Raw genomic sequence first — 72,089 nt, forward strand, 5'->3', positions numbered from 1 at the left:
TTACCATACCAAGCACATACAATGTCAACAACATCAATATTAACAATAACATTACAGAATCTTGCACTACAAAATGTTCAGAGCATTACAAAATACTACAACATTGGCATCTGATCAACAACAAAATTGATCAATTGTTTCATTGCAACATCATTCTTGATGGAAGAAACTCTCTGCTGTACGAAGGATATACCAGCAACCACATCAACATCACCCATGAACAGACCAATGCAATTTGGTACTTCCTCTCTACTGACTGAAACTTATATTTTTGTCTCTCTAGTTTGAACTTGTATTTCTTAGCTTCAGCCTTGTATTTCTCAACTTCATTCTTGTACTTTCCAACTTCATCCAACCTATTTATTCGACTTAGTTCATGTTCGGCCTTCAGTGCCTTCAGATTCTCGTGCCAATCTCTCAATCTCGACACAACTCTCTGACCGTAGACGTGGATTTCAGGATCACGCCATTTAAAATAATCACATCTCACCTTTGGTTTCTGAATAATCGGAATTAAAATCAAATCAACCAATTTCACGGTAAGTCAGAGATAGAACCCTAAAGGAAAAAATTTAGGGGAAATCAAAAGAAAAACTTTGGGAAAAATCAAAAGGAAAAACTTTGGGAAAAATCTCTTACCTTGTAATCTACACATGAAAAAAACCTCCCTACCAAAATTACTTAGGGTGAACGACGTCCAAGATGATGATGTCTTTCCACATTTGCATACTGGACCGTTTGATCTGGACTCTGTCGACTCACTGTCAGACCTAGGCTCCATTTCACCCCGGCGCCGTAGCTACACAAATGGGTCTCCTCCAAGAACGAAAATAGGAGTGAAGTTTAGGAGGATAATGGCCAAGAATAAAAACCCACCTTTTCACGATGCTGTTGGACGTAAGTGTTTGAGCCAGATATCTCTAGTTCGGCTGCTGTGTTGCGTTGGGAGGAAAGAAGAGTGTGTTTTGAGTTCGAGTATAACGGGTCTTTTGATCGTTTAGATGAGGGGCAAAAGTGGTAGTTCGATGCTAAAATATCACGCGAAACGCATGTGTTCTGGGTTCCGTCATCGATTTAGAATGGAGGGTGACAGAATACCCTACATTTAATGGTTTTGATAAATTCATACACTCGATTGAACGTTTTGCTACATTAGTACCCTTAAGTGAAAAAGCGCTATAGTTGGGTACCCTTTTGTGAAGTTTCCCCAAACTTTAAACATTAAAAGATTAATACCTGACATTTATTCATTACAACTCCAAACATGTACATACTTAAACTATCCAGCCAAATACCCAATTTTTCTCCGTAGCTTAATCTGATCAATATAACTAATCCCACAACAATACCAATTTGAACTCAGAAACTCTAAAGGGGAATAACACCTAACCGGCTAAAATGGGAATCAAAATATAGTTTCGCAATCCAACCTACAATCGGCTAAAAGAGAGAAATACCCAAAAATCATCAAAATTAATGCATGGCTGAACCCAAATTCCAGATTCTAGACCAATCAATATTCACACATCCAATTAACAACAAAACACCTCAATCCACACACGGTCGAAACCTCCCACAGCCAAAACAAAGGAATCGTCTAACACTCAACCCACCTAAACATAGGACACAATAAAAAACAGGGAATCACTACCATCATCAATAATCGAACCCAATCCCAAAATCATTCGATCATTTACAAATACCCCATGAGAAAACAACCCAATCAAAACATCACAAGCAATCAGTCAATACTTGATATATGGCTAAACATCAAATGGCCAAGCATTATAAATACACTTGAAACACTTCACACATGTCCATCCAGCCAAAAAACTGCACACACACATGATCAATCGGCTAAACCCACAAAACACGACAATATTCGGCCAATAAAGGGGAAATCCAAATTCCAGAATACACAACCAAAATATCAGATGATTAGCACAGAAAAACTCAGCATCAAGACTTATCTAGTAAACTAAATAAATTATAAGAATCACTTACCCAAAGTAGTTTTGCTAAATGTATTAGTTGCATGATTTAAGAAGCATTGAGTTTGGATGTGCCTAGATGTTCACGTTGTCCAGAAATTGGAATATTATGTCTTGGTATAGTAGGCAGTTGTTATTTGTTCTTCAGCAAAGACGTGCTTGCATAATGGAGTTTCACTCCAGTGCTCGCATGATCACACTGACGCTCAAAGGCAATGAGTCTCAATGTATTCAAGCGTAGTGTTACCGATAACTAGGGATGCAAATGTCTTTGTATAGCTAAGCTAAATGTCTTGCTTTAGTATTTCCAAAATGCATTAATCCTCAATGTATTGGGAGGTAGGTGTTTCATTAACTTAAGGATTTTTGTATAGACATGCCTCGAGCAGCATTGTACAGTGTGTTGGAATTTCTTATGCATGGGATGCTTGTGTTTCGGTATAGCAAACTAAATGCCGTTATTTCTAGCTTAAGGGTTATATGCATGCGAATGTCCTTGCGTGTATGTAAACCTGAGCAAACAAACCACAAAGTATTATCATAGGTGAGGTCGTACGCAGCTGTTTTTACAACAGAACTTTTATGTATAATCTTAGCTACCTAGTATGTTTAAAATGTTTTACTTCTTTTCAATTTGTGGAATGATTCTTGGATATCTATTGTGATTTACGGATACATGTGATGTTTGAGATAGTTTCATTTAATTGATTGCTTGGGTTTTTATTTATCAAAACGTTGGATATTCATTGTGTTTCGTTCTATGGATACATTTGATGATTTGGTTTAAACCGGATATCTTTTGTGATTAGTGCAAACAACGGATTCATTGAATGATTTAATGATTTTTGTAAGCATAGTAGAACATACATAAGAGTTGTATGGTGAGAACTTCGGATGTGTATTGATGAACATGAGAATATGTTGCTATGATTTGGTGGGTGTAGATTCCAAAACCTTAGTATCTTTTCTTTTGTTTTATTTTACTTTATTTAGTTTTTTTTATTATTATTTATCAAAATCTATTAATTTTTGAAACTAGATTAAGATTTAATTAATTTAGTCATAAATTTGTTTTCAAGAACACAATTCCCTGTGGGATCGACCTCGCACTTGCAAAACCCTTTATTGCAAACGATTCGTGCATTTGCAAGTACAATTAAAATTCACATCATTTGCTGTATTAGCTATAGGGTTTTCAAACATAAGTTTATAAAATTGGTAGCTGTTATAGTGTATGCATGACTAAAAGGAAAAAATTGGTTCTTTTCAAAAACTCAGTCAGTTTAATATCACTGAGGTCTCTATATTATGTACTGAGATGGTGAACTCATTATTTCACCTATACGGAAGTGACAACACCCATAACTGTATAGATGATGTTCCTTTGGCTGCAAGTACTCCGGAAGTAACCCAGATTACAGAGAAGCTGCAATCCATGGACACTCGGAGGAGTGAGCAGTTCCAGCCTATGGACACTAAGATGACTAACGGGTTTCAATCTATCGATAACCGGTTTCAAATATTGGAAGCTGATGTGGAGCAGATTCAGATCAATGTACAGAACACTCTCCGTCATCTGATGCCAGAGGATCAGCGGGATCAAGTGCCGTGATGACATTTTTTATTTTATTTTGATAAACATTTTTAATTTATGGGCTACATTTGCTAAACATTGGTACATTCATATCCTTTTAGACTGGATGTAATTTTTTTTATCTGTGGTTTTTAATATTATGTTTACCCTTTGTCCTTTTGAGAGAGAAAATGAGAGTATTTTTATTTTTGGGCCAGTTAAATGTTTTTGTTCCAGAATGGCCAAAAGGGGAGTTTGTTGATTTATTTTTACTGGCTACATTCTGTTGATAAAAACATTGCCACATCAGGGACACTGTAATTCTAGAAGACTTGCTAAAGATTTGTTGCAAAAATATTAATCAAGAATGGAAAGGGCTGAACAAGGTAATATCTGCATGTAATAACACTAAGTAGGCAATGTTCTGATCAAGGAAAGATTCTAGAAGACTATACAACTCAAAAATTCGGTTTTCCCTGAAGACCGTCCGAATGGCCAGAAGAAGCGTCCAGATGCCAATCACAAAAAGTTAGACTTTGATACCTGTCCAGACGGCCTAGCGGAGGTGAACCACAAAGAGTTCCTATTAGCAACCTGTTCGGACGGCCCAACGAACGCAAGCCACCGAGAGCATCTGTTTGTAAGGATCTCTGGACGCAAAAGTGAAGATTGTGGACCGAGAAGATTTCTGCAACCGTCTGGACACTAGGTCAAGTCATCCGGACACCCTTCAGCAAAACATAGGGTTCGCTATTGCCTGTCCGAACGCGCGATGACATGTTCGGGCACCGCCAATGGAAATCCGAATGTGTGTAGAATTAGGATTTCTTAAGCCTATTTAAAGGGGCTTCTGGGCATTTTTTCTTTAAGGATTCTAAATTGAATTCCAGTGTGCTAAGAGAATAGAGTTTAAGCATAAATTGTTTTATATACTATTTCTGTCAAAGTTATTTGTTTTGTAACTGTTCAACCGTTTTGAAGCCTAACTAAGGAGCCCTAGTTAAAGGAAGTCAATTGAAGAACTCTCCAAAAGGGTCTGGGAGAAAGGCACTCAAGTATAGGTACTTGTTAGGGTTCAAGGTACGACTACTGTAAGTTGATTGAGAGTACTACTATCTTGTAACTAGCTATTTCTCCTATTAGTTGATTTCCTAGGTTTGGCTGCTCCGGAGTGGTATTTCTCTTTGCTGCAAAGAGTTTCCACTTCGTAACCAAATATCAGTGTCTATCTCTTTATTGCTTTACATATTTGGCTGCATGCTTGGTTGCGGTTAATATTAGGAGTCTATATTATTTTTCACAACCAAAACATGTGATTTCTCAAGGTTCTCTCTAACTTTTCCATCCAAAACAGAAATTCAAATTTTGTCTAACCTATCTAAAGTTTCTGTCTCTCTTCCACGCATAATCAAGGGTAAGTGAAACCCCAACAATATCTCCTAGAACCTGCCAACTGTTGTTCAGTTTCTAATAAAGTATTTTGTAAATACTTTGAATGGTTCTTCAACTTTTTTAGAGTTCATTTTCAACAAATTTGAGAAAAATATCTAATTTTCAACTTTTTAATAGTTCAATTTCTTAGTCCTAACATCTTAAATCTAGCAAAATCAGTGAAAGAGACTGATTCCTACACTGATCAATGTCATTTCCTAAGAAAGCAGATTATGTCTCTTTGTTTTTCTCCTAAGTCACAACTGGATTTTGATTAGGTATGAGTTCTAGTACTCCTTATCATTGATATTTACTTTTAGTATTGTGAGAATCATAACGAAAACATATTAAAACATTAATGCAAGAATACTTGAATTAAAATTGACATTTGTGGTTCCTATACTTGCTGCCAACACTAAAGGAAACATATGTGATCTGATTGTTCTCTTAAACAATATGAATATGGTTTGTACAACATGATTGCCTATTTCCAGAATGTGTGAAATTGCCATAACATGTATATGAGTCATTGGGTGTTTTGCATTGTAGGGACCAAACATTTAGATTAGGTAATGTAGTCATCAAGAAAGGTAATTGTAGGATCTTTTTTGAAAGATATTTTGCAATAATTGGACCCTATAATAAACCCACTTTGAGTTGTCTGATCATTGGACACTTGTAGGGTTTCCACCGAAGTAATCTTTGCTAACATGTTGCTGGAATTACACAACACACACACTAGTTGAAACTTGAGGTCTTAAAAACTTATACATTTTCTCAAGACCATATTTGTCTAGGGAACCTTATGGTGACCTAAGAACCCCATAAAGACTACATATATGTGGTGTTGAGACCTACACTGTAGAGAGCAGGAGAATAAACTCAATTTGCATGATTCATGTGTTAATTGGGCATACATGCATAACATGATCATTCAAAGAAAATAATTGAACTTAAAATATCAAATAAGTGACTTTAGAAGAGAAATAAGATTTATCCCCTTGGCGTGCAAAACTCACTGCACAGCACTCACTCTCCCAAATCATTCAAATCAACTGGTATTTTATCTCTTAATTTTTCAGTTTTTCGATACTTTTTTTTTTTCCTATCTTGTCTCCAAATGCAAAAGATTAATTTCCAAAGACCTTCCAATATTATCGTAAATATGACCAATTCTAGAAATTCCACGGCCTTGCACAAGTAGATCAAATCAGTATCGGAATGCCGCCAAATGTTGAAGTGGAGTGTAAACTGATTCAGATGGAGAAGCAGAGCGTTAAAGATGGTATAATAGCTCTTTTTAGTCTCGGTTTGGGAATGGCTAGATCATATCCATTCCATTATGTTACAGAAACTGATTGGTCCAATCCAGTGAAAGAACTGAAACTCAAGATGATGAGTAGCCACCCTCGTCCTCATGATCGCGTGAGGGATCTTATATTTCTCACTATCTCAATGTAGAGGTTATTTATGCACAAAAAACTGTTAATGTGGCTTTTTTTCTTTTTGTAATGATTGTTATAGTAATTTAGTATCTAGGTTATTCCATTTATTGTCTATCAGATAAACACTTAGTTGTATCTAATCTGCAGGTTAAGGAAGACCTTGCAGTATTGCTTGGAATAGACCAAAGGTCATATAATCGAATCATTTGTTCTTTCCTTTCTCAGTCATCCATTGCATGTCAAAGACTTGCAACGTTTCCATCTCTTGATTGATCGCAATATTTTTACTAAAGTGCGTCATCTCTTAATTCTTAGCCTTAGTTTTGTCTCCTCTGACAAACAAATCTCCATGCCCTTATATCTAAAAAGTTTACCGCTACAGATTATGAAATTCTTATTGCAAAAGTTGTTGCCAAAATAGGTTCATTTGTTCAAGATTCCAAGATTCAACTGTTACTCTTTGAACCTCTTCAGCTCCTATTCTGCTGAAAGTGGTGAGGTTACCTTTGTTGTGCTTTCTTCTTGAAAATTCAGCATAAATTTTTGGTATCCTTCTTAATTCTAGAGTTGCAGATCGCCCTAACACTAGAGTACCACATGGAATAAACTTCAGCCACAAATTACAGAGTACGATATAGCTAGTAGTGGGACGCAAGACCTAAAGGCCATGGTTATACATTGTTTCTTTCATGGACTCAACACTTCTTTACTATTTTGGACAATTGAGTTTTGTTTGAACTCAAGAAGGAGAAGAAAAGAGTGGAGGATCAAAAAATTTCAGGGGAGGTTTCGCCATTGATGAACTCGACATCTAATTATATAAATCTTAATTAAGATATTTGTTAAAAGAGTGACTCCAAAGTAAGAATCCTACTTAAATAGATGATTAGAAATTTTTTAACGAGAAGATTATACATATTTCAGCTAATTATAGGATTTAAGCTGAAAAACTTCTTAGCCTCAATTAAGTCAAATCTTTTATCAGATCAAATTTTATGATCTATTTGTTGGTTTGAAATAGTTTTGATAATAGGTACTGATGATTTAAATATTTTATGAGTATGTTATTGGTCATTCTTTTTGTGGATAAAGATTTGGATTCCTTTTCTTTTTCTCTAATCTTGGCTTGATGAGCAATAATCCTTCTGAGATCTTACTGGTGATAAGCTCTTATTAAGATCTCAATTGTGGTAAACTCTTGCTCATAACTGATTCATAATACACACATACTCTTTTTCTCTTGTCATCTCCCCTTTTTTTTCTTGACAAAATTTTATAGAACTTTCTTAAAAAGTCTGAAAGGAAAGGTTATACACACTTCATTTGATTGTAGGATCTAAAATAAAAACTTTCTTGGCTCACCTAAGTTTACAAACCAACTCCTGGATCTTTAAGAGATAATTTTTGTGATCTATCCCATGGTTGGAATAAATTTAACGATAATGATTTGAGATTGTTTGTCCATATATAACATTATACATAAAAAATAAATAAATAAATAAATAAAATAAAAAATAAAAAATATTTAAAGTTGAAATGCAATTTTTTTTTTTTTTTTTTTAATGTTTTTTGCATGAGTTTGTAATTTTCATATCTCATGCTCCAATATTATGTCTATATTTATTTTATGACATATTAATGGATATATTAGGTGTGATTCCCTAACTATTTTTGAATTATAAAGTTTTGGATATTTAGGTAGGTGGTGTGCTAAATTCAGTCAAAACAAGAGATTGTCGTAAATGACTTCTAATTTACTTTGTTAAGAGAATTAATTATATAAAATTTTATACTGCTTGTTATTGGACATTATTTTCTTGAAAAATAAAAAACAAAATGTGATGCCTTAAAAAGTTGTATTTTTTTCAAAGAATAGATTTGTCTTGGGAACCTTATGGTAACCTAAAAACCCTATAAAGACTAAATATATATGGTGTTGAGACCTACACTTCAGAGAGCACAAGAATAAATCTTTTCTTCGTCTCTCATGAGGAGTGCTATTAGTTCCAAGGAAAAATCTTTTACTTCCACTAGTCACAGCAAAAACAATAGCCTGTCCTAGATGAGGAGCACAAAATTTTTTTTTTTTTTTATAAGTAAAATAATAAAAACAAAAATGTAATCGCAGAAAATGACTTTGTGGAGATAAGGAGCAAATGAATAAGCTCATATAACATAGCCATAAGGAGAATCCATAATAATGATTTGCTGAGTTCCTAAACTATGTGATTTGTTAGATATTATGATCATATATATTATAATGTATGTGCCACATTAATCAATCACTGAAAAATCAATCGCTTAGGAAATTGCTATTGGCAGGCAGAGCTTGCAAGCTTGATCTCTATTGGACTTGTCATATCTTTCAAATAAAGTGTCATAAGAGGAGTGAAATTGCTATTGGCAGGCAGAGCTTTCAAGATCGATTCTCAATAAGCCACAACAGCAATTGTGGTTGTGATGGGGGCTTCAAATTTGGCATCACTCTTGCCCTTTGAAAGTGACTTGCACTGTAGGTGTAATATTTACGAGACAAAATGAATAATCATAAATATTGAGAATGAAGTTAATCTAAAAAATTCAAAAAACTATTATCCAAGAGAACTCAAATTGTGTTCATATTGTATTCAAATCATATTCAATGTCAGTAGACCTATCCCAAAAGAATAGGCAACAATATGCAAGTCAGAAAATAAAGATAAGCCAGTGAAGTACAAATGACCTGTGAGAGACAACAGCTTCAAGAAGATCACCATTGCGGAGGTGAAGATGCCAGTCATCAGGTTGTATTAGAGTGAGCTCCATCTTAGGTCCTTTGGACCTTAATTGCATAGGCCCTTTAATTGCAATGCCTATATTAAAACAAATTTATAAGAAAATGAAGACAAATAGAAGTATGAAGTTTCATTACATTCAAAAGGACAGTGAGCTACGTAGGGGAAAAACTACCTTGCACTCATCCTTATTATAAGCTTTAACATCTGTGGTTGGAAATGGACAAGACATTAATCAAAATTCCATCATTGTTAGTGCTATTATCCTTCAAACTATACCACAACAACTTGTCGAATTCTACAAGTAAATACGTTTTTTATGCGAACCAAAACAGCACAAGAACTAAAGGAAAAGGATATGGGTTACTTCGAGGGAGCCGTGACCTCCAAGACACCAAAAGATGTTCTAGGTTTTGATAATATTCAAGCATGATTCTTTATTCATCGTGATTATTCTTAAATAGAAGACGGCTAAGTTATAAGACATAACCATTAGGTCTAATTGTCATTTACAACATGCAAGAACCCTACTAGGAAAGATCCATACTAGAGGAATAATAGCTATAAGTTACAAGGGCTAAACTAGGTTTTGCCGTCAATAACTAGTAAGAAAAGATCCTTACGAAAAGCCTACATTCTTATTAAGAATATCTCTTCCTTATTAGACTATGAAATAAAGGCTGAAAATAAATAGAGATTTACTCCTTACTAGTTTCTACTTAATCTTCAATGAATGAATACATCAGTTTTAAACCCAAGAAGAAGGGGGGAGAGTTATTCTATGCAAAGCAGCGTGAAAAATGCATTTCAAAAGGATATGAATGCCACTATTAGCTGTATACCAATAATTTTAATATGAACTACAATGAAAAGTAAGATCTCAGTACACTATCACTCGTTTTTTTCATCATAAAGCCGCAACGCCCTTTTCCTTTTCACTTTCTATTTTTCACGTTAAGTTTCAGTAAGACATTCTAATGAACTAGGCAGCAGCTTTCATGTATGTTTCATTTCTGCAACAAATGAGGCAAAAATGGTCAAACATGACACGTACAACGCAACAATTGAGCATTTAAGATAAGAACAAACAAGGAAGGAATATACACAAAGTAAAGTAAATGCTCTTTTCATCTGAATATCAAAACGCATATATAGCATAGGTCAATTGGATTTGACAATAAAAGACTATGAACAGTCTCAACTTTCATCGAAGTAGCTACATGGATTTGAAAAATACCGTTCTCTCATGCGACCAGTATGAGGACGAGCATGGTCCACGACAAAGATTAACATTCTTTACAAGGAAAAACCAAATGCACATAGGAAAGAATTTTCTTAAGAGGATGATACATACTTTGCAAGGATGGATCAAAGTCTTTATCATTCCAAATGCCACTCTTAAATACAAGAATTTTCTGCTCGAGGAAGAAAATTTATGATCAGAAAAATCAAAGCTCCAGCTCCTTGCAATACTTTGATTTATTCATTATCAATCACTTAATAAATAATGAATAAATGAACAATCACTTAAGGTGGGAAGTGAACAAACATAATTCAAAATTACTAAAGGTATTATTTGATTGATGTAGTTTTGTATTCTTATGACTCACAGTGAATTTTTGCTATAGTCGTTTTTGCTCGCCTGCGTCGATGTAAGTGTCACGTGAAGGTTGCACAAGGTTGGGTTCTGTGGGAGGGGAGTATGGAACAACGGTTCTTTGTAGAGGGGAAAACCTTCGTTTTCTCGGTGAGGGAAGGCGATACAGTGTGTAAGCGAAGTAATATATTGGGCCTTTTCTGGGTTAAATGTAAAATCTATTTTTATATGCAAATAGTAGTATTGTTGTAAATATTTTATGAGTATATTAGGTACCGATGGTTTAAATATTTTATAAGTATGTTATTGGTCATTCTTTTTGTGGATAAAGATTTGGATTCCTTTGCTTTTGCTCAAATCTTGGCTTGATGAGCATTAGTCCTTCTAAGATCTCACTGGTGATGAGCATTAATTAAGATCTCAATTGTAGTAAACTCTTGCTCACAACTTATTCATAATACACACATACTCTCTTTCTCTTGTCATCTCCATTTTTTTTTCTTGACAAAATTTTATAGAACTTTCTTAAAAAGTTTGAAAGGAAAGGTTATACACACTTCATTTGATTGTAGGATCTAAAATAAAAACTTTCTTGGCTCACCTAAATTTACAAACCAACTCTTTGATCTTTAAGAGATAATTTTTGTGATTTATCCCGTGGTTGGAATAAATTTAACGATAATGATTTAAGATTGTTTGTCCATATATAACACTATAAAAAAAATAAAATTAAAAAAAATGGTTTAAAGTTGAAATGCTATTTTTTATTTTTTATGTTTTTTGCATGAGTTTGTAATTTTCATATCTCATGCTCCAATATAATGTCTGCATTTATTTTATGACATATTAATGGATATATTAGGAGTGATTGCCCAACTACTTTTGAATTATAAAGTTTTGGATATTCTGGTAGGTGGTATGCTGAATTTAGTCAAAACAAGAAATTGTTGTAAGTGACTTTTAATTTACTTTGTTAAGAGAATTATTTATATAAAATTTTATACTGCTTGTTATTGGACATTATTTTCTTGAAAAATAAAAAACAAAATGTGATGCCTTAAAAAGTTATATTTTTTTCAAAGAACAGATTTGTCTTGGGAACCTCATGGTGACCTAAAAACCCTATAAAGACTAAATATATATGGTGTTGAGACCTATATTTTAGAGAGCACAAGAATAAACTCATTTTGCATGATTCATGTCTTAATTGAGCATACATGCATAACATAATCATTCAAAGAAAATAATTGAACTTAAAATATCAAATAATTTCCTCTAGAAGAGAAATCAGATCTACCTCTTTAGTGTGGAAAACTCATCACACAACACTCACTCTCCTTGATCATTCAAATCAAACGGTATTTTAACTTTTAATTTTTCAATTTTTCTAGCCTGTTCTTGTTTTGATTATGCTAAGTTTTCTTCTTTTTTTTTTTATTAATTAATTTATTTATTTATTTTTGTGTTGTCATGTCTTTAGATGTTGAAGATAATTCCCAAAGACCATCGAGTATTATCGTAAATACGAACAAATCTAAAAATTCCACAGCTTTGCATGAGTTGATCAAATCAGTATCGAAATGCCGCCAAAGGTTGATGGGGGTGGAGTATAAACTAATTCAAATGGAGAAGCAAAGAGTTAGAGACGATACAATAGCTCTTTTCAGTCTCAGTTTGGGAATGATTGGATCATTTCCATTCCATTATATATGTTACTGAAACTAACTGGTCTAATCCACTGAAAAAACTAAAACTCAAGATGATGAGTAGCCACCCTCGTTCGCATGACCACATGATGGATCTTATATTTCTCACTATCTCAATGTAGATGTTATTTAAGCACAAATAACTGTTAATGAGGCATTTTCTTTTTGTAATGACTATTATAATAATTTAATCTCTAGGTTATTCAATTTATTATCTATTACATAAATGCTTAGTTGTATCTGAGCTTAAGGTCAAGGATGACCTTGCAGTCTTGCTTAGAATAGACCAAAGGTGATATAATTGAATAGTTTGTTTATTCTTTCTTCAGTCATCCATTGCATATCAAAGAAATAGATCAAAGGTGATATAATTGAATCATTTGTTCTTTCTTTTCTCAGTCATCCATTGCATGTCAAAGACTTGCAACTTTTCCATCTCTTGATTAATCGAAAATATTTTTTCTAAAATGTCATTTCATAATTCTTAGTATTTGTTTTGTCTCCTCTGACAAACAAAGCCCCATGCCTTTATATCTAAAAAGCTTACTGTTGCAGAATATAAAGCTCTTATTCTAAAAGTTGAGGCCAAAATTGATTCATTGAGTCATGGTTCTAAGATTCAACTCCCACTCTCTAAATCCCTTCAACTCCTATTCTGTTGAAAGTGTAGAGGTTACCTTTGTTGTACTTTCTTGAAAATTCAGCATAAATTTTTAGCACCCTTCTTAATTGTACAGTTGCATATCACCCTAACACTAGAAGAACACATGGAAGCAAGTTCACCAACAAATTACAGAGTAAGACATAGCTAGTAGTGGGACGCAAGGCCTATAGGCCCATGGCTATACATTGTTTCTTTTATGGACTAAACACTTCTCTAATGTTATTGGCGGTTGAGTTTTGTTTGAACTCAAGAAATAGAAGAAAAGAGTGGGGGACTAAAAAATGCCTTGGGAGGTTTTGCTGTTGACGAACTCAGCATCTAATTATATAAATAAGATATTTGTTAAAAGAGTGACTCCAAAGTGAGAATCCTATCTAAAATGATTAGAAATTTGTGACGAGAAGATTATGCATACACCAAAAAAAAAAAATATATATATATATATATATATATTGTTCCGTGTCGCTTAAATAGTGTTGTTTATGGCCCAAAAAAAAGACATTATTCACTTAGCGTCGTTTGAATAATGTCGTTTGTGGAAGCATTACATGAATTCAGAATTCCATGAAACTACTCTCAACATAGTACGATAAATGTAGGACATGGAAAGTACCAAAGTCATCATCTCTTAAGTAAAAATTTGAATCAAATGAAGGATGGCTGCCATTCAAGCGTTTCCCCTGCAAACATTGGAATGATATCTCCAAATGAAAAGGAGAAAGACTCCGGTACCGTCCATGGAGTCCTAATCAATTTTATTTTCGATGTGTTTCTTGGAAGACCATAGAAGTCGGATCCATTGAAGCTTGTAAATGCCTCTAGCTTGTTAAGCGCATCTACCTGAAATATGCAAATGACTAGTAAATAAATCTAGTATGATATCCATATTTGGAAGTTTTCATGCCAAGTCACTGCCAGGAACTGTAGGTACTGCTTATTAGAGTGGAGCATAACAAGCATTATCTCAAGCATTTGATCAATTGCATACAAGGTTCACCATATCATATACTAATTTCGAGAAATTAACATCCCAAATGCAGCTTATGTATTCCAAACATCCAACGCATCAAAGTATGGAAGATAGGACTGCAAGGAAGAAATAGGCATGAATCCAACATGAGGCTCAATCAATTTCAATGGATAAACGTGCTTCCTTCACTTTTCAGAGAATGAAAACCATACTTGAAAGAAGTAGGAAACAGAATTATTTTCCTTCCAAAAGACACGTATCTTTCCATATTATGCATGCCACATCAAACTCCACATAGTCGTAGTAAGTTTTAGGTTCAAAATATTACAAGTTAGTTTAGCATGTGCTGGAACATGTCTTTTCCTGTCAAATGGTTAAGGTGGTTCCCAGCCCCGAGATGGGGAAAAGATGGAGACTAAGGTATGAGATGAAGTTCGGGTTTCCCCAATCACAATTGGACCAAAAAGAGAGAGAAAAAGAATATACAAAAATGTGAGTAGGAAGAATTAGCACCAACAAGAAATTTATGATAGATGCACCAAACAATGAAAAGTGTTACCTCTTCAAAGACCTTCGCATATAGTGATAGGGCAACTAGAGCATTGTATATACCAGCACATCCACAAGGGCACTCTTTTTTTCGTCTCTCATGAGGAGCGCTATCAGTTCCGAGGAAAAATCTTTTACTTCCACTAGTCACAGCAGAAACAATAGCCTGTCCTAGATGAGAAGCAAATGAATTTTTTTTTTTTTTTTTTTGATAAGTAAAATAATAAAAACAAAAATGTAATCGCAGAAAACGGCTATGTGCAGATGGGGAGCAAATGAATAAGCTCATATAACATAGCCATAAGGAGAATCCATAATAATGATTTGCAGAGTTCCTAAACTATGTGATTTGTTAGATATTATGATCATATATATTATAATGTATGTGCCACATTAATCAATCGCTTAGGAAAAATAAAAAATGAAAAATCAATTACCAGGGCAACCTAGTCTTATCACTCCAACAAAAACAACCTATAATGATTTCTCAGAAACTAATACACATTTCCGATGCTATTTTGGGCATTGAAACACAATTAATGATCATCTTGTACATACGACACCAGGTCAGCTCCATCAGGCATGTCAGACATCAGGACCAATTGGACTGCCATCTCCAAAGATACTAGGCGTACTTTATAAGGCCACAACAAGTTCATGTTCTTCAAAGTACATAACAACTTTGAAATCAAGAAGTTTGATAGTCAATATAGAGGATGTGATAGGTAATTGCCATCTTTGTGGAAAATAGAAGATATTCAATGCAACATACTGTGGATCTCCCTCTTGAGTACTGGAAGGCAGTAACTATGTGGCTGCAATCCACCTTGAAAGAGGGCATTTCTATTGAGAAGAAGATGCTGTGGGGTAACAGTTGCAGCAACAAATCCTAAAAGTTAAAGCAAGATATAATGCATGCATCTAGAAATGGAATAAAACGAAAAGAGTACGAACGGCGAAAACTTGATAATGAAATCGATTAAAGACACCTTCTTTGCAGGACTCAACAAACCTAACAGCATCAATCGTAGTGATGTGTTCCATCACTACCTTCAGCTGCGGAAGCCTCTGGACTAAAGGTTGTAAAACAGTTTCAATGAAGACCTTCTCACGATCAAATACGTCAACGTCAGGATTTGTAACCTCCCCATGAACCTGTGAATAGAAAAGCATATACAAATACAGAAGTTTATATGCAAATCAACAGCTTCTATGATTTTGTAAGCATCACAAGGGAAGCAAGTTGCAGTGTTCTACCTAAAAATCAATTGGATTTAGTTTAGTGTATGTAATGCTCTAAGCAGCTTGCCCACTTATGGTTGGAAGAAGCTCAAACTTACATAAAAGGTCATTTTAGTCCAATGAAGTGTGATGACACTTCTTCCAATTTGAACATTCCATACGAGTGCTTTTGCCAAATGCGTTAAGGCATTATCAACTCCCACAGAATTTATAAACCATACGATTGTTGTGACCTCTTAAGAGTTTTGAAGTAATGTTCAATAATGCTTTTTCCTTGTCAGTTAATGACATGCATGACAACATAGACAAGGATCAGAAGTTAATGCTGAATGGACTAGCATAATAAGCAGAAAGAAATAGTTGTTTCACAGAAACTTTAGAAGCAAGTTAATATGGTGAAATTACCAACAAAGGCATATTCTCTTCAGCCATCTCCTCAAGGACAGGTAGGCATTTCCCAAAAATATCCGTAACTCCATCTTGAGAATTTGTTGTAGCACCAGCAGGGTACAACTTCACAGCAAAAACAGCCCCACTTCTTCCTGTCAATACATCCAGCATTCATAAACTCAGTATTGAGAGAAAATAGAGGGTGGAAGGCCGAATTTACTTCAGTTAATAAATTTTTTTTTAAAAAAAAAAGTCAAGAGGAAGCAGCCAGCATACGTCTTACAAAATAAACAGCTACAATTTAATCTTCATACAACAATAAGAAGATATTAAAAAGATGCTCTCAAGGAGGAAACGTTGTTAATAAGCGGCAGTTTCAGCTATATCCTTTTCCCCAACAAAGTTCCAAGCCTACAATCTCCACAAAAAGACAAAGTCATCATGAAAGATTGATCCTACAAGAGTTATTCTCTCAAGGATGAAAAGATGTCCATGCGCCTGCCTGTGTTGGATTTCAAGGGATGCCACAATCAAATACATGTCAACACTTAACTCCAATCTCATGGACAAATAAATTGCTGAGCACAAAACAAGACTATTAATTTATTATATGATCCTACATTTAACGTTCTCTCATAAAATCTTTAATATTTAATTTCTTCCAAATCTATCAAACAACAATAAAAGCAGAGGCAATTTCATATCAGAATAGTATGTTTTCAAGCAAATGGGATTCGTGAACAGAAAAGTGAACCCCCAATTAATTGAACTTGAAATGGCTTGAGTCGTGAGTAAAATCATAATGATAATTGTAAGGCTGCAAATAATCATCCAAGTGTAAATGGATTAACAATGCCCCACTTGCATATTTTAAATAAGACTCACTTGCAAGCTTGATCTCTATTGGACTTGTCATATCTGTCAAATAAAGTGTCATAAGAGGAGTGAAATTGCTATTCGCAGGCAGAGCTTTCAAGATCGATTCTCGATAAGCCACAGCAGCAGCTGTGGTTGTGATGATGGGGGGCTTCAGATTTGGCATCACTATCGCCCTTCGAAAGTGACTTGCACTGTAGGTGTAATAGTTATGAGACAAAATGAATAATCATAAATATTGAGAACGAAGTTAATCTAAAAAATTCAAAAAAATATTACCCAAGAGAACTCAAATTGTGTTCATATTTTATTCAACAGAATTCAAATCATATTCAAAGTCAGTAGACCTATCCCAAAAGAATAGGCAACAATATACAAGTCAGCCAAAAAAGATAAGCCAGTGAAGTACAAATGACCTGTGAGAGACAACAGCATCAAGAAGATCACCATCGCGGAGGTGAAGATGCCAGTCATCAGGTTGTGTTAGAGTGAGCTCCATCTTAGGTCTTTTGGACCTTAATTGCATAGGCCCTTCAATCTTTCCCACTGGGAATTGCAATGCCTATATTAAAACAAATTTATAAGAAAACGAAGACAGACAAAGTATGAAGTTCATTACATCCAAAAGGACAGTGAGCTACGTAGGGGAAAAACTACCTTGCACTCATCCTTATTATAAGCTTTAACCTCTGTGGTTGGAAATGGACAAGACATTAATCAAAATTCCATCCTTGTTAGTGCTATCATCCTTCAAACTAGACCACATCAACTTGTCGTATTCTACAAGTAAATACATTTTTTATGCAAACCAAAACAGCACAAGAACTAAGGGAAAAGAATATGGGCTACTTCGAGGGAGCTGTGACCTCTAAGACACCAAAAGATGTTCTAGGTTTTGATAATACTCAAGCATGATTCTTTATTCATTGTGATTATTCTTAAATAGAAGATGGCTAGGTCATAAGACATAACCATTAGGTCTAACTGTCATTTACAACATGCAAGAACCCTACTAGGAAAGATCCATACTAGAGGAATAATAGCTATATGTTACAAGGGCTAAACTAGGTTTTGCCATCAATAACTAGTAAGAAAAGATCCTTACGAATAGCCTACATCCGTAGTAGGAATATCTCTTCCTTATTAGACTAAGAAATAAAGGCCGGAAATAAATGGAGATTAACTCCTTATTAGTTTTTACTTGATCCCCAAGGAACGAATACATCATCCCCCTCCCGTAACAACGCCCTTGTTCTCAAGGCGGAAAATGCTACAAGATGCATTCTTTGTCATCCTCATCAATATATATATATATATTTGGACCATAGCCAAACAAAGCTCTCTTCCTTATCTCTCTCACACCAGGGTGAACACAAGTGACTCCCATAGGCATGGAGGCGCGGCGTGAGTTGATGACAGCTCGTTTGGAAGGTTGGGTCCGGTGCTTTCTAAATTCGCGGCTAAGGTGAGCTGACCTGCGGCCAATCAACGGTGGTTTGGTGGGATGCCGGTGTGTATGGATTTTTGTTGCTTCAACAACTATTTTCTTTCTTTTTTGGTGATGGTGGCAGCCGGTGGGGTAGGTGTTATGGGCAAGGATTGGCTTGCTGGAGAGGGGCATAGTGGAGACAAACTTTTAATTTTTCTCATATGCTCCTCCATCTTTTTGGTGAATTTTTCATTACACGCGAGGAATTCTGACCGTATATTTTCTAGCCCTGCCTGTTGCTTTGCACTTAAGAAAATTTGGAAAGAATTGGTAATAGGCATGGATCGGTGATTGTTGTAGAAAACAATCAAACTTGACTCTGATACCACTTGATGTGAACCAAACAGCACAAGAACTAAGGGAAAAAGATATGGGCTACTTCGAGGGAGCCGTGACCTCCAAGACACTAAAAGATGTTCTAGGTTTTGATAATACTCAAGCATGATGCTTTATTCATTGTGATTATTCTTAAATAGGAGACGGCTAGGTCATAAGACATAACCATTAAGTCTAGCCGTCATTTACAACATGCAAGAACCCTACTAGGAAAGATCCATACTAGAGAAATAATAGCTATATGTTACAAGGACTAAACTAGGTTTAGCCGTCAATAACTAGTAAGGAAATATCCTTACGAATAGCCTACATCCTTATTAGGAATATCTCTTCCTTATTAGACTAGGAAATAAAGGCTGGAAATAAATGGAGATTTACTCCTTATTAGTTTCTACTTGATCCCCAAGGAACGAATACATCAGTTTTAAACCCAGGAAGACGGGGGGAGAGTTGTTCTATGAAGAGCAGCGTGGAAAATGCATTTCAAAAGAATATGAATGCCACTATTAGCAATATACCAATAATTTTAATATGAACTACAATGAAAAGCAAGATCTCAGTACACTATCACTTGTTTTTTTCTTCATAAAGCCACAACGCCCTTTTCCTTTTCACTTTCTATTTTTCACGTTAAGTTTCAGTGAGATATTCTAATGAACTAGGCAGCAGCTTTCATGTATGTTTCATTTCTGCAACAAATGAGGCGAAAATGGTCAAACATGACACATTCACCTCAGCAATTGAGCATTTAAGATAAGAACAAACAAGGAAGGAATATACAGAGAGTAAAGTAAATGCTCTTTTCATCTGAATATCAAAACGCATATATAGCATAGGTCAATTGGATTTGACAATAAAAGACTATGAACAGTCTCAACTTTCATCGAAGTAGCTACATTACAAGGAAAAACCAAATGCACATAGGAAAGGAGTTTCTTAAGAGGATGATACATACTTTGCAAGGATGGATCAAAGTCTTTATCATTCCAAATGCCACTCTTAAATACAAGAATTTTCTGCTCAGGGAAGAAAATTTATGATAAGAAAAATCAAGGCTCCAACTCCTTGCTATACTTTAATTTATTCATTATCAATCACTTAATAAATAATGAACAATCACTTAAGGTGGGAAGTGAACAAACATAATTCAAAATTACTGAAGGTATTATTTGATTGATGTAGATTTGTATTCTTATGACTCACAGTGAATTTTTGCTATAGTCGTTTTTGCTCGCCGGCACCGATGTAAGAGTCGCGTGAAGGTTGCACAAGGTTGGGTTGTCACGCCCCCGTTTTGGGATATAAGGGGAACACAAACTTGAGCCTAAAAAAAAAAATACATTTGCGTAAAGCATACCTCTAATAGATATAGATCTTAACCATCTATTTCATTTATATGCACAAAAGAGTAGCTCTTTACAATGCTAAAAATTCCAAAAGGGAAACATTATATACAATACAAAGGTTACATCAGTCCCCCCAACGTTCTATTACCCTTAGCGGGGTCTATGCCATTACCAGAAAGTGATTCCAGCTTACTGCATCTTGAAAATATTGTTAGGGTAAAGGGTGAGTTCGACAACTTAGTAAGTAACATAACAAAACAAAACATATGGGAGTATAGAAATCACAGTTTGGTACTTTAGAATTTACAGAGTACAGTTAGAACTATTAGAACAAATAAGAATTATGTATATGTATTCTTCATTCATAGCATACAAGTTTTATCTACCACTGGCCCACTTCTTCATTTTTACCATGAGCGGTGCACGTTAGACTCGTCCAATGGACCAATCCCGAAGGACCCATAGGCTCATCTTGTCATCGCAGGGAAGAGCTTCTGGGTTAGGAAGCTTCCTAGGTGAGAACCCCCCAGCCGATAGCCCCACACTTTTGGTGTGGTTGCCCCGCTACCCATCATCATCATAAGATCCGGATCACATCATTATGGTGCCGTGGGATTAAACTTTATGTGAGTGATGCACATAAAACATACATTCATGTAAGTGAATCATAGTTTCATCATCTTGTTCATATGGTGCACATGTAACATATACATATTTTGATAATCATAATCTCATCATCATCTTCATTCATATGGTGCACATGTACGAATATTCATATCATAGTCTTCTCCTTCATTCATGTGGTTCACAAGTAACAAATTCAATATTTCATATTTGAGAGCTATCATATAATCATATAAAGGTTCAAGTACATTTCATAAAGAAATCATTATAACTGAAGAAAAAGAGCAAGTTATATTAAAGTAAAAGAGTCTTTTGAAAATTCCCGACGTTTTTCTTTTGAAAATGTTTTATTTAAAATTTCACCGGGTTTTAAAGTTGTGTTCCCTTACCTGGCGATCCTGAGTGGATTCTTTGTTAGTTCTACCAGGAGTAGATCATAAAAATACATTTAGAGAATATTCAAAAAAATAAAAAATAAAACATTTCATCAATGTCAAAATTTCAGCAACTATACAAATTTACAATTATCCCTTAATGTTAATAGGCAACAAGCATAGGACCCAAGTGTTTCCAAAGTTCTTGCAGTCTTAATTTGCTGCTATTGCTAGATCCAGACACATGTATAAGAATGAGATCCATTTTTAGAAAATATGCTCTTCCTAAAATACTTGTTACAGCCCTGAACGTATAGTATTTAAGCTAAGAATGTCAAGCATATTGTAGTTGTATAATTCTTAGGAATGGTAGTATCCGGTACTGTTTCTATAGTCCAAACACATATGCCGCATAACCTTTCCTATTTATTTGCTAGATTCTGATGCAGGACACAAGCACCAACCAAACACCAGAAAACTAGTGCACAAACCGGTTGGCAAAATGCTCCATAAAAATCATAACACCAAATAAAACTAATGTTTAATATAAACCATAGCAACAGGTATAATGATATAAATGCGGGACCTTTATTATTTCTGTTCTTATAAATCCTAACTAGTTAAGATCCTGACTTCTTTTTAGCAACAACGAAATTACTCCAAAATTCCAGCCTCTCTGATGCAGTATCTTGAGCGAAGATTGAAATCTTAAATCCCTTAATATCATTAACATCTACATGCATGTATGCTGTCTATCCTCTAATGCTTTCAACTTAAGTAACATAACATTTATCATTGGCGTGATGGCATTAAATTGGGTTTGTTTTCCTATCTAAACACTTGAACCATAATAACCCACTAAGCACATAAAGATTTCCCAAACAAAACCTCAGAAGCTCAATCAACACTGCCATAAAACTAAACCATAAAAACCCAGAATTTATTCTCATATTTATCAAATGAAATTATCAATGTCCAATACTAAAACCCAAACTGAAACTCCCCATAGGCAACAATTCAACACAATCGGCATTTTAAACAATTTTGAACACACTTTCTCTCAACAAATTCTCTCCCAAAACAAAAACACCAATCAGCTGTCACTAGGGAAAAATCAAAAATACTCGATCGGTTTTATCTTCACCCCAGAAATTTCACAACGCCCATTCGGTCTACGAAGAACTTTCTATACAAAGCAAACCCATCATCAAGAAATCTAAGCAACATAAACCAAAACCCAATCAAGGTAACCGAAACCCATTATCAAGTTTAAGCTTCAAATTCAATTAACAACTATTCGGTTATTAACAGGGAGTCAATATTCTCATAAGAAAATTTCACACCAACTCATATTACCGAAAATTCCACACAAATCAAAACCCACAAGATTTCTTCAACACCTATACAACTTCTCCAAGAATTTCATCAGAAAACAAACCCAACAATGGAAATCAAGCCTAAAAATTATACTTACCCAAAAATCTTCCGATACCCATTCTGTTCTAACAACCCACAAATTGAATTTTGAAATAAAAGGGTTGGATTCTACCGAAAACTCTTCTAATTAATAACCTAACCTTAGAAAAGATCAAAACCCATAAATTTTTCACTTACCAACGGGTGGATTTTTCTCTGTTTTAGGAACCAAAAATCGCCGGAATCTCAACTCCGGTGACGTCGCCGGCGCGGAACAGTGCCTGCCGGACCCGGCGTCGCCGTCCGCCCAGTCCGGTGGCTAGCCCACTGGTTGGGTCTCTTCTCTTCCCCACACTCTCTCCCTGCTTCTCCCTCTCCCTCGTCTCTCTTATACGGTTTTAGCAAGGGAAAGAAAGAAAAATGCAGAGAAGGAAGAAGAGAAGGAAGGAAAAGGAGAAAAAAGTAGTGCGTGAACGATGTTTAGTTGCTTGGACTGAAACGTGGTGAGGGGTAGCAAATGGTTTTTCGCAAGGGTAATGCTAAAGATGCACCGCTCATCACCTCTCATTACCCTATTTTCCTTAAAAAAAAAAAAAAAAAAAAAAAAAAAAAAAAAGGTGATTTTTATTAAAAGATTGTCTCTGATGTCAGTGACAATCTTTTAATAAAAATTAATTTTTTTTATTATAAAAAGGGTGATGAGGGAATGAGTTGGGATGTGTAGAAGTGTTCTTTTTGCAAAGTGCCGATGTTTTCAGGACATTCTGCAACTTGTAAAAAAATAAAAAAACAATCTGTCGCAAGAAGCTGAAAGGTGGAAGGCATGCATGAGGCTAAAAAAAAAAAGGTTTCCCTAATAAAACGACACTGTTCGAGAAAATAATAACTCTCTTTTTTTTTTTCTTTTTTTTTATTTACAAAATATGCCCAAAATTCATATAAACATAAAAATTTACTCAACTAAAAGAAATATTTTAAATAATAATTCTAAAGAGGCTAAAAAAAATCCTAAATTTTTCCGGAGTGTCACATGGATTCTGTGGGAGGGGATTATGGAACAGCGGTTCTTTGTAGAGGGGAAAACCTTCGTTTTCTTGGTAAGGGAAGGTGATACGGTATGTAAGAGATGTAATATATTGGGCATTTACTGGGTTATATGTAAAATCTATTTTTATATGCAAATAGTAGTATTGTTGTAAATATTTGATGAGTATGTTAGGTACCGATGGTTTAAATATTTTATGAGTATATTATTGGTCATTCTTTTTGTGGATAAAGATTTGGAATCCTTTGCTTTTGCTCAAATCTTGGCTTGATGAGCATTAATCCTTTTAAGATCTCACTGCTGATGATCTCTTATTAAGATCTCAATTGTAATAAACTCATGCTCATAACTGATTCATAATACACACATACTCTCTTTCTCTTGTCATCTCCCCTTCTTTTTCTTGACAAAATTTTATAGAACTTTCTTAAAAAGTTTGAAAGGAAAGGTTACACACACTTCATTTGATTGTAGGATCTAAAATAATAACTTTCTTGGCTCACCTAAGTTTACAAACCAACTCCTTGATCTTTCGGTGATAATTTTTGTGATCTATCCCATGGTTGAAATAAATTTAACGATAATGAAAATCAAAATTTTAAAAATCAAAAGTAAACAAAAATAAAAATCAAAAGTTTAAAGTTGAAATGCTTTTTCTTTTTTTCTTTTTTTATGTTTTTTGCATGAGTTTGTAATTTTCATATCTCATGCTCCAATATTATGTCCGCATTTATTTATGACATATTAATGGATATATTAGGAGTGATTGCCCAACTATTTTTGAATTATAAAGTTTTGGGTATTCAGGTAGGTGGTGTGCTGAATTCAGTCAAAACAAGAGATTGTCGTAAGTGACTTCTAATTTACTTTGTTAAGAGAATTAATTATATAAAATTTTATACTGCTTGTTATTGGACATTATTTTCTTGAAAAATAAAAAACAAAATGTGATGCCTTAAAAAGTTATATTTTTTTGCAAAGAACAGATTTGTCTTGGGAACCTTATGGTGACCTAAAAACCCTGTAAAGACTAAATATATATGGTGTTGAGACCTACACCTTAGAGAGCACAAGAATAAACTCATTTTGCATGATTCATGTATTAATTGAGCATACATGCATAACATAATCATTCAAAGAGAATAATTGAACTTAAAATATCAAATAATTTCCTCTCGAAGAGAAATCAGATCTACCCCTTTAGTGTGGAAAACCTATCGCACAACACTCACTCTCCTTGATCATTCGAATCAAACGGTATTTTAACTTTTAATTTTTCAATTTTTCTAGCCTGTTCTTGTTTTGATTATGCTAAGTTTTTTTTTTTATTATTATTTTTTTTTTTTGTCTTGTCCTGTGTTTAGATGTTGAAGATTAATTTCCAAAGACCATCGAGTATTATCGTAAATACGAACAAATCTAAAAATTCCACAGCTTTGCATGAGTTGATCAAATCAAAATCGAAATGCCACCAAATGTTGATGGGAGTGGAGTATAAACTATTTCAAATGGAGAAGCAAAGAGTTAGAGACGGTATAATAGCTCTTTTCAGTCTCAGTTTGGAAATGATTGGATCATTTCCATTCCATTATATATGTTACTAAAACTGACTGGTCTAATCCACTGAAAGAACTAAAACTCAAGATGATGAGTAGCCACCCTCGTTCACATGACCACATGATGGATCTTATATTTCTTACTGTCTCAATGTAAATGTTATTTACGCAGAAATAACTATAATGGGGCATTTTCTTTTTGTAATGACTGTTATAATAATTTAATCTCTAGGTTATTCAATTTATTATCTATTACATAAACGCCTAGTTGTATCTGAGCTTAAGGTCAAGGATGACCATGCAATCTTGCTTAAAATAGACCAAAGGTGATATAATTGAATAGTTTGTTCTTTCTTTTTTCAGTCATCCATTGCATATCAAAGAAATAAATCAAAGGTGATATAATTGAATCATTTGTTCTTTCTTTTCTCAGTCATCCACTGCATGTCAAAGACTTGCAACGTTTCCATCTCTTGATTAATCAAAAATATTTTTTCTAAAATGTCATTTCATAATTCTTAGTATTTGTTTTGTCTCCTCTGACAATCAAAGCCCCATACCTTTATATCTAAAAAGCTTACTGTTGCAAAATATAAAGCTCTTATTCCGAAAGTTGCGGCCAAAATTGATTCATTGAGTCATGGTTCTAAGATTCAACTTCTACTCTCTAAATCCCTTCAACTCCTATTCTGTTGAAAGTGTGGAGGTTACCTTTGTTGTGCTTTCTTCTTGAAAATTCAGCATAAATTTTTAGCACCCTTCTTAATTCTACAGTTGCAGATCGCCTTAACACTAGAAGAACACATAGAAGCAAGTTCACCAACAAATTACAAAGTAGGATATAGCTAGTAGTGGGACGCAAGGCCTATAGGCCATGGCTATACATTGTTTCTTGTATGGACTAAACACTTCTCTAGTGTTATTGGCGATTGAGTTTTGTTTGAACTCAAGAAATAGAAGAAAAGAGTGGGGGACTAAAAAATGCCTTGGGAGGTGAAAATTATTGGACTTCTAATTAACTGTGTGTGTTAACAGTGTACAACAAAATATTAAATGCGGAATTAAAGGAGACAAATATTTTGTTGACGAAGTGGAAACTCAATTAAGAGAAAAACCACTCCGAGTCAGTCAAACCCAGGATATCCACTATTCAGAAGACAAAGCTAGTTACAAAGTAGTAGTACTCACATACCCCTGATGCAGTGGTCATATCTTGAACTTTAACGTGTAACCCAATACGAACGCCTCCCAACCAGGTCTCCTACCTAAAGGGGTCTTCAATGGAATCATTTACCTTAGGGCCAGCCCCTAAGATAGACTTCGTATAAGCGCAACAACAGCACACACAGCAACGGCTTTAGAGAGACCAACTCAGCTCAATACTCTCACAATATAACTCTCTAAGCACTAATGGAATTCAATACTGAATTCTTGTAGTTCTCAAGCCTGGGGACCTCGATTTATAGGCTGAGGGTTCAAATAAACATCTGGCTTGATAAAACCTGGGCGCCATCCGGACGGTAGTCATAGGGCATCCGGACGGACAGTTGTGCGATCGGCTTTTCAAAAATTTTGCTGAAATTCTTTCCTGTTTTAAGCAGCGTTCGAACGGTGGTGCCCTGTCTTCCGGACAGTCACACTTCCACTGCCAAGGCTTTGCACGTCCGGACCAAGGGGATGGTCGTCCGAACGGTTGATCTGATGCACGCAATTTTCATATCTAATGCTTGCGCGTCCGGACCATGAGGACTGACGTCCGGACGTCTAGATTTGAATGCAATACTTGCCTTATGAATGAGCGCGCTCGGACGGGAATCCACGTCGTTCGGACGGCTGCAGCGATCTTCTCATAACTGTGTTTTGGAAGGAAATCCCCTAGCTGGTTGAACACTGAGTGTCGTCCGGACATGCTGCTGAAACTTCTGAACGGATGCAAGCTGGAGCAGTTCGAAGCTTCTCGACACAGAGGAAGGTCCAGACGGAAAGTTCTCGTCGTTCGGACGGATGATGCTTTGAATAGTTGGGCGTTCGGACGGTATATCATGTCGTCCAGACGACTGACAGGGAACATAATTTTCTGACTTGTGAACTGTGCAGAATCTTTTGGAAGCACTCTGAATAGCGGAATCCCTGTTAAAAAGCATCATTACAAAGAAGTGATTTTGTCCAACAGAATGTGGCCAACTTACAAACTAACACCAAAATAAGTCTGGTATGGCTACTAAACAAACTCCACCCCTTCCTAATATTCTTCCAAAGCCCCACTCCGTGAGACCCAAGGGGTTCTAAGGAACACCAACTAGCCCAAGTAGAACCGTACTTTGCATCCACAACAGATTTCCACCACGTCTCTCTCTCATGGGCCTAACGCCACAACCACTTCCCTAAAAGAGCCTTATTGAAAATTCTTAAATTCCGGATGCCCAAACCACCTTTTGAAATAGGGGAACAAACCTTGGACCAACTAACCAGGTGATATTTAAATTCTTCACCTATGCCTCCCCACAAGAAATCTCAATGAAGCTTCTCTATACGACTAGCAACAATGGAGGGAATAGGGAAAAGAGAAAGAAAGTACGTAGGAAGATTGGAGAGAGTGTTCTTTATAAGGGTAACTCTACCACCCTTCGACAAATACAACCGCTTCCAACTAGCCAGTCGCCTCTCAATCTTACCAACTACCGCATCCCAACTGGACTTAGCCTTAAAAGGGGCCCCCAACAGAAGACCACAACCCAAGATGCCAGCAATTCATCCATATTATCCACATAATCCACAGGAACCATACTTGACGTAGCCAAATTAATCTTTAAACCTGAAACAGCTTCAAAGGACAAGAATAACATACGTAGATAATGAAGATGTTCAGGATTAGCCCCGCAAAAGACTAAAGTATCATATACGAACAACAGATGAGAAATGTTAACAACCTATTGGATCTATATGAACCCCCCCAATCGACAGAGAATGGGAGAGAGAAAAGAATATGTCTGAAGTTGTTACTTGAAATTCCCTGAAGATTGAGGAATCTTGGATATGCTCTTATCATTTCAATATAAGTTTATCCAGTATTTTCCATTTCCATCATCAATCCATATTTCACTAATTATCCATTTCAATCGTATTTCCATACACAAATTGTTAGAAATAAAGATGTGGAACTACATAAATTATTGAAAACAAAATAAAAACCTGTATGAAAAGCAAAATCATTAAACCCTTGGACAGTAAGACGAATATTAATTTGTCTCTTAGACAAATATTGCCTCTCACTTATACAATATCTTTTGTAAAAGGGAATACAACAATTTTGTCATCAGGATACAATACTGACCGAATATAGTGTGCAGATTGCAAATTCTGAACACTACTCTAAATAAGAAATTCTGTAATAGCAGAGAAGAAGAAAAGAAAAAGATACAATAAAATATATAGGAAAAATATATTTTATAAATTACAGAAGCAGTTTATTACAGTTTTTAACTGTTGAAAATGCAGTTTCTGACTGTTGAAAAAGTAGTTAGAAAATCTAGTTTCTGACGGTTGAAAAACAATTAAATATTTTTTAAAAAATATGATTGTTATAATAGCAGTTGTACACATCAGAAAAATACACATGTAAATAATAAGCTCGTGGCTCATGTGCGACAATGCGCATGTACTAAGTGTGTCTAAAGCATCAAAACGACTAAGCGACACATGTGCGTGCATGCGACGGCCAGTGCTTCGTATTGGGTGACACAACTAACATATGTGTACTCAAAATCCAGTCTAGTATAAGAGCAAGATAAATGCTTATAGAGCACACAAAAAAACTCAGTTTTTCAATGTGGGACAAAGAGTAATTGAAAAAATAGAAGGAAAGTTGAAATATTGAAATTGGAGAGAAACTTAAATTTTCATGAAATAATTTTCAACAATCCCCACCTTATTTCTAGGAAGAGGAAGAAGAAAATTCTTTTTAGTATTCGAAATGTCAGACTTATAGAGCTATGTTCTCTTGTGGAACGGGCTGCTCGTTCTTTCTTGGGCGGGCTGGAGGAGATGGGTTGCCTCCCCTATAGTGGGCCTTCTCCCAAGAAAATAGGTTGGGCTTGCGTGTAGCATATTAATGAGGAAAGGTAGGCCTATTCTTTTTAAGTCCAAATCAGTCTCAGGCTTCAAGGTGGGCTCTGCGGATCTGAAGCCCCAGCCCAGTCTCGCTTGCACCGAATCTAAGAGGGCAGGCTTGGTCCAGGGTCCCCTTGTGGGTGGTGGAGGAACGATTTCCTCATGTTAGGTCGGTGGCCTCACTGTCTTTGGGGAAAGATGGTTCCAACGATGGTTTTGTTTCGGTTTCGACGGTGGTTTCTATTGCCCCAGTTCTAACAGCAGGACTTCACGGGTATGATCTCATCGTCTCACCTCATTCGTCTTCTCTGACATGTTTAGACCTCGCTGTTGGTAGGCCAGTGTTGGTTTCAGCAGTATTTGCTGCCTATGCCTCGTCTGTTTTTTAGGCTCTTTTGTTCAACGAGCAGCTTGGGTCATCTTTCGTTTGCCTTTTTTGAGGCCGTATCCATTACCTTTGGCAATTGTTTATACACTAGCTATGTCGGCCCCTCTTCTACCGCCAACCATTCGGATTTCACCTTTTACAACTGCTCCCACCCGCGGAATCGCCACTTCTTTGAAGTTTTTGCATTTGGGTATTTCAAACTCTTATATGTCTATTTAAGGAAGCTCCACTCTCACACGTGCCACTCCACCTTGTTCCTCAGCCTCGTCTCTTCCATCCGCCACCGACCATGTCTCCATCCGGGCACCACGTACCAACGAGTGGCCCACACGCGCCCGCGAGTAGATCTCACTCGTTGGCGCGTGTTGTATATGCTCTGACATGTGGACAACCCTCCACCGCGCATGCTACCTCCTTTCGCCTCCTCTGTTGTCTTCTACTATTGTTGCCAACCTCCCGTGGTGGCCGACTCTTTACCGGCAACCATCGCCGATGCGTGGTCATCAAGTGCCGGCTAGTGGCTTAGACCCGTCGGCCGTCCCTCCTCCGCCACACTAGCTGTCAGTGTTCTACTCCATGTTTTTATTTGCTTCCCCTACTTTACTTCAGATTGTTAAAGCCATTTTCACCATAGGCTTCGTTTTGACCTTCATCAGTGTCTTCTTTGCTATGGTGATTCACATTTGGGTGTGGTACTGTAGTTGTTTCTTTGCTAAGTTAAGGTTTGGGTTATCGGACCTTTCGAGGTTTGTGACCTTTCTTTCACCTTTAGGCTATGCCATTCATGGTGCGCCCTGCTGAATTGCCTAAATTGGCAACAAATTTTCTTAGTCTTCGTGTCAAAAATATATAGGGTCGTGTCATTTATTTGTTATACTCCGTTTTAATTTTTGGTTACCCACACTGATAAGGTTAATACAGAGTTTTTTGTTAGAATGCCCAGCATTATATTTTTCTTTGTTGTAATTTCTTTGTTGAAGTCCTAATATATATATATATATTTTGAGCCAAATTGTAACTCAGGTGGAGCCTTTTCTTGTCCAACGTTGCTACTAGAAGCCATTTTTTTTTTTTATTCTCTTTTCTTTTGGTTTCCTTTCTTTTTCTTTCTTTTCTCTCTTTTTTTTTTTATTTTTTTTTTTAAATTTTTTTTTCCTTTTTATTTTTTTAAAAAATAGAACTCGTAAATTACAAGAAAACGGGAGAAGAATAACCTTATTCTGGCAACCAAACTAGTACAAAAGAATCCCTACACTGGAATAAGTTTATGTTCGTACGAGAATAGAAAGTAAAGAAGCACACCTGGATAGGTTTAAGCCTACAACCAAACTCCCCCTTTCTTCCACCAAAATCACAAAAAATTGCAGATCACCCCACTGAACACCTACAGCCGCCGCGCACGACTACTTTCAACCGCTTCTTACCTCACGACTACCAGAAGGAGAAACCCCGTCCACACCACCGGCGATTCGTCTCCGTTCTCAGCCCGACGTAGCGACTGTGCATCTCCGTTCGACACCACAAACAATCGGCCATCACTCTCTCCACCGTGGCAGCACCTCCAATTTATGGCCACCGTCAACCCACAAAGCCTACTTACAATCTTCAACACCACGAACAACGGCGGATGCGCAGCCCAATGATGAATACCACACGACACCCCACAACAGTCCACACCACACCCCACACGCACACGGCCACTGCAAGCACAGCTACGGCACCCACGTTCAAAACCACCAATTTTGATTGAGTTTCTTTTTTCCCATTTTTTGAATGGGTTTGATGGAACAAAAAGAGAAGAAAATATTCATCCAAAAAAGAAAAGAAAAGAATAAGACAGGAAAATTGTCACGGGTATATTAGTGAATAATGTGCTAGGTACTTATTAGCTTAATGGGCCGAGCTTAGTTTACTTTAATGATAATAGGTCTGAATTATATGTATATAAAGGTCAATAGCTTAATTATAAAGGATATGAAATTAGTGATTTGTTACTGTAGGAAACTCGAGGTTAAACACCTCAAATGTTCCAAAGACTAGATATCTTAAAAAGTCCACATTTCATTTATGTAATTTTCATTACTGTTTGTTCATCGATTCTCTCATTACTGAATATTTCTTCCATTTCCTCGGTTTCATTCCAATTACATTCATGATTCAGTAAACATAACTCTAAAAATCCAATAACAGTTAATTAAACTGTTACAATGCAACTGAATCGTTCGTCGCTGGTATATTCCGCCGATGACTCTATGTATGGCACGATGTTGCTGGATTCTATGTTGTGGTCACTGGAGTTCAAGAGCATGTGCGAAAGAAGCACGAAGCTGAGCGGAAATTTCAAGAAGCCGAGCAGCAACAGAGGTATTAAGAAGCCGCCAAACTGTGCCATGAAATGAGAACACAAATTCAGGAGAGTTTACAGCGTGCTAGTGCTCCAGAATTCCCTCTGTTCGCCGGTGAGGATCTGGAGATATGATGCAATCGTGCCGAAGAATTATTTGAATTCCACCGCACTCCAGCTGACCACCGCGCTCCCCTTTCCACTTTCTATATGGACGGTAGGGTTAGATCGTGCTTCTAGGACATAATATTTAGCAAATGTGTGACTTCTTGGGGCGAATTTGTTTGGGTTCTTCGCACAAGATATTCAACTCCTGCGAAGGTAGAAGAACATGACAACTTCAAGAACGGAAATGAAGAGAAGAAAGACAATGCAGCCCCACAACCAATAGTTCTAGAACCAGATCCGGTTGAAGACACAACACACGCAACAATTCCAGGACCAGATCCGATTGAAGACACACAACACACAAAAATTTCAGAACCAGATTCGGCTGAAAATGCGAAACGCACACTAATTTCAGCAACCGAGCCAAATGAAGACTCCTACCGTCTATTCGTGGAAATTCCTCCACAAATTTTTGAATCTCTTGAGGTGCATCAAATTGCAGATCTGTTTGTTCTTCATCCAAATGAGCAGAATAGGTGTGATGAACGGTGGGATCTGCAAATCACACTAATTTGTGCAATACTTAGTGTGATTATCTCTCAATATTCGTATGACGATGAGCTGGACTTTCACAAATACAAGAATAACAGATAAAATTAGTTACTCAAGTAGAGAATTCAAGTGAGTGTCATCCGGCTTTAATTCTATTACGAAAAATTTGAAGAAGGAATCACATGTCAATTTTAAGAATATCGATTAATTGTATTAATAAAAAATAAATACTAAAGTGCAATTACATTTCTTTAGTGAAATTAAATGTAATTAAATACGAGCTTGGTGACAGTTACAGAGAAAATTGGGTCACAAAGCCTATAAGCTAATTTTATTATTTCTTTGGGTTCCTCACCAAGCTAATATAAATTAATCAAGGTAAACGCTTTTCTTTGGCTTGAGAAATTTAATTCCCAAGATAAACAAATAATAATAATAATAATAATAATAATAATAATAATAATAATAATAATAATAATAATAATAATAATAAAAGTATTGGGCCAAGGATCAAAGTGAAGCCCAAACATTGGGCTAAGATGAATTGAATTAGGGTCAAAACCCTTGTCCTAGGTGCATGGAAAGAATATTTTCTCCACATGGCCGTGTGGCACAAGGGGATTAATTCCCCTTGTAGCTGAATTCTACTATTACTACAATCCTGTTTCGTACTCCTACTGCTACTCCTAATCCCACATGTATTAACACTATGAGAAATGATAGTTGTACAACTCTTCACACAACTTTTGTACAATTTCAACAACTATTTTCAAACTAACTATTGGATTTGTTTTCCTACATATGGTTCCTATATATCCAATGGTTGATTTTAAAAAAAAGTAGTTGAACTTGTACAAAAGTTGTACAAAAGTTGTAAACGTATTATATCTCTAAAACTATACTCATAATCCCACATAGGTTTAGAATTGTTTTTTCTCTTAGCTAAGCCTAGAAATAGATAGCTATGTAGTTCTCGCAATTAACTAATTCACTCTAGTTCTTTATTGTTTACTAAGAATTTTTAAAAAATATTTAAAAATTCTTGTGAGTGGCAAATTGGTAATTTTTAAAATAATTGCCGCTTAATTATGCGGGGTGATACATATTTTCTTCATGAAATTTGATTAGGGTTTTATTGTAGATTTTTGATTTCCCAAGAAAATAATTGTGCTAATTAGTTGAACCATGACATCTAAGCCCATTACTTTGGGCCGACACAATGTGCTAAGTAGTACAACTGAGGTAAGGGGTGTTTCACAAACAGTACATATATATAATTCAACTCACTGTTTTTTGTACAAATCATATAATTTGTCAAGATCAATATTTGGGAGGTAAATTTCACATTAGAATGAAAAAAGAAACGCCATCACTTTATTGCTGATCAAAATTAAAGTGTGTTTGGAATTGTAATTTCGTAGACAATAAGTATAATTTTAAATTAAATTATAGAATATGAATCGTTTAGAAACTGCGTTGTGCTTTTTTAAAAACACAGATTTTTAAAGGCTAATGTGCGATTTTAAAGGTTAAACTGCGATTTTGCCTAATGTTTATTTGCGTTTTTAAAAATCATTTTTTCAAATTACACATTTTAAAATCGTTATTTTAACTCACACTTTTTGAAATCATAAACTCAAACAAACCCTAAATCTTTCGTGACAACGCAATAGCAACATGGTAAACAAGTTAGTGGTTCCTATTGTTTTTCAAAGGCAATCCTTTTATGCCTTGGTCGTATGGCTCAATATTGGTTGGACCATGAAAAATAGTGGCTCAAACCCCTTAAATTATTAAAATCAAAAGTGAATCATGAGTCATAATTCCTAATAATTAAGCTCTTTCTTTTTTCTATAAATTTCCTCTTCATATTTTGGTTTCGACCTGTTATGGATATTGATTTGTTTTCTATTTTATTTCCTTTAAGGATTAAATTTTCAAATGATCGATGAAAGAATTGATTCCTAATTTTTTTTTTTTTTTTGGCAGAAATGATTGGTTTTCTGTTATGTGACAATCTCTATGTTGAATACTTGAATCCAACAAAAATTAAAAACATCAAAAAAATTAAAAAAATTCGTAAACTACTTTCTTATCATAATAACTTCTATAAAGATTTGGTAAAAATCAAGTTCTTTTTGCCTTTCAATATAATAAGAGAAAAACAAGGATTTGACCAAAATCAAGCTCTTTGTGCGCGCCGTCCATAAAGATAGATAGATGAAAACCCCATATCAGGTCTTAATTATTCTCTACTACTCATCATCAAAATCTCTTTGTGCATATTGTCTATCACTTATTGTCAGAAAAGAAAAGCCTATTTTCTTAATTTCTTATAAGATGTGTAATATAAAACCGCACACATATATATATATAATTCAAATCTTATTGCTTGAAACCAAACGGTAAATTATAAAAAAGCCAGTAATATAAGAACATTTGCGTTCGTGATGATAATTATTAAATAAAAGTACATGATGCATATAAAAACCTTCAAATTAAAGTTTCAATGGAGGCGGCTTTGAGCATCATCTCAAAGGCATTTTCCATGCATGACTTGAACTTTTGGGGATCTAGGAATCCCTTTTCTATCCCAGCCGTGACCCTCACATTTCCCATGTAACTTACTATTGTTATAGTAAGATTCTGCAAACCCATAATAAAAAGAAAAACTTGTTACAACAGGCCATAAATTAACATGAATCTAACTAATCAACTAAATGCAACAAGCTAGTCCAAGAATCGTTCATCGAAAAACAAGGTGTCCTAGAATTCGAGAAATTTGCACAATAACCACTATGGTTTATTTGTTCCAAACTTATTGTTGTAACATATCAATAATAAAATATCCGAGCAAGTGTAAAACTAATTAATGACAATAGCTCTTCACAAATCGAAGTTAAGAATTTAAAGTATTTATAAATTATTCTTTGGGAAAACTTCACTCTTAATCTTTCATCACTTTTGAAAAAAGATATTCAAACTTTAAAAAGTATTAATTTAGGGTATCCATCTTTCAATTATTTATTTATTTTTTTTTTTTTTTTTCAAATTTCAATCCTCCGTTAGAATTTTCCGTTAAATTCTATCAAAATTTTCAAAATATCCATGCATTTATATTTTTTAAAAAAATTATAAAAATTTCGAAAGATTCAGGTATAAGTATTTTTGTAAATTCCGTTAAATGCTGACCAACACCTAAATTCTAGCAATTTTTTTTATTTTTTATTTCCTAAAAAAGATTTGGGTTATTTTGAGAATTTTGACAGGATTTAAAGAAAAATTCTTACGAAAAGTTGAAATTGAAAAAAAAAATTAAAAGATGGATACCCTACGCTGACATTTTTTAAAGTTTTAGTATCTTTTTTCAAAAGTGATGAAGATCAGGGGTCATAAGTAAAGTTCTCCCTTATTCTTTTCAAGTTGATATTTTGTGTGCTAGCTATTTGATACTGCTCTCCAGTACAATTCAATTGTAAATTGAAACACTTATCTGAATTATGTAAGAAAGCGTTGAACGAAGAGCAAATTAACATCAAATTAGTCCTTATAAGGGCATGCACTTATCTAGAGAAAAACCAACAAAATCACAGGCTCTTTATTTTGTCATGCAAATATGTGACATCTCCATAAAAACATACCACAAGCTATTCATCATTGTCTAAGATAAGATGGCCACAAAAAAAATTCATTGTAAATTTGTATTTCTATCAAAAGTTCAATATCAAAATTAAGCAGATCGAAAAGGAAATTTGGGTGGTACATCAGTTTTAGTATTACCTGAGGTGGACCAACTGTCATAAAATATAAGCCTTTAATTGGATGATTAGCCAAAGCTACTTTTTCAGCTGGCCCAACCATATTTGAGATCGACATACTGGATTTCCTCAGTGTCCCATGGATGTATTTAGCTGTCGCCTGTATTATTGGCATGCATGCATTCCCATAGTAAGAGAAAATATTTCTGATATGGCTTTGCAATTTGAAGAAATTGTTTTTGAAATCTTATATTACTTTTGGCTATATATCACAATAGACGCACCAAATCCAATTATATGTGGCTTGCCTAGCATATTAATTATAAACCCACCTATAAGGTCTACAATTTTAAAAAAAAAATAATAATAACTAATTGATATTTATTAATTAATAACCATGAAAGAAAAATATGTTACCAGACATTGTAGAATAACAAATATATAAGTAACTAGTATTAACTTTTAAACTAAGGAGGTTCTTTTTAAGAAAAGTTACATAATATTGTTTTGAAAATATCAAATGATTGATGATAGAATATGTACCTCAGGGCCTCTAAATTTCTTCATAATCTCCAAAAGTCTACTGGTGAGATGGAGACCAAATGAGCTTCTCTTCCTCTTGATTATCTTGTGTGCTTCCCACACAAACTCAAGTGGGTCTAAGGATTCAGCATCCTTAAACTTTGGTATTGAAACATGTAAGAAGGCGAATCGGTTCCCCCATGGACTCTCTGAGTCAGGTTCAACCATCTCTTTGACTGATTTGTATGTCCTAATCATCCTAGTGTTGAGCAACACTAATGCTGTGGAATGTGCTTTACTTGATTTATGGCTAATCTCTTGCATGTATAACCGGGTGCCCAAGAAGATTATTCCAGTTATTACATCATTTGTTGTCTGCATACTTAGGAAAATACAATTTAGTAGTTGAGCTATAATTAACAAACTAAGTCTAACATTCCTAAAAACCAAATGAAACAACCTATTGGCAAAACTAATGCACTCTGAGCGTGGATTTTTCTCAATCCACCTAAGTTAATAAGACAATAATTCACGTATGATTCTTATATCATTCTTCAACTTTTCTTGGCAAAAAAAAAAGAAGAGAGAGAAAGAAATAAGCTATTTGCTGGCTGATGTATCCAACTTATCTTAGAAGATAATGTTATTGGTAGTTATGGTACATATTGTGTTTGATTTCAGAGGCTAGCAGGTGGAGGGTGGTTTGAAGTAGGCTTGACAATTTTGACACGACCCGCGAATCCGACACGAACATATAGGGTTTGGGTTTAGGCTATAACCCGTTTATGACCCGTCAACCCGTTTATGACACATTTATGACCCGTTTACAATCCGTCAACCTGTTTATGACTCATTTATGACATATTTATGACGCAATAATGACACATTTTTTTACCAAATTAGCTAAACGGGTTGACACAGCAACCCGAATTGCCAAGCCTAGTTTGTAGAGGGACAAGGGGATTATGCTTTTAAGTGCAAATGAGGTCCCAACGTGCATGTGCACGAAATTCAAACAAAGTTTTTTTTTTTTTTTTTTTTTTTTTTTTTTTTTTTTTAAAGCTTATGATGATAAAAAAAAAAATAGTAAAGTAATTATTTAATTAATATTCTAGCATTATCCTTCACATGTGCCTTTAATAATTGAGGCCCAACATGTAAAATATTTAATTTAGGACATTTGCTTTGATATATTAAATCACCAGTTGTTCCAAAAACTTAAGTTGACAGAAAAGATGAATTTAATCATTTAATTAATTTTCTATCATTTCTTCTTCTTCTTCTTATTTTCCTTTTTTGAGACAGTAGGGTTTGGGACTATGAATAACACATTTTCTAGATAGGTCGGGTCTCTTTTAAGATGACAAAGCAACAAAAGAAGCTAACGAACTAGGGGACCAAGCTAAGTCCCGTGCTTGCGATTTAAATGTTAGGGAAGCTTCACTCTTTACCCCCCTTGAATTTTTATCAATTTTTCTTAAAATTTTTTTTAAAAGCTGTTAATTTAGTTTATTCAACTTTTAATTTTTTGTAATCTCATTCATTCCATTTGGTTTTGGGGTTAAATCAAACAATCAAAGGGTAAAATTATTTGTTTATAATTTTGTCTTTTTTGCTAAAAAGTAAAAAGTTACCTAAAAAGCTTTCAAAACTGAGCCTACCACAAGACATATTTAACACTATTCAATTATTATTTATTTTAAAATTTTTAATTTAGTAATAATGCTAGAAATCACATTTTAGTTTCACAATTATTCCACAATGTTGACAAATCATTCTCAGCCAACCCTTGTTTGAAGGAAATTTCTTTTTGGTCATATTTGTTTCTTTTCTCATTTTGATTCAAGGAACTCAAGGAAGAAGAATATCTTCATTTCCTCTCTCTTCATTTTTATCTACAATACTTGTATAAGAACATGAGCTATTGATCATCTCTATGGCTTCCAACAATGAGTGTGGTTGTCAAAGCCTCGAATGAATGCTCTAGGAGATTTTCCTACTATAGACAATCAAACTTTACAATTAGGTGATAAGTGTTGAATATTGCACATTCAAGCCCCTTAACTCACATTTGTTAACTCCTTAGCTTCTTTGTAATATATATAATACTTTGCGTTGTTTTTGTGTTTTAAGCATATTCAGGTTTCTAAGGAAAATGACTAGTAAAACCATTAGTTTTAAGATTATAAGAGAAATTCTGCCAAGGCAACACGCGAGCGCAAACCAAAAGGATCGAGCGCACATGCGCTTGTGTGCACAGCCAAACGATTGAGCACAGGAATCCAACTAGTCAGCATGGTGAGCTCGAGCGCACCAAATACGAGTGCACTCGGAGCGCAATAGAATTGGGATCGAGCACATTTTGTGGTGCTGAAAAGCAGAACTGCAGCAGAAATGCAGAGAAAAAGAAGAAAAATAGGGACAAAAGGGAATCTAGACCTCCTATAGTGCGGAAATAAGAAAAAAAAAATACCTTTCTTCATGAGGAGGAAATGTGATTTTCCTTTAAAAAGATGATTGATGCATACTTGAAAGAAGAGAGAGTTTTAGGAGAGTTTTAGTTTTGTTTTAGTTTCTCTCTCAGCAGGAAGTCCGTACACAGCAGCTTTTGGATGGATTTCTCCTCAACCAAAGTGATTTTCAGCACCTCCATGAGTAGCTAATCTCTTCATAGAGTATTAATGTAGCTCTCTCCAAATAGCAATGGCTTAAATTGTATTTTTTCCTTTGAGAGTTTCTACATATGCATGATGATTGTATAACCTAGAGGATTGCAACTCTTCTAATTGATTTTAATGATTATATGCAATCTTGATGAAATACTTATATTGTCTTAAAAAGCTTTTTATCTTGAGAACTCAAATCGTTCTTATTTTCTGTGATTATGAAAATGATGGTTATGTAATGGTTTTCTTTGACATGCAATTAATATAGTTTGATAGCCCATGCCTAGGGAAAACAAATCGTACTACACCTTAGTTTAGTGTAATGTAGGTAGACGGTTTATGCTAACCAAAGATGAGTTATGCTTAATCCTTGATTATTTGTAAATAAGTTGAGAGATTTGATTATCCATGCTTAGGGAAGACAAATCATACTACACCATAGTTTAGTGTAATGTAGGTGGACGATCCGTGCTAATCAAAGATGGGTTATACTTGTTTTTTTGATGATGGTATTTTCTTGATACCATTGTTATGTGCTTGACAAACACACACAAGTAGTATCATGCATAGAATGAGTTTCCCTTGTTAAATACGATAGACATTGTTACGAGGTTAGTGGTGATATCAATTCCCTATCCTCTACTCTCATTTAGTTGCATTTCAATTTATATTTCAGCACTTAGTTTCAAAACAAAATCACAAATCATTTTTCTGTGGAGCTAAGTTAGAGTAAATTTTATTAAGACTTGATAATACAATCGACGTAGTCCTTAAGTTTCGACGCCGTCTCTATAGTCCTATCCTACAATGATTCGTACTATTGTGAGTGGTATTTATTATTGACGTTACACAAACGACCACATCAATTTTTTAGGCCATTGCTGGGGATTGCTCAATAGTTGTGTTATTAAGTTTTTCTATGATTGAATCCAATTTAACCCCTTTATGTTCTTTTTAGTGTTTTTGTGTGTTTCTGTTTTATATTTTTTTTCTATTTTTTTTTTCGTTTATTGTTTTCTGGTTCAGGTTCAATACTATCTGGAGTGGATCGAGTGCATATCATAAAACGCTTGAGCGCACTAAGTCTGCATACTGCGCTCAAGCCCAAAACCAATTGCGCTTGAGCACTTTCCTAGGTGAGCTCTAGCGCATTTGACCAGAGCAGATCAGTGATACCTTTCAGAAACTATAACTATTGCAAATTCTTTTCCAAAGCTGAAATCTTTGGACCTTCTGTGAGTTTTTCAATTTATGTACTTGTGATAGTTGTATGTACATTGTGAGTTATGTTTAATTAGTTTATGTTTGGTCGCCATTCTTTATCACTTCCGTCAAATCTTTACAACCTTGATCTTGAATGTACTCTTAGATGAAGTAAGACCGAAAGGAACTCTAGTGTGTTAAGAGAATGTTCCACTGAAACCGTGGCTGAAGAGGAAGCAAGACCAGTCCTACTGAGGGACTTGGGAGAGACAAGTTATATCCTAGAGATCATGCTCTTGCGAGATCGTAGAAATAGGATGATAGGCTTATCCCAATCTGCATGCATAGATAAGGTCTTAGCAAGGTTTACCATGCTAAACTACAAGAATGGGTTACTTCCCTATAGACATGGAGTTCCTCTTACCAAAGAGTAGTGTTCTATGTAACAACCCACCCCAATGACACAATATTGTCCACTTTTGGTTTCCCTGATTCAGACTTCCCAGGAGGTCATCCATCTTGTTACTACTCTCTCATAAGCATACTTAACCACAAAGTTCTCATAAGTTCATGGCCATCACTGCTTCCTGAAAGTCTTCCTTAGGGTATGTCTTTACCCTAGGTGAATAAGCCATTAGTTGGAGAATTGTTAAGTAATCCTGTTTTGCTAACTCCATTATGGAAGCTAAATTTTTTGCAACTTGTGAGGTAGCAAAGGAAGTAGTATGGCTCATGAAGTTCCTAGCGGATCGTGCTGTTATGATGATAGAGTAGTCTCCTATTATGTTTTTTTGCAACAACAGTGGAGCAATTCCACAATCCAAGGAACCAAAGAATCATAGGAAAGGGAAATACATCGAGTGCAAATATAATCTCCTTAGAGAAATAGTATCTCGAGGAGATGTAGTTGTTGTAACCAAGATTCCATCAACTAAAAATTTGGAAGACCCTTTCACTAAGACCTTACAACAGAAGATTTTTGAATCTCACTTAGAGGGAATGTGAGTCAAATGTATGCCTAATTGAAATTGAGGGCATGTGGTAGTTTGTTGGGAACTATGCCATAAATCTCAATGTTTTATGTTGACACTAAAATTTGTAATCAATATAAGTTGTTATTCACTGATTAATTATTTGAGCATATGACATATGATCTTTTACATGCTTATGATTATGTGTATTGTGCATGTGAAAGGTCCTTAAATTATATTGAATATGGTCTACGGTGTGATTAACGAGGTTGTCATACAAGGTTTTAGTCCATAAACCTTGTAGTCTTAAATCTTGAGTTGTTCGTAGTCAGTAATGAAAATTGAGAAAACTGTTACACATCAATCTTGATGATTTAAGTTAGTCAAGTAAAGTTGGAGGCTTCTAGTTGATGCATAGGTGTTATGCACTGAACATACCATGTGAATTGTTTTTCAACAAAAATATTGTTGATGGAAAAAACTGTAACTCACAAGACTTCTTATTATATTGATTCTAAATCCTAAGAGAATTGTATACTCAGATGTGAAGTGAATGTCACTTTGATGCATTTAGGAGTGAGACCTTTACTGCGGCCAAAATTCTCGATGCATTGGGTGATTACATGTAGCATTGTGAGAAAGCTTTTCTCAAGAAGGAATCCAAGTCATTTTCTTAAAAATGATAAGAAATTTCATGTTGAGATATATTTTATGGATTAGATTATTCTCAGTTTCTAATCAGAAGAAATACTAAAAATAGTGATGTACATATGATAAGGCTTTCACATGTACGAGAATAATAAATAAAATCAGTGACTCAAGGATAAAGATGTAGAGAATTAAAGTGACAATGTCTTTGGTTTTGATTCTACTACGGAAGATTTTATGCAGGAATCAAAAGTCAATATTAAGAAAGTATAGAGGATTAATTGATTTAATCAAAACTATAAATTAGAGTGTAATTACAATTGTTTAGTCAAATTAGTTGTAATTAAAGAGTGATTGATGAGAGTCAAGGTTATTTGGAGCTAATTTTATTTTTCCTTTGGGTCCTATACCAAGCTAATGTAAATTAGCAAAATGCGGCTTTTTTTTTTTATTGGGATGTTTGTTTTTAATTATTAAAACTTGGGTTAGAAAGAAACAGTGTGTGAGGTGGAAGGATGGAAGACTAAGCTTGGGTTTTATCCCAAGCCCAAGACCATTGTAGGAGATGCATGGGCCAAGGTTTAAATCCCTAGCCCCATGCGTCACGCTACTACGAGTCCCACATGGACCAATTCTCTCATCTCTCACAATATTCCATGCCTATAAATAGAGAAGCATGTAGCTCATGCAAATTAAAATACAATAATTACTACAATTCTTTAGTATTTTTTTACTAAGAACTAATATTCTTGAGTTATTCTTAAGAATAGATTTAAGTTTTGAAGAGCAAGGAGAGAGTCTATACTCTTGGTTATTGTTAAATGCATGTCAAAGCCTAGTGGTTAAATGGAGATTGTACGCCTAATACTTCGATGTGAGGAAAGGGGAAATAAAGTTGCCTAACAACTCGACAGTTAAATGTGGTTATACACTTAGCACATCAAAGCTATAAAAGAGATAAATTGTAAAACCCTCTCGTTAAGTAGGAGATACACTTAGCAAACTTCAGTGTTCAAGTGGGAGTATGGATACACTTGTTATGTGAAAACGAAAAGTATGTGAAAGCATGAGTGTGTAAACACTTATTCATATTGTTAATGTATATAATATGTAAAGAATAAGATTTGATATGTATTGTTTACCACTGTTGTTTTCATGGTCATGCTATGAACTGTTTTAATACTCCATTATGGAATTATATGTATGTATTAAAGAATGTAAAGGAAAATATAAGGCTTTATATATATGTACAAACTTCTCTACGTGAGTGGTTATTTTAACAGCTATGCCATTTTGGTGGCAAACTCTATTTGACAACTCTGAGTTAATAGTTGTTATTATAAACACTAATTAGAGGTATTTTCAAAAGATTGCTAGCTCATATTATAAAATGTTCAGTATGCTTAAACTTACTGAGTTGTGAACTCACACATCCACTTGTAAAATTGTAGTAATTTTACAAATACTTCAGGAGAGGATGAGGATAAGGACCCATATGCAAGTCTTGGGTTTTGTGCGTAAGGCTGACTCGAAGCCTCAATCTTTTGGAGAAGGGCCGATTTTGTTAGTAGGTTTGTTATATTTTGATGTGCTGAATGTGGTACCTTTTGATAGTCAATTATTAGTTATTTATATGAAAGTTTGCAAAACAATGTTGATATTTATATAATTAAAGTTGAAGTTATCTAGACGCTCTGGTATATATATATTTTTTTTAATTTTAGATTAGTTTGTGATATCAAAAGAAAGAAAGAAGAATTTATTCATAATTATTTTTCGCTACGAAGTTTATGATATTATGTCATGTAGTAGTGTCATGTGAAAAATAAGGATATTTTTCACTTGGGACTTATTATTAAGTCGGGGCATTACATGCTGCATTAAAATGTCTTGGTACTATGTGTGAGCATAGTTTTAAGTCATTGAATAGTAATAATGACACCAAAAGAGTACGGGATATCATCGGGTCAGTGTCGATAGAATGGGCTACCGTAGACGTACGTTAACTGTGGAGTGTAGTACTAGTATATATGTTACGATTCTAAGTGTCAGACATGACCTTATAAGTATAATCTTAATCATGTGTAAATAAGCTCTTGGCCGGGCACTCTCCTTTTACAAGCCAGTTTCAATGGTGATTTCTACCCAAAGTTTATATGAGGGGAAATACACCCTAATGAGAGACGGTGGCGAAATTCAGTAGTAGTGACCAGGAAGACAATTCTGAGACGTTGCCCGAACTGATTACTTGAGTTGGAGGAGCTAAAACAAGCTTTCAAACCGATGTTAGTGTTAGGCAGCTAGGAGGCCAGGATTACGTGGTTTAGGTGTACACTATCACCAATTAATCATAATAAAGAGGATTTAATCTCACACGACAAGCAGAGTAAATCCAACAAAAATATAGTTTCACATGAAATTAGCTAGGTCAGAAAAAAACCTACCAAACGAAGGAAATGGCTTTAACTATCTTATTATGATCAAATAAATTAATCTTGTGCATGGTCAAAAGCATATAATCTCATATTAATTAAAGCCACTAATAAACATATATAACAGTTAGGAGTTACTAAAAAATTCATAATTGATCGAAGAGATATATGTTTATCTTACCAATGTTCTAAGCTTGTCCTTTATGTGTTTGATACGATCAAGAGAGAATGTCATAGTTGATATTGTGATTGGCCGATACTCAGCTCCTTCATCCTCAGACCTTATGGGGCTCTGATCATCTTCAACCAAAGTGCTCTTTAACATGCTCCATCCAAAATCGGATAGAGAGTAAAAGATCAAACGAAAGATTTGAGGCACTCTTGTCCATGCACTTCTATTGTCACTTTTTGGTTCTGAGTTTGGGCGTGACGGCAATGTTAGGGGAGCAGAAGGATTATCAGCTCTTTGTAGACAAGAAAGAAGTGCACCCATGAGAGAGTAGCCATCACCAAGGGAATGATGAAGCTTGAATATGACATTACCAGCTGCATTGCTTGTTGGATACTTGAATATGTGAATTTCCCATAGTGGTTTGTTTTGGGGCAAGCGATCCATTGCCATGTTTGACAGGTAGTCGTCAAGATATTCATCATATGATGTGGGTGACAAGCCGGCAGGGAAAATGGGGACGTTAACATGGTCTTCAACCTTCACTTCAACCCTTTTCCATTGTTTATCACCTTTTTCGTCCGTAACCTTTTTCCAGAATTCTCAGTATTAGTGGCACATGTCGAAGGGATAAATGAAAATCATCAATGGACAAAAGTAAAGATAACTTTTGTAGAAATAGAAACTAGCTTATTGTTTAAAAATTTTAAAAAAGAAAGGAAAAAGGAAAGGATTAGGGTGGCTGTATACCCAAGCCTCTAAATAAAAAAAAGAAGAAGAAATTCTCTAATATCTGTTTCTTTAGTTCTAATTAAACATCATCTCTTCTTTTTAAGATGAGAATATTATAAGAATTAGAGTAAAGACACGTACAAAAGAAAGAAGTATTTGATCTCTACACCATTGCACCAAGCCAAAGCACCATCTCTGCAACAAGTCATCAGCCATTCCCATACTGCAGCAACCTATTTCTAACCACTCCTATCCTAGAAGACCATACTCATTTGTATTCTCTTTTAGTTTATGTTTTTGTACTCTTTAACCTTTGTTAAAGTATTAGAAATAAAAGAGAAGACAGAAAAAATACTGAGAAGCAGGGAAGGAGAAGAGGAAGAACACAGGAAGAAATTAAGGACTACATTGTTGTTGATTACACTACATTGTTTGCATTGGTTACAGAAAAGTCTAATATATAGACTTAAAAAGAGAGGATAAGAACCAAAGAACAAAATAAGTGACAATTACGTAGTTATGGGTTGAAGATCTTGTCACAGGAGATGGAGGAGGAATGGCTTCTCTGGTGACACTCTGGTGACTTGTCAGGGGTACGGTGGTTGCTGCTGGAGTTTCTTGCTGCAAGGTAATTTATCTCTAATATTCTCCCGCAAACTAATGGTAGGAACTTACTTCAATTTGACTTTTGCTTCTAATCAACATAGAAATTACTAAAAAAAAAAAAATTAAAAAATTAAAAAAAAAAAAAAAAAAAAAAGGTCCAAAAACAGCAAGCTTACAAAAGAAAAGTGAAATATAACATGTAAAAAAGTGCAAGTGGCCAATTATGAGCTAAGAAAAGGGCCAACAAACGGCTTAAAATAAGCTTGGATCTTAAACATTATCATAAGCAATTATCCCATCAACGGGCCAAATATAGAGCCAACAAATGGATGATATGGACTTGGACCTTTGAACATTTACCACAAACGAAACATTGGACCAACAATGAGCCCATGAGAGGAGGGCCAACTATGAAAAACCTCATTTTTTTGGTTGATTTCATAAACAGCTAGCATCGTTGGATGCTTTTGACGATACACACAGGTTAACACCAAAGCAAAACAAAAGAAATAAAGGGAGAGAGAGGGGGAGGCTCTTCTTAACTGAGAACTTGAAAAAACTAAAGAGAGGAAGGAGGAGACTGACATGAGAGGGAGGGGGAAACCGACCATGAGAAAGAAAAAGGAAATTAAAAAGAAGAAGATATGTGGTACATAATAAGACGTGTGAGAGGGAAAATTTGGCAGAATAAGGGCCCTACGGTATGGAAGGAAGACAGAACTATAAGTTGAGAGAAAGAGAAAAGGGACTCGTTGGATTTTGTAGAGAGAGAGGAAAGAGGATTGCCCCGTTTGAAATTTTCCTTTTCCTTCTCTTTTTTTATTTTCACTTTTTTTCAAAAAAAAACATCAATTTCAAAATATTTTTAACTTTTTTTCATTTTTTATATCAAATCAACACTTTTTTTTTTTTTAAATAAAAAACTTATTATAATACAATTTTTTTTTTTTTTCACTTTTCTATATAAATTATTTCAACTTTATACCATATCAATTATAATTTTCAATCATTTAAAAAATAATTCCTAAAATGAGAAGAGGGGAAGAGAATTTTTAAACGGGGCATCGATACAGATGTAGAGATGAATGGGAGACTACGCATTTAAAAACATTAAATGCTGACTGAAGGCCAAGGCTTTTAGACGAAGGACAAGGACAAGCAAAGCTAAGATATTGGTATTGTTTGGCAAAGAACTTGCAGAACACATAGTGCTCTACCGCTATTCTCATAATGATTTTTACTTTTTTACATTTTCTAATAACAATCAACATCAAAATATTCCTATTTTTATTACTTTTTATATTACATTAAAAAAAAATTATTACTATTTAAATAAAAAAAATTATTATAATACAAAACTTTTTTCACTTTTCTATACAAATTCTTTTTATACTAATTTCAAAATTAAAAATTCATTACTACTTTCAGCACAAAACAAGACCAAGTCTTGAAAAGAGAAAGGCACAGGACTAAAAGAAATGCACTGGACGAGGGACAAGTAGCTGGAGGTAAGAGACGTGGCAGATCTAAGAACAAGGCCCTTTTTTTTTCTTTTTTTTTAAAAAAAAAAGAGTTAAAGAAAAAGGTGAAAAGGGAGAATCAAAAAAAAAAAAAAAAAAAAAAAAAAAAAAATTGAGACAGAGAGAGAGTCTGAGAGGGGGACGAATACTGAGAGATGAGAGAGAGACTGTTGTCTGTTGAAAGCCGAGACTCAGAGACGGGACAGAGAGACGAGAGACTGAGAAAAGAAGAGACTTTGAGGAAGAGCTGATGAAAGCTCACTGGTTCTGTGGCTTGACGGAAGGTCCAGGGAAAAAAAAAATGAAGAGAGGATCTGGTGAGATGGGCATAATGGGTTTGATAAAATGTCTGAAGGAGAGAAGATAGATTTTTTATTTTTTGACGTGAGAAGAGTCACTGATTTGCAGGGACAGTGTTTGGGATGGCTGAGGCTAAGGTGTTTGACAGAATGCCTCAAAGAGAGGTTCGACTGTTGGAAAAAAAAAAAAAATAGGAACGGCTGAGAGGATCTGAAGTGGCGTTGGCTTTGAAAGCTCTGATACCATGTTAGAAATAAAAGAGAAGACAGAAAAAATACTGAGAAGCAGGGAAGGAGAAGAGGAATAACACAGGAAGAAATTAAGGACTACATTGTTGCTGATTACACTATATTGTTTGGTTACAGAATAGTCTAATATATAGACTTAAGAAAGGATAAGAACCAAAGGACAAAATAAGTGAATTACATAGTTATGGGTTGAAGATCTTGTCACAGGAGATGGAGGAGGAATGGCCTCTCTGGTGACTTGCAGCAGTAGCTTTGCTTGGAGATCGAGAAGGAATGGCTTCTCTGGTGACTTGTTAGGAGTATGGTGCTTGCTGCTCGAGTTTCTTGCTGCAGAGGTTTATCCTCTAATAAGAAGATCATAGAAGAAGGAAAAAGAAAAACAAAAAAAACCAAGGATAGTAAAACGTACAGTAGCATCTCTTCTCTTCGATCTATTTCTTTTGCAAACTCTATGTCTGAAACAACTATCTTCATATATATGTAGTAAAAAAACTAAACAAGATCTTCTCTAATTTTTTCCGGGCACCTAAACCAAATCTAGATCGTTTTTTAGACTACTGCATAAACCGCCGATTAAAATGTACATAAAAAGAAAGCATGAGAGAGAGAGAGGGGGCACCATGACGGAGGAGAAGCGTGGATTGATGGGGAGGAAGACATCGTTGAGCAATGATATGCTGTGGGCATCGTTGATTGGAACTTCAGATTCCAAAACACAAATAATAGATACAGATAACACAGAGTTGTTGAAGTATTGTCCAGTTGGACTCACTGGCTCTGATCCTTCCATGAACTCCATATATAATAATAGTTTACGTACGAGTTTCTGGGCTTCAAGAATTTCTCGGAAAAATAATTAAGCCTTTAAATTAGCGATTCAACTATATATAAAGAGGACTAAGAGCACTCACATTGGATCGTGTATATTCCAATCTAAAATAGCTAATCAAAACTCACTTTATCTAATTTAGCTAATGGATTTTAAAAGGCACACTCCATCCGATTATCTATTCTTAACTCTATACTCTTTTTTTACTCTTATTTTATTCTTTTTATCTCTTTTCTACTGTTTGTCATTTTACTTTTTTCACTTTTTGTATGTACAAAACAATAAAATAATAGATAGATTGGTGAATAGTGCAACTCCACATGTAGAGTTGCACTATTCACAAATCTACCAAAACTCTATTTTAGATTTAGGATAGATAATCCAATGGAGTAGTGTTTTTGTGAGTTTGTTATCTATTATAGATTTAGATGGGCTTTTACATGATCCAATGTGAGTGCTCTAAGGCCATCTCCTGCAGATGCTTTAAATCTTTCAAAATAGTCAAATTTGACTATTTTGAGCATTTTTTCCCCGTCAACAGATTAGCCACTATGACTTTTTCTCTTCAACAATGAATAGTGAATAGTCAACACCGGCTATTCACTGTTCATCTGTTTATGATTTTTTTTATTAATATTTTCCTTCTCTCCCTCTCCCTCTCTGTCACTCCACCTCCACCACCACCCGCATCCCTCTCCTTCTTCGTTCACCCGCTTCCCTCTCCCTCACTTCTCATCTCTGTTGGTCTCCCCCTGAGTCCCCCACTTCGACGCCATGATAGGCCGCCAGAGACCTCCGTTCCGACCTTGACGAGAATCCAATGCAATCAATTGGTGCTCTCCCTCTCTGTCACTCCACAGCGCCGCCCCTTCGTCCCCGACCAAGCGCCACACCAAGATCTCCATCATTGCCCAAACCGAAATCAACTGAAACTCATATTCTAAAACAACCAAAATCATCACCGCAACCCACCAATGTTTTCTCAACCTCATCACACGTTTCTCTGGCCACCAAAATCCCCCCCCCCCCCCCAGCTTCACCGGCATCCACCTAGTTCCATCTACCGACGATCGGACCTCCGATCATCCTCTGAGTCTCACGGGTTGCTCGGGTATTCCCCCGATTTCTTTCGATCTCCCACCGTCACTCTCACTCTCTCTCTCTCTCTTTGTCTCTCTCGATCTCCATCTCCATCTTCTCTAGATCGCACGGTGAGGATGGTGTTTTGGTCTGAGCCTTCCAGAAGGGGCTTCGCCTCCTAGGCAAGGATGGCGTCTATCCCTCGACAGGTTGGGGTTGGGGAGACCGGAGAGTGAGATGGAGATGGAGACTGGAGAGTGAGAGAGAAATAAAAAGAAAATAAAAGAAAATGATTAAAAAATAATATTTTAAGGAAATGAAGCGTAGAATAAAGAGTATTGTTGGAGTGTTTTTAACTGTTGGAGTAGCTAAAGTAAATATTTGTAGTTTTTGAGTAGCTACTTTAACTTTAGCTGCTGGAGATAGCCTAACTGGCTCTAACCATTAATTTAAACTGAGTAATTTCCAACTACACATGTACAACTCACTCTTGTCCTTTTCGGATCCGGCCTCAGTGTTGTAGTTTACATCTGCTGTAAAAAAAATGAAGGGCTAAGATTTATTTTTCCAAAACACTGTTGTTTTACATATAAACAAAACTCAAAAATAAAACAAACAAACTTGACGCCCATTTGAGGCATCTTCCTATTTCCTGTTTCAAGTCGAGGCCGTCCAGGAAGCCGAAATCGGTGAAGGATTACTTTACTGTTTCTCTCTCTGGTTTTAATTAAATATATTAGACTCATTAACACTAACTCACTAATTAATTTATATTGGGTTCGTATCAAGTTCGCGGGTCATTTAAAAAATTGTCAACCCTAAATCTTACGTGTCGGGCTCGAATCGTATCGATGCATGTATGATGTATATAAGATTATATTAATAATTGATAAATCCTAACACGATCTATTTAATTGAACAAATCAAAACTTTTAACTCTAGTACAATAATTTTATATCAGATTCAAATCGAATTTGAATAGTATGAAAAATGGTGAGTCTAGGGTTATTTGTCAAGGAACAATACATTACAGTACTGTTTATGTACTTTTTTTTTTCTTCATTTTTTTATACTTTTCACTACTAATCAACATCAAAACATTCCTACTTTTTTTACTTTTTTATATCACATCAATAATTTTTTTATTACTATTCAAATAAAAAAATCACTGCAATACAAAATTTTTTCACTTTTTTATACAAATTCTTTTTATTTTATATCACATCATCACTTTTTACTAATTTCAAAAACTAACAACCCACTACTTTATTCTGTTCTGTTCTGTAATGTCACTTGCCAAACAAGCCCTATGCCCCCAATGAAGCAGTCTTTTGAACATGGAATCCACAGGCCCACAGCATTGGACAATGTGTACAATTTGTTGAGATTACTATTATTTCACGACACCTAATTTAATGGCCGTTTGATGTCTTGTTTGTATGGGTGTCAACTTATCTATTTCAATGTCTCATGAAAATGACGGCCACCCACCAAGCTACGTAAATTTTTCAACAAATTTGGTCCACCGCCGCAGTAAAATGCCAAATACGAGACTAGTGCAAAGTCTTAGGGGAGCTAAACACAAAAGCTATTGTAAAAGACGGAATCGTGTTATATATTGATGGTTATATATTGAAATACGAAAAGAAAATAAACTCAAACTCAAACTCAAAACTATTATAACTACACATGACTCAATTGCAACTAACAAGACGTGCACAGTTAATTTCTCGTACGTTGAGATAACATAGACTTGGCACTTTGCTCTAATTGTTCCACACTCTGGTCCATGCCTAGGCTCTGATGGCACTTTGGTATGTACAACTCTCTCTTGTCCTTCAAAACAAGAAGGGACCAATCTAAGGAGTGGTCCTTAGAAATAGGAAAAGATAATAGGCTCAAACTCAAGTACAACAACTCCCTTAAGATTTGTACAAAACTGGTAAGAGATATGATACGTTTACAACCTTGAGTAATGCTAGAAGTCACTCTTTAGTCACTCTTGTATCATTCCAAGAATAATGTGACTTTTAAGATCATTAAGCATGTGATTGATCACTATTAAATTTTGATGAAGTGGTGATTTTAAGTCACATCATTTTTTGAGGAACATAAGAAGGACACAAGTATGACTTCTAAAATTACTCTTACAACCTTCTTTCAAAATAATTATTGGATCTGTTTTTCTACATGTGAGTCCTACATATATAATGGTTGATTTTAAAAAGGGTTGTTGAGGTTGTACAACTTGTAAAAACACTCATTTAATTTGCCATTTTCAAAACATGGTGTGATACAACCGGTATGTTCTCCCATTGACAAATATTTGAGCTCATAATATCTTGTTGTTAGACAGAACTAAGATTGTTCTAACAACATATGATAGCAGTAGAAACTAAGAATTGAAGATTGAAAAGGAAATTCAAGAAGAGAGAAAATAACAAATAAGGAAAAGAAAGACCGTAGTTGTTCAAAATAAGCAAACAGAGAAATAACTCTTAAAGGCTTTAAATTTAATTGATACTTCAAAATTGAATTGTTTCATTGACTGTCTATCCCTTATATAGACTAAAATATGCTCATAATTTAACAAGAAAAGGAAAAGTTAAACAAATCCTAAAAGAAAAAGAAAAACATAACCCTAATGGAAAAGGAAAAACTTAATCCTTATTGAAAAGGAAAACTAAAAGACACATGCATAAATAAATCTACATTAATGTTGATTTTTTCCTGCATTAGTTTATCTAGGCCTTCGACTTCAAGTCGTCCTTGTTAGCATCAACAAAACTTTGCTCTAATTGTTCCATCCTCTAATCCATGCCTAAGGTCTTATGGCACTTTGGTATGTACAACTCTCTCTTGTCCTTCTCTATTTTTGTTAACCGGTAAAAGAAAAGCTAAAGTAACGAGTAACTAGCTAGGTTGCTTTGATGGGAGCCTATTCCTCAAAGATACAAAAGTGTTAGATTCTTTTTTTCTTTTCTTTTCTTTTCTTTTTTTTTTTAAATTTTTTTTTCAATACAGTAGAGGGAAAAGGGGGAGAAAAGCGTTAGATTTAACGTGAAAGAGTGCATCTTTTTAGTGATATGTCATCTTTAATTATCAATATAATTCCTTGCCCCGTTCATAACTAAAAAAAAAAAAAAAAAAAAAAAAAAGGATAAATCCAAGGAGTGGTCCTTAGAAATAGGAAAAGATAATAGACTCAAACTCAAATATAATAACTCCTAAGATTCGTACAAAACTACTAAGAGATATGATACAACCTTGAGTAATGTTAGAAGTCACTCTTTTGTCATTTTTGTTTTCCTCCAAAAATGATGTGGCTTTTAAAATTATCATTGACCTTGTGATTGATCACTATTGAATTTTGATCAAGTGGTGATTTTAAAAGATACATCATTTTTAAAATGACATAAAAAGGATACAAGAGTAACTTCTAGAATTACCCTTACAACCTTTATACAACATTTTTTCAAATGAACAATTAGATATGTTTTTATACATGTGGGGTCCTACATATTTAATGGTTGACTTTAAAAAAAGCTGTTGGGGTTGTACAACTTGTAAAAATACTCACCTAATTTGGCCTTTTCAAAACATTGTGTGATACAACCAATATGTACTCCCATTGACAAAAAAATTAGCTCATAATATCTTGATGCCTGACAAAACTAAGATTTTTCTAACAGCATATGATAGTAGCAGAAACTAAGAAGTGAAGATTGAAAAGGGTATTCAAGAAGAAAAAATAACAAATAAGGAAGAGAAATATCATAGTTGCCCCAAATAAGCAAATAGATAAATAACTCTCAAAGACTTTAAATTTAATTGATACTTCAAATTTGAAATGTTCCATTAAGTGTCTATCCCTTATATAGACTAAAATATGCTCATAATTTAACAAGGAAAAGGAAAGCTAAACAAATCCTAATAGGAAGAAGAAAAACGTAATCCTAATGGAAAAGGAAAAACTCAATCCTTATCAAAAATGAAAACTAAAGGACACATGCATAAATAAATCCACACTAATGTCGATCTTCTCCAACATTAGTCTCCCCAGGTTGGAAAGAATTCGCCGTCGAGTTCAAGTCATCTCTGTCAGCATCAACAAAACATTAAGTCAAGTGCTTCACATTGAACACATCAGAGGTCTTTAAATAACTTGGAAGACGTAGTTGGTATGCATTATCATTTATCTTCTACAGAATCACACAAGGCCCAATCTTCCTTTCCCTCAGCTTGTTATACTCACCAACGAGCTGTGGAAGCAATCACGTGTTAGAACATCCCAAACCAAATCACCAACCTTAAAAGTTACCTTGCATCTGTGGCTATCAGAATTTGCTTTGTACGTGGCATTGCTATCTTTTATCACTTTCTTCACCTGGTCATGAACTTCTCGGAGATAATCTGTCATCTCATCGGCCTTAACACTCAATCTACCAATACGGAGAAAGGGTGCCAAGTCGAGTACTTCTGATGGATTCTGCCTATACACGATCTCAAAAGGGCATAGCTGAGTCATTGTGTTTTTGGACCGGTTGTAAGCAAACTCTGCCGGTGTAACGACCCGTTTTTTACAAAAAAACGTAAGTGAAAATGTTGAATTTCACGTATCGTCATGACATCAACAACGACGTCATCAGAGTATAAATTGACAGCGGAATACATTTTTCTTTTACAATAACACATCAAAGCTGACCGAATAAACTCAATATAAAAAATAATAATCATTTGTTCTGATATAATAAAATTCATCCAAATAACATACGTACTACATGCGGCACAAACATTACAAAACCAATGTATATAACATCTACAAACTAAAGGTCTCGTCCATAACCTAGCAGCTTGATGTGTCTTAAATTGTACTCGCAAGTGCACGAATCGTTATGCAATATAGCGTATTGCAAGTGCGAGGTCGATCCCACAGAGAAATGGTCAAATATTGGTATCTTGCTTAATTAACCTTGTTTTAACCTAGTTCCAAAAGTTTGATGCTTGATTCAAGAAAAGACTAAGGAAAAGAAATGTAAAGAAATATGCAAATTAAAAGAAACTAAGGTTAAAGAATCCACCAAACCAAATCCTACAACTCACACTCTTGGTTTCCACTTGAACATCCAAAGAACATTAAGCTTAGGGTGTTATTCAAGTCTCTTAACCACATCCCAAAGAACCATTAAATGAATCCAACACTTTGACAAATCACAAAGAGTACCAATTGAAATCCAAACATCCAATGTATCATTCAATCACAATGGATATCTTCATTCAAACCGATAAAACAATGTATTAGCTTGGTTGAAACACATAAAATGTCCTCTATCCACCAAAAATCACATTCATTCCAAAAGATAAAGCTTTAAATGAATGGAACTTGAACAACTAACAAGATATATCATTCAATGAGCAAGTAGTACACCAAGATTGTGAGTGTTATCAATGGAAAGGTTTCATCCTCAACCCTAGTTGAGGTAACTACCCCTCCATGACTAAGAACACCACAAGAACATGATGAACATCCATGGAAATAAGAGAAGAAGCTTTACAAAGAGAAAGTATATGAAAATAAACTACTGATTTAAACTACAAGGAGCACGAAATTAAACCTAATTACAGAATTTCTACTCTATTCTCTACCAAAATAACAATCTCTCACAATCTACTCTCTTCTACACTACTCTTGTACAAAGGGAATGGCTAGGGTTTTTATAGAAGAAAGCCATGGTAAGAAATGACTCTTCCACCCTCCTCTAGTGCTCCACTACAGCTGGAGACAACCACAAAACAAGGAATCCGTGTTTTCTGTAGTGGAATTTAAGGAATGCTTTTTGACTTTCTGTTCTGGCGCACTCAGCTTTTTCTGGGAAAATTCGATCGATCTATTTTATTTCGATCGATCGACATTTCGATCGATCGACTTTTAAGTTCGATCGATCGACTTGTCAGGGTCTCCAAATTGGCTGAAACTTGTTGCATTGGAAAGCTGACATCTTGAAATTCAATTTAGACCTAAGAAACTCCCAAAATGGATATCGTTTGGTCCTCTTATGATCAGTCTAAATGTAGTGGTCTGCTGCATCCGAATTTCCCGCTATTTCTTTATGAAGTTTGTCATTCCTCTCTTATTGTCCTATAAAAACAGAAAACACCAAAAACTACCCAAAACATTAGAAGATAACAAGGCTAAAGGTCTAACTAGCGCAAATCAAGGGGTCCAAATATACAATATTTGGCACTCATCAAATACCCCCAAACTTACATTTTGCTAGTCCCTTAGCAAAACAAAATGAAAAACAAAATCAAAGCATTAAAGTCCTCTTTCGTGGGAGAAACGATTGCATTTAGCATATGCAACAAGCCTTTTAAACCCCTAGGACTCCCTAGTGGACGAGTGAAGTCTCGTGAGGGTTTGCCAGAAATGATACCCACAAACATTGAACTGCCATATTATCAATTGAGCGAAAATCATCATATCAAACATGTGGTTCACACATCATGAGCATGTTTAACAAAATGAATGTCACATTGTCATATTATCAAAAATCGATCAACTCATGGATGGAAAAATTGAGACAACACATGTTCAAAAGTGTAAAGTGTGAATAGCATAGAGTCATGGGGTTTCGATTTTCCTTAAAGCACATATATCCAAAAATTCGCAGGACTCCCGTCAAATAACCAAGGCTTATTTTACATTCATTACTATTTACTGTTATTATTGTGTTGGCTGTGCAATGTTTGACTCCTCTAAGCTTTCTAATTGACCCATGTAACGAGTGTTGGGCCAGTGGCTCCCAAACCAGATGGTCTTAGGGCACTAGATGTAAAACATCCCTAAGGGCTTAATTACTCAAGTCAAAAAGGCTACGAAGTCAGACTAGCCAAACAATCATCCAAGCTGAAATTCTCCTCTTTTTACGCGAACACCCAATGCTTAATGAGGCAAGGGGCCCGGTTACTCAATGAGTCCAAGCTGAAATTCTCCTCTTTTTACGCGAACACCCAATGCTTAATGAGGCAAGGGGCCCGGTTACTCAATGAGAAGTCAAATTGGTGATTTTTTTTTTTTTTTTTTTTTTTTTTTTTTTTTTTTTTAGATTTGCCAAGGTTTCATCAACAAGTTATCCTGCAAATCTCAAGACATATAAATCTCAATTCAAACCTCATACCCCACAGAAACAATGCTAATGTGCTTGTGCTAAATAAATTAAACACGTCAAGTCTCTTTTAATCCAAAGATGAGTCAAAGGATCTCAGATTTTAATGATATGCAAAATTCAACATGTTAATCAAACCAATGAGGTGCAAACCATAGTAAGATGTAACCATGCTCAACTAACAATATTTTTTTTTTTTTTATTATTTTTTTTTTTATTTTTTATTTTTTATTTTTATTATTATTATTTTTTTTTATAAATAAAGCAAGAATGAAAATATGAATATTAACAAGGCAACAAAGCAAGAAGTAAATGAAAATAGACAGAAATGTCTATCCCACCCCCCAAACTAGAATAACACATTGTCCCCAATGTGCTAGAGATACAATACCGAAGGGTGATGCAAGTTAGGCATGCTTGTAAGAGAAGCGTTCCCCCAAACTTGAACGGTAGACACTGTCCTGAAAAACACAACTAAAGAAAGAAAATCAAATGATAAGGACAAAAAAAATGATGAGGGTTGCCTCCCACAAGCGCTAAATTTTAAGTCTTCAGCCAGACTTTCCATTCTGACGACAGTCACTCCGAGTAACTTGGGTCTTCTAAAAGAGTCGTCTCCACCTCCGAGCTTTGTAACTCCAAAAATGGCTTCAGCCGTTGCCCGTTCACCTTGAACGTGCTGCCATTTTTTGGATCCTCAATCTCAATGGCCCCATGCGAAAACACTGATCGAACTATGAAAGGGCCTGTCCATCGAGATCGGAGCTTTCCTGGAAACAGATGCAGACGTGAATTGTAAAGAAGGACTTTCTGACCAGGCTCAAAAGATCGTCTCAATATGTTCTGGTCGTGAGCCTTCTTCATTCGTGCTTTGTACATCCTAGCACAGTCATAGGCATCGTTCCTCAATTCTTCCAATTCATTGAGTTGGAGTTTCCTCTGTGAGCCGGCCTTTGTGAGATCAAAATTCAGCTGCTTAATGGCCCAGTAGGCTCTATGCTCCAACTCCACAGGCAGATGACATGCTTTCCCGTATACGATACGGTAAGGTGACATGCCAATCAGTGTCTTGAATGTTGTCCTGTATGCCCATAATGCATCATTCAACCGGAGAGACCAATCTTTCCTTGATGGGTTCACCGTCTTTTCTAAAATCCTCTTGATTTCTCTGTTTGAAACCTCCACTTGTCCACTCGTCTGAGGGTGATAAGGAGTGGCAACCTTGTGCGTGATGCAATATTTCTTCATCAGCTGCTCAAAGACCCGATTGCAGAAATGCTTTCCACCATCACTAATAATTGCTCGAGGAGTACCAAAGCGAGCAAATATAGTGTCTTTTAAAAACTGGACCACAACTCGGTGGTCGTTGGTCTTGCAAGCAACTGCCTCTACCCATTTGGACACGTAGTCCACCGCAACCAAAATGTACAGATAGCCAAAGGAGTTTGGGAAAGGTCCCATGAAATCAATGCCCCATACATCGAAAATTTCAACAATAAGAATCGGGTTGAGGGGCATCATATTTCGACGTGAAATACTCCCTAGCTTCTGACAGCGCTCACATGCAACACAATAAGCGTGAGCGTCTTGAAAAATGGTAGGCCAGTAAAATCCACATTGCAAAATCTTTGCAGCGGTCTTCTTCGAACTGAAGTGGCCTCCACAAGCATGATCATGACAAAAGGAGATGACGCTGGATTGGTCGGGCTCGGGAATGCATCTCCTAATGATCTGATCGGGACAATACTTGAACAAGTAAGGATCGTCCCAAAAAAAATTCTTCACCATGGACATAAATTTGGACTTGTCTTGTCGTCCCCAATGCAAAGGCATTTGACCGGTGACAAGATAGTTCACTATGTCAGCAAACCATGGTGAGTGATTCTGAGCAATATGCATTAATTGCTCATCGGGGAAAGTCTCAGAAATGGGGGCGGCTTCGTCTGTGAAGTCCACAGTAATCCTTGAGAGATGATCCGCCACCACATTCTCGGAACCCTTCTTGTCCCTAATTTCAATGTCGAACTCTTGTAAGAGCAAAATCCACCGGATGAGGCGAGATTTAGCATCCTTTTTGGAAAAGAGATACTTCAATGCCGCGTGATCCGAGTAGATGATGACTTTCGATCCTAATAGGTAGGATCGAAACTTATCCAGAGCAAACACGACTGCCAGCAGCTCCTTCTCAGTGGTAGAATAGTTCAGCTGGGCGTCGTTCAGAGTCTGACTTGCATAGTAAATGACGTGGGGAAGTTTGTCAATGCGCTGCCCCAATACAGCTCCAACGGCATAATCTGATGCGTCACACATGACCTCGAAAGGTGTACCCCAGCTTGGGGGCCGGATGATGGGTGTGGACGTCAGAATCGCCTTCAAGGCCCCAAATGCCTTCTTACAGTCTTCATCAAAAATGAAAGGGGCCTCCTTAACCAACAGTTTGCACAAGGGCCGGGCGATTTTGCTGAAATCTTGAATGAATCGCCGATAGAATCCTGCATGGCCCAAAAAAGAGCGAACCTCTTTTATCGTCCGTGGGGGAGGAAGGTTGGATATCAGATCTACCTTCGCCTTGTCAACTTCAATCCCCCGACGAGAGATGACGTGCCCGAGCACGATTCCTTGTTGTACCATAAAATGGCACTTCTCCCAGTTGAGCACCAGGTTCTTCTCTTTACACCTCTTTAAAACCAATGTGAGGTGGTGCAAACACTCCTCAAAAGAAGACCCAAACACCGAGAAGTCGTCCATAAATACCTCCAGAAAACGTTCCACCATATCAGAAAAGATGCTAATCATGCACCGCTGAAACGTAGCGGGTGCATTGCATAAGCCAAAGGGCATGCGTCGGTAGGCGAACGTTCCGAATGGGCAAGTGAAGGTTGTCTTCTCTTGGTCTTCAGGGTCCACAGGGACCTGGTTATATCCAGAATAACCGTCCAAAAAGCAATAATATTCGTGCCCAGCCAACCGCTCCACCATTTGATCAATGAATGGAAGAGGAAAGTGATCTTTCCTGGTGGCGGTGTTCAGCTTGCGGTAGTCAATGCAGACTCTCCATCCAGACTGTACTCGAGTTGGAACCAACTCGCCTTCCTTGTTCTGCAATACTGTAACTCCAGCTCGCTTGGGCACGACATGAATGGGGCTCACCCATTTGCTGTCAGAGATAGGGTAGATGATGCCAGCATCCAACAATTTGATGACTTCTCCTCTGACGACTTCTTGCATGGTCGGGTTGAGCCTTCTCTGTGGCTCCCTCGATGGCTTGGTGTCTTCTTCCAAATGTATCCTGTGCATCACCACCGAGGGGCTGATTCCCTTAATGTCTTCAATGGTCCAGCCTATAGCTTCCTTATGCTCCCTCAAGACTTCTAACAACCTCTCCTCCTGAGCGGTGTGAAGATTCGAAGCTATGATTACAGGCAGAGTCTCTGCTGGACCGAGGAACTTATACTTGAGATTGTCTGGTAAGGGCTTAAGTTCCTTCTTTGGAGGCTCAGGTACTGCTGCCTCCTCTTCCTTTTTGCTCTCCAGAGGAGCAAACTCCAAAACAGCATTTGCTTGCTTGAGCAGGGCATCCAAATCCAAATCCTCTCCAAATTGAGCAAGGCATGCTTCCAGGGGGTCTTGAATACTTGATTCTTCAATGCTTTCCTCCAGGATTTCCTCTATCAAGCAGACATTGTTGATCTCATCATACTCCCTCGGCTTTTTGTCGATGGTGAAAATGTTCAGCTCCACCGTCATGTTGCCGAAAGAGATCTTCATCACCCCCGTCCTACAGTTGATCAGGGCGTTAGCCGTAGCTAAGAATGGTCGCCCTAGGATTACCGATATCTGATTTCCAACGTTCAGAACTGGCTCGGTGTCAAGTACTATGAAGTCCACGGGGAAGTAAAACTTATCCACCTTAATCAAGACATCCTCCACTATTCCCCGTGGTGTCTTTACTGACCGATCAGCCAATTGTAATGTCATCGAGGTGGGCTTCAATTCTCCTAATCCTAATTTCAGGTAAACTGAATAGGGTAGGAGATTGACACTGGCTCCAAGGTCAAGCAGGGCCTTCTCAATTTCGCTGACTCCTATCGTGCAAGAGATGGTAGGACATCCAGGGTCCTTGTACTTGATGGGCAGCTTGCATTGGAGGATGGAGCTGACTTGCTCGGTCAAACAAATTTCTTCGGGACATTGTTTCTCCACTTGATGGTGATCAAGTCCTTTAAGAACTTGGCGTAAGACGGCACTTGCTGGATGGCATCCAAGAATGGAATATTGATTTGTACTTGTTTGAATACCTCCCGAATGTCCTCGAATGTTCCTCCTTTCTTGGGCGCGAGAAGTCTATCAGGGTAAGGCGCCCTAGGTATAAATGGCCTAGGAAGAGGAGTCTCTATGGTCGTAGTAGATGGCTCGGCATCTATGCTCCTACTTCCTTGTTCTTCTTGCACAGCAGGGTTCTCCTCTGGGTGAACCACTTGGTTGTCCACTTGTTTCCCTGACCTTAGTGTGACAACGGCTTGCACATGCTCCTGCCCATGCATTGCATTTGATGAGCTTCCCTCATGGAATTGCGACTTTGGATTCGGCACGGGCTGACTAGGGAGCTTTCCTTTTTCTCTTTCCCCTAGGTGACTAGCAATTTGCCCGATCTGGACCTCCATCTTGGCAATAGCTTGAGTGTTCACCATTGTAGCATTCTTCATGTCATTGATGGATTGGCCTGTAATCTGGATGAAGGCCTTTAGAGTGTCTTCCAAAGAAGATTGTGAAGAAGAGGCAGGGACTTGAGTCGGGGCTTGGTATGATGGTGCTGGCTGGGATGGACGGCTTTGATGGTGAACCGGCTGATGGAATCCAGGGGGGTATTGAGTATGAGATTGGTGAGGAGCTCCCCCTTGAGCCATAGGCTGGTTCTGCTTCCAAGAAAAGTTAGGGTGGTTCCGCCACCCTGGATTGTAAGTCTTAGAGAATGGTCCATTGGATTGCTTCCTAAAGTCATTGAAAGCATTGACTTGTTCCAGTGATGATTCAACAAACGTTGGCAAAGAAGGACAAGTCTGTGCCGAGTGAATGGGACTAGCACAGATGGAACAACAATCCACGTGGAATGGGTTTGATGAGGGGATGGATTTTCCTATGACGAGGGCATCGACCTTCTTAGTGAGGGCATCTAACTTCATCTTAAGCTCCACATCTTCCTTCACCTCATAGATACCTCCCTTCTTTTGGATGCGAGCTGATCTATCCCGATAGCTTGAGAACTCCCACTGTTGGGAATTATCGGACAACTGATCCAAGGTCCGATATGCCTCCTCTCCCGTCAAACTCAGAAATGCGCCTCCATTCATTGACTCAATCATGCTGCGGCTGGATTGAGTCAATCCTTGGTAAAAGAACTGCACGAGTCTCCATTTCTCGTATCCATGAGGAGGACACTTGATCAACATTTCTTTAAATCTTTCCCAACTCTCCGAAAATTTTTCATCCTCCTCTTGAGTAAAAGAGCTTATTTCCTTTCTACATTCATTCACCTTGGACATTGGGAAAAATTTGTTGTAAAACTTGTTTAGCAAGTTATCCCAAGATGTGATAGAACCAGGCATATTTGAATCTAGCCATGCCTTGGCTCTATCGTGAAGAGAGAATGGAAAAAGTCTAAGATGTACAGATTCCTCAGAAAAGTTCTGAAATTTGAAAGTAGCACAGATATCTTTGAACTTTTTTACATGGCTGTAAGGATTTTCGAGATCTAAGCCATGGAATGAGGGCAAGAGTTGGATGACATGCGGTTTTAGATCGAAGTGGGTGGCATTGGTGGGTGGCAAAACTATACATGACGCAGAGTTCGTTGCAACGGGTGCAAATAAATCCCTGAGTGATCTAGTGTAGTCCACATTTTCCGCTCTTGGTTGCTCCAAATTTTCCCCCCTTGGTTGCTCATTAGGATCCCTGTTATCTCCCATCTCAACACAATTTCTCAGATTTCTCCTAAGAGTTCTTTCAATTTCGGGATCTAAAGGTGTTAAGCCTAAGTTCAATGATCTTCTACCAAGCATACACCAAGCATACACAAATGTTTACCCCAAAGACAAACAAACAAAAATAAATAAAGAAAACAATTTGCTAGTGGGGAACAAAGTTCTCCAAAGTACAATCTAGGTTAATTCCCAGGTAGGTGAGGGGGGTCACAATGGACACACTTAAATCCCAAGACCAATCCTTGCCAGAATTCACCTTGACATTGCCCTTAGATAGCTAAGTAGACCCTAACTAGCAAAAACAAAATTTTTTTTTTCTTTTTTTTTAAAACAAAATAAAACAAATTGAGGATAATATGAAACACAAAATACACAAAATTTGTACTAAATTATAATGAATCAAAAGAAAAACAAACAGCAAAATACCTTTAAACAGAAACAAATTATAAACAAAATGGACTAAAAAAAAAAAATACTGGAATAGAAATACTTACCTTGTTCCGAGTTGCTGTTGTGCAGGAAATTCGCTCGATCGAAGTGTATTTCGATCGATCGAATGTATGTTCGATCGATCTACTTTAAGACAGATGAAAACTCGCTCGATCGAGTTTCGATCGATCGAATTTATTGTCGAGCGATCGATTCTCCAGGTTATCCAGAAAGTTGCAGAAGCTGCAGAACAGGTCCGAGAAAAACAAAAGAAAAATTTAGGATGCAAAACAGAAACTAAATAACAGTAAAAATGAAACAAAAAATCTATCTAACTAGTAGAAAAACAAAATCAATCAATCAAAAACCAATTTTTGAACCGATATCCCCGGCAACGGCGCCAAAAACTTGATGTGTCTTAAATTGTACTCGCAAGTGCACGAATCGTTATGCAATATAGCGTATTGCAAGTGCGAGGTCGATCCCACAGAGAAATGGTCAAATATTGGCGCTATCTTCTCCACTAATTTAACATACTATTAGCGCTATCTTCTCCACTAATTTAACATCTTATTAGCGCTATCTTCTCCGCTAATTTCACACCATTAGCCAACCACATACCACATTTTTCTATCACTGTTTTTCTGTACTATTCCTTCAACCTTTGGTTCATCCATCGGTCTTATCAATGGATCGATGCCTTAGTACCTAAACTTTTGGTTTATCGATTGGTCTAGTCAACCTCTTTACGCCTTGGTACATAAACCTCAGTTCATCCGTTGGTCTGCTCAATCCATTGACCCCTTGGTACCTAAACCTCTAGTCTTCTTATTGAGACTTATATCACACCACAATATAATCATGCAAACAGCATCACATCCATAATCTCAACCAAAACATGTTACACATATTAAATGCCAGACATCAATTAGCATATAATTAAATTAAACATAGATCACTACATTGCTAAAGACTAAACCACACGTATCATCCTCAGTGAGGAAGAAATACTCACAGTTGTTTTTGTACAGTCTTTCAACTCATCATCTGCAATAAACATATATATATATATATATATATAGAATGTTAATAGCTTTACTTATAAATCCTAACTATATATATATCTAGATATAATTATCATTTTTCCATAAAACATGAAAACTTATTTAATAATATTCGAGTCTTTTCCATCGAGAGAATCACTTTTAAAAACACCAACTTAACATCGAATCTTAAATAAACATAACCTTATTAGTTAATCAAAACACTCAATAAATACCCCAAGAGAAAACACCCAATCGGCCAAGACTCAATCCAAATCAACTCTAATAGAACATAACACCTTCAACACAATCGATCAAACCCATAAATGGCCAAGAATCCTCAAATCACCCAACCCTCAAAATAATTCCCTCAACTTTCTACTCCAAAAAACCGAACTCAGTCAATTAGTAATTAATCATAACAAAAACCCCAAATCATTCAGCCAACAAGAGAAATCACATAGCAACCAAAATCAGGGAACATCTCAAAACAGGGGTACTCGGGTTTTCAAAGCTACACATACACCCGATCAATAATCAACCCATCATCAATTCACAGCCAAACTTCTCACGGCCAACTCACACACAACTAAAACACCAACACACAGAAACTCTAAATCAAAACAGGGGATCTTCCACCAAAAATCATCAATTCTTAAATACCCAAATTACAAATCGTTACTTAAACCATACACAGCCAAACACTGCATACACACTACACGGCCAGCACATCCAACACACACAGAAATCCCATAATCCATCTCAACCATTCACCATGGCTCAACCGGAACAAAGCTTGGCCAAAACATCCAGAGAGTAAAATACTCAAACATCATCAATCATTGAACCTAAAAACATCACACATATACAGCACATAACCAAAATCAACACAATAAAACTACTAATAATCGAACACAACCCAACATCACAGAAACTCCAAATCATTCGGTCATCAACACACACACATCACTGGCTGGAAAAACCACCCACACAACCGATCAACTATTGTTGGGGTTGTCCCACATCGGTTGTGGAAGGGGTTGGTGGTCAGTTTATAAGTGTGAGGGAAAGCCTCACTTCATGAGCTAGCTTTTGGGGTTGAGAGAGGCCCAAGACCACCTAACAACTATAAAACCCCCAATCCATAATTTTTCAACTAAAATCAACACACAAACCGGTAAATACAAAATTGGATAGAACCCAGAAAAAACACCCATAAACACTGTCAGCTGACTACCAAAAATAGGGGAAAATCAACTCATCCGGTAACCCTCACTACCAATCAGTCCAACCAGAAAAACCCCATAATTAGTAAACCAATTTCAGAACATCACAATCCAAGATACCCACAAATTAAACTAAATTATAGAATTACTTACATCAAGATTTTTTACATAAAATCCACTAAAAATTGCCAGAAATTTGCCGAAAATCACTTCTGACTCCACTTGCCAACGACCCACCGACAGCCCGCCGAAGATCGACTGGAAATCGCATCCTTCCCGCCAGAAATTGCTCACCGTCGCTCCTTTGGACACCGGCGACTACCCAGCTCTCCCGATCTCCCTTGACTCTTCTCGGGTCTCTCTCTATTTCTCTTGAGCTCACTCTCTCTCTCTCAGCTCTCCCTACCTCTCACGATCTCCTCTCTTAGGTCGTTTGGGATTGCGATTTCGTCGACAATAAGTGCGATTTTAAACCAAATCGCAGAACGTAAATCGTTTGAGAATTGCGTTTTTAAAAATTATGATTTGAAAATGCAGAAAATCTGTTTTTTCAAATCACAGGTAAGATGATTTTTTTTTAAAACGCAGAATTTTGAAAGTTAATTTGCGATTTTAAATTCTAAACTGCAATTTTGTCAAACGCTTAACTACGTTTTTAAAAATCACTTTTTTAAAATCGCACATTTTAAAATCGTGATTTTAAATTGCATTTTTTGAAATTACAAACCCAAACAGACCCTAAATCTCTCTCTCTCTCTCTCTCTCTCTCTCTCTCTCTCTCTGGCGTTCAGTTAAAGAGAAGAAGAAAGAAGAAAAAGAAGCAAGAGGGGTGCGGGTTCTTTTTATAAAAATATTGAATGAGATATTTCATACAAAGCTTAATAGCTAAGTTTGTGAGATATTTAGTATGAAACTTAGTTGTTAAGTTTTGTAAAGATATTTTACAAAACTTACTAATTACATTTTTTTTTATAGATATTTTCACATTAGATCTTTATCATTTTAATCTAACTTATTAAGATTATAATTTAAGTCTGTTTTGAGTCTAGTTCGTTTCATTGTTAATATTATTATCTCAATAATATTATATTACTGACAATATTATTATACTGAATAATATTGTGCAAAAAATAAATATTGTAATAAACTAATTATATATAATATTCCAGATAATATTATACACAGTAAATACTAGACAATAATATTATACTTACCGATTCACTGGACAATTAAGTCAGTCTATTTATTCAATCTTAAATTCTAATTTAAGACATTTTATTTTATGACTTAAAATTCGGGGCGCTACAGCCGGTGATAAACCCAGGTCGCACTGCTTCGACTTATTTCCCGCTAAGCTTTTCAAAAGATTTCCTAAACTTCGATTCACCACCTCAGTCTGACCATTTGTTTGTGGGTTGTAGGCATTACTAAAATTAAGCTTGGTCTCCGTCCTTTTCCCCAAAATCTTCCAAAAATGTCTGATAAATTTTGTATCTCGGTCCGATGTAATAGATCTTGGAACCCCTTGCATGTGAACAATCTACCGAAAGTATGGGTGAGCAATTTGGGTGGCATCCATCGTCTTCCAGCAAGCTAGAAAATGGGTCATATTGAAAAATTGATCCAGAACCACGAGGATAGAATTCATGCTCCTTTGAGTGCATTGTTACCCCAAAACAAAATCCATGCTAACGTTGATCCATGGGCCATTGGGCATTGGTAATGGAGCATACAAACCAGCATTTGTGTGGGCTCACTTGAACCTCTGGCAAATGCAACAGTGTTCCATGTAACGTTTCACATCACTAATTAGCTTGGGCCAATAATAGTCTAATGAGACTAAGACCAAAGTTTTATCTCGCCCAAAGTGACCTTCTCCATGCAGCTATTGTATTATCTACTCCCTCAACGAAATATTCAGAATGCATAGTTGTAAACCATAGAATAGATAACTATTAAGAATAACATCATCAATGCGCTTACCTATGGACACCTCTGTAAATATATTCTCGAATGAAGGATCTGTCATATACAACTCTCAGAAGGTGTCAAAACCCACAACTTTAGTATGCATAGTTCTAAGAAGTGCAAGCAGCCTACTTAGGGCATCGGCAACTCGATTCAAGATCCCTGATTGGTGCCGTAAGGAAAAAGAAAACTACTGAAGGTAGGCAACCCATTTGGAATGTTTGCGGCTGTGCTTTTGTTGGCCATTGACATACTAGAGGGCCTCATGATCAGTGATAAGGATGAATTATTTCTGCATTACCTTTCTGCACCAGGTAATGCCGCCAATGCTTCAAAGACTATACAATGGGGTAGAACTCTAAGTCATAGGAGGAATAGTTCTTCCTGGACCCCAACAACTTCGCACTAAAAATGGAAATCTAGTGCCCCTATTGGCTTAAGACACCGCCAATGCCAATGCCAGATGCATCACAATTGACTTCAAAAGTCTTCTCGAAGTTTGGAAGAGTGAGAACAGGTGCTTATGTCATTTTCTGCTTCACCAATTGAAAGCTTGCATCAGCTTCTTCAGTCCATTGGAAAATCCAGCCCTTTAAGCTATCTGTGATTGGTGCAATCAATTTACTGAAATTTTGGATGAACCATCGGTAGAATGACACCAATTTGTGAAAACTCCAAACGTCATGTAGACTCTTGGGCGTTGGTCACTCTAAAATTGATGTCACCTTAGACTGATCTGTATGAACACCATCAATAGACACAACAAAACCAAGGAAAGTAACACAGGTATTAAGCAATGAACACTTCTTCTGATTGACATATAAACACTTCTTCCGATTGACATATAAACACACTTTTCATAGTGTTTTCAAAACCTAACTGAGATGCTCTAGGTGTGTCACTTGCGAGGGGCTATAAATGAGGATATCGTCAAAGTACACAACAACGAAGTTCCCCTCGTAAGGTCGCAATACTTGATGCATGAACTACCTGAACGTGCTGGGCACGTTCGATACTAAAAATTGTATGACCATCCACTCGTACAACCCATGATGAGTCTTGAACACTATTTTCCACTCATCTCCAGGCCTGATTTTGATCTGGTGATACTCGCTCGTAAGGTCAATTTTGGAAAAAAAAAACCTTAGAACCTAGTAATTAATCCAAAATGTCATTAAAGCGAGGAATCAAGAATCTATACTTCACCGTGATTTGATAGATAGCTCTGCTATCGACACACGTGCGCCACGATCCATCCTTCTTCTGAACTAAGACAGCAGGAACTACACATGGACTCATGCTCTCTCAAATGTAACCACTTATCAGCAATTGTGTCACTTAGCATTCCAACTCTTCAGATTCCTTCGGACTTAGGCGATAAGCTAGTCGATTTGGCAAGCTTGACCTGGGCATGAAGTTGATGTGGTGTTACATCTCTCATGGGTGGGAAACCAAATGGTAGTTCTTCTGGCATCAAATCAACAAGCTCAGTCAACACTTCATGTAATTCCACTAGCACATCATGATCTACTCTCGTACCTTCATCACATGGCATGAAGGTGTATACAACGCCTTCTTCTTATACTTCTCCTTGGAATCGAGACATTGACAAGAGATTAATACCCTTTTGGATCACTGGTATTGGAATGACTCCTTCTCACCGAGGTACTGGCACCACATTCTTTCCCTTGATACTCAAGGTATAGGTATGTTGCCGCCCATCATGGACAACACTCTGATCATACTGTCAAGGCCTGCTTAATAATAAATGACATGCATCTATAGACCCAACATCACACAATGCATTATCAAAATATATTCTACAAATTAAAAAAGAAACCAAATACCTCCTATCTACTTTTACCTCAATTCCCTTTTTCAACTATGAAAATTTATAAGGTTTTAGATGGAGATCAATCTTTAGCTAAAGCTTCTTAACTTCATCCTTTGACACCACATTCTCACAACTCCCACAATCAGGAATGACCTGGCAAACCTGCTCCGCGATTGTGCAGGTGGTATGAAAAATATTGCTCCTTAACCAATCTTTTTTGGAGTCATCTTTTGGAGCGAGCAAACTTTTTCTGACAACAAGAGTCTTATTCCCATCTCCATATAGAATCTCCTCATCATCACCTTCATAAAAAATAGGATCTTCGATGTTGACTTTCTCTTCTACTGTCTTATCTTCTATAAAGAGATTTTTACCTGTTCATCTTCAATCAAGAGTTTCTTGTTGATCAATGATTGGGCTCCCCACTTCTAAAACAATAGATGTTGGAGTTGGAACTCTGGCCTTGCGTAGGTTGAGGATTAAGACGAGGTTCCAAAGGACAGACTCCTCCTGTATTTTGATATGCTCTTGGTGTAGATCTAGTATTGTTCCTACCTTGCTACTTTTCTACAATCAAGGCACACTGGTAGGCTTCAGAAACAGTCCAAAGGGAGTGGAAACTAAGGACGTCTTGTAGGGACTGCCTCAAATTGCTCTAGTATAGTGCCACCAATTGCTCTTTGGTCTCGGACAAGTCCTTTCGAGCAACCATTTGGTAGAACTCTTTGGTGTAATCATCAACAGATCTCACACCTTGTTTGAGCATATGAAGGCATTGAAATGTCTCCGTGTATCCAAAGGGTAAAAAGTGCCCCTTCATCTTCTCCTAATTGCAGATCTTTGGCCTGTCTTGTCTTTCTCGTGATCACTTCAACTGCCCCCACCAAGTGGATGCACGACTCATTAGCTTGATAGCGACAATCTTCACCTTCATGTGATCTCGAACCTCCTTATAGTCAAAGATTCGCTCTACTTCGTGCAGCCAATCAATGAAGCCTACAGCTTGTAGAGTTCTAGAAAATTAATGAAGCTCAAATTTGAAGCCTAAGTCTCCAGATAGTTACTCTTGAACCAGGACAGGATTATGATACGGGTTTTTCAATTCTGGAATCTGAATCGTGATTATCCATCTTGCGATCGTGCTACTAGACGCTAGTTAAGTCCGCAACCTACCTCTACAAGTCTTCAATTGTCATGTCTCGTACATAGCGTTCATGGAAGAGGACTTCCTTACTCGGAACCGGTCCATGCCGACCACGACCACCAGCCATGAAAGTTGATGAAAAAAATTTCACCCCAAGAATTGAAAATTGTAAAGGGAATTCAGGAAGAGAGAGAACTTGACGACCCATTTTTTTTTTACAAAACGGGTCATCATAGTGGCATGAAAGTTAGTCATAAGTCAATATCAACACAACACCTCTCAATACATGTGCATAACATATCAGAGAATAAACCTGTAGCAGAGGAACTTCTAACATTAACTAAAATAGAATAATTACAACATCAGAGTCATTTAGTTGTCTATCTGTTTAAGGCTTAATCAAATATTTCTTACATATCAAAAGAATGGCTATACAATAGGTGTCACATACGACACATGCCATTTACAAAATAAAAACTCATAAATATATATTTTAATAAATCAATTTTTTTTCTTTGTCATAAAACTCATGAATATATTTTAATACCAAATGGTAAAACATTTAAAGATGGCTAAAAATGAAATAATGTTTGTAACACACATATTACAACAATCCCCCACATGTTACAAACACTAGAATATAAGGAGATTGAAAGCATGCATCAATGTGGTACCCGAAGGTTTTAACCACACCTAGGATAAATAAGTAGGAACTTAA

General features: G+C 36.2%; 2 protein-coding genes across 8 annotated transcripts; both read right to left on the reverse strand.

Annotated features, from left to right (window-relative positions):
- Positions 1-13,605: 13,605 nt before the first annotated feature.
- Positions 13,606-23,310, reverse strand: LOC133860883 (dihydroorotase, mitochondrial-like). 7 transcript variants are annotated; one of them, XM_062296521.1, is made up of 12 exons: positions 22,992-23,310; positions 20,528-20,571; positions 20,237-20,357; positions 19,989-20,049; positions 17,866-17,988; positions 17,625-17,770; positions 17,218-17,402; positions 16,348-16,484; positions 15,690-15,855; positions 15,473-15,589; positions 14,711-14,871; positions 13,606-14,021 (listed from the first exon to the last, which is right to left on the reverse strand). In XM_062296521.1, the coding sequence occupies exons 5-12, from the start codon at positions 17,920-17,922 to the stop codon at positions 13,827-13,829; spliced, it is 1,164 nt and encodes a 387-aa protein (XP_062152505.1). In that variant the 5' UTR covers positions 17,923-17,988; positions 19,989-20,049; positions 20,237-20,357; positions 20,528-20,571; positions 22,992-23,310; the 3' UTR covers positions 13,606-13,826. The 7 variants fall into 7 exon arrangements, with proteins under 7 accessions (XP_062152505.1, XP_062152504.1, XP_062152503.1 ...); XM_062296520.1 differs by having other exon boundaries at positions 20,528-20,577; XM_062296519.1 differs by lacking the exon at positions 20,528-20,571.
- Positions 23,311-35,355: 12,045 nt separating this feature from the next.
- On the reverse strand, positions 35,356-49,506 carry LOC133859100 (wax ester synthase/diacylglycerol acyltransferase 4-like). Its single transcript, XM_062294412.1, has 5 exons — positions 49,291-49,506; positions 45,278-45,853; positions 37,198-37,551; positions 36,677-36,814; positions 35,356-35,542 (listed from the first exon to the last, which is right to left on the reverse strand). Exons 1-5 carry the CDS (start codon positions 49,468-49,470, stop codon positions 35,390-35,392), a joined length of 1,401 nt encoding a protein of 466 aa, XP_062150396.1. The 5' UTR covers positions 49,471-49,506; the 3' UTR covers positions 35,356-35,389.
- Between the last annotated feature and the right edge of the window lie 22,583 nt (positions 49,507-72,089).

Source organism: Alnus glutinosa, chromosome 2 (genome assembly GCF_958979055.1).
Source record: "Alnus glutinosa chromosome 2, dhAlnGlut1.1, whole genome shotgun sequence".
In the NCBI taxonomy this organism is placed as follows: domain Eukaryota; kingdom Viridiplantae; phylum Streptophyta; class Magnoliopsida; order Fagales; family Betulaceae; genus Alnus; species Alnus glutinosa.

Coding starts and splice junctions, on each gene's coding strand:
- LOC133859100 (XM_062294412.1), bottom strand. CDS start 49,470: ATGGAGTTCATGGAAGGATCAGAGCCAGTGAGTCCAACTGGACAATAC. Junction 45,854..49,290: donor CACGCTTCTCCTCCGTCATG/GTGCCCCCTCTC, acceptor TTCTGGAAAAAG/GTTACGGACGAAAAAGGTGA. Junction 37,552..45,277: donor AGGACAAGCTTAGAACATTG/GTAAGATAAACA, acceptor CTAAGTATGCAG/ACAACAAATGATGTAATAAC.
- LOC133860883 (XM_062296519.1), bottom strand. CDS start 17,922: ATGTCTTGTCCATTTCCAACCACAGAGGTTAAAGCTTATAATAAGGAT. Junction 14,872..15,472: donor ACTCAAGAGGGAGATCCACA/GTATGTTGCATT, acceptor CTTCTCATCTAG/GACAGGCTATTGTTTCTGCT. Junction 14,022..14,710: donor ATGCGAAGGTCTTTGAAGAG/GTAACACTTTTC, acceptor TGCATATTTCAG/GTAGATGCGCTTAACAAGCT.